Genomic DNA, 72089 nt, shown 5'->3' with positions numbered 1-72089 from the left:
TTCCCCACATTCAATCTGTCTCAAAATCATGTTACATACATCTAAAAAACATATACAAAATTCGACCATATCTCACACAAGACACTGCAAAAACTCTAATCCATGCACTCATTATTTCCCGCATTGACTATTGCAATAGTCTCCTTACTGGTCTTCCCAAAAACAGGCTATCGCCATTACAATCCATTATGAATGCAGCTGCGAGGCTTATCTTCCTTGCCAAACGTTCATCGTCTGCTGCCCCGCTCTGTCAGTCCCTCCATTGGTTGCCGGTTTTCTACCGTATTCAATACAAAATACTGTTACTTACACATAAGGCCATTAACCGAATTACACCAACATACATCTCTTCACTCATCTCAAAATATCTCCCAACCCGACCTCTCCGCTCAGCACAAGAACTGCGTCTCTCATCCCCACGCATTACTTGCTCCCATTTACGGTTACAGGACTTTCTTCGGGCTGCACCCACTCTATGGAATGCCTTACCACACACAATAAGACTTACCTCTACTCTTCAATCCTTCAAGCGTTCCCTGAAAACTCACCTCTTCAGACAAGCTTATCAGATTCCAGAACCGACCACATAACCTTCATAGCTTCCATGTCTTATCACATCCCCTCTCACAGTCCACACATAACCTCACATATTGTCTTTCTTTCACATACTCCTGACATTTTGCCGACATTCCTGTGTGACTGGATCATGCAGCCCACCAAGAAACTCTGCATTCTGGCCAGACCAAATTGCAATATATATAGCACCTATCCTTGTGTATCAATGCCTGTTTCCCTATAGATTGTAAGCTTGCAAGCAGGGCCCTCTTACCTCTATGTCTGTCTGTTATTACCCTGTTTTGTTCTATCAATGTTTCCAATTGTAAAGCGCAACGGAATATGCTGCGCTATATAAGAAACTGTTAATAAATAATAAATAAATAAATATATGTATATATATATATATATATATATAATATATAATATATATATATATATATATACATATATATATATATTGTGGCACTATCACCAGAGATGGTGCTGGTGAGCAGCAGATTCTGGACCTCATTCAGAGGCGGTCGTTAGTTGCAAGTGGTCGCTGTGAATCAGGGCAGCTGCTTGCATCCTGAATGACCTCCTCCTTGTCAATCGCTAACACCCACAGCTCTAGCGACCGACATGGGTGATGGTCGCGATGGTCAAGACCATCGTGACCATCGGGGCTTACGACCAGACCCTAAGGCTGGGTCTGGGCACTCGTAAGCCCCAGGGAGCTTCCTGCTCTGATCGAGGGGCCGCCCTCAAATGGCAAGCGTTCCGGCGGGAACGCCTCCATTTGGGCAGGCACGCCCCCTGCTCGCCTCCCAAACGGGGCGAGCTGTCACTCACCATCGACAGCTCGCTCTGTCTGCTGCGAGACCCCTAGCCGGCTCCATCGTGCGCATGCCCAGTGGGGCAACATCGAGTCGGTTGCGAGCGCTCAGCGATTGCGACAGACTCTGAATGACCCCCTCTGTGTCCGGCAGGTGAGATCCACCCACACAGAATACAAAAGCATTCTGGGAGATTGTGTAAGGGCTGCCTAGTGGATCCAGTCCAGGGAGGACTGAGCCAGAACAGTCAGACAGAGCTCATTGTGCCAGGAAGCCATTGGGGGCCAGGAGGCCTGAGTCTAGACCTGTGAGATACAGGGAAGGCCTCAATCTCTGTTACTGAGCCTATGTTAACTGCAAGGAAGCAGGCCAGACTGTGAGGCTGTTGCAGCTAAAGACCAGGCCGGAGCCTGTGTCAGGACAGCGGACAATTGAAAAGCCAGAGGCCAAGCCAGGCCAGGCTAATTATCCCAGTGTTACTCTGCAGGAGGCAGAGAGAGACTATGGGCCTGATTCAGAGCCACTCGTAAGCGGCAGCTCGTTCGCTCCGAGCGATGTTTGCCCAACTGCGCATGTGTACGGATCGTTATACACATGCGCGAACCAGTCAGTGCGGTCGAAATTCATGTGCTCGCAAAATAGCGAATGCCTGCTAATTTGAGTGACAGAATGAGGCGTATGTGGGTGGTAACAGGGGAAGGGGCTTGAAAACGGGGAGTGGAAATCCGATCGCAGGCGTGCTTAAAGGTCAAAACGGGCGTTTTAAGGGAGTGCATAATTAATCCAGCAGCGTCATTGACCACGTCACTTGTTTTTTTTTAACTCAGAACTGCTCGCAAAATAGTGGTTGAAAAAAAGAACCACAAGAATAGCGAGCAGTTCATACGCTGGTCGATGTACTCGATTAATCTAATAAATAGCGGACATGACGTATGGTGCGAGCGGCCAGGGGGCGTATTTTTCAAATTTACGTACGCATGTTTTGCTCGCTCGTTCAGGCTTAGAGGCGTGAACAGACCGCAAAGTGCGAACGGTTCATTTGAATAGCCACCCCTTTTTAGAAAACAAACGACCGCAAATAGCGAGCGGCTCTGAATGAGGGCCTATGTTTGCAGACTAGTTGCCCAAGATTAGTTAGGGGCGAAGAAGTGAGCTAGTGCCCTAAGAAAGGGCTAGGCATTTATTATTTTCTGTTTGTTTCCTGATTATGCTGGAAGTAAAGCACCACGTTCATTAATTTTACTGAAATGCCACGTGTGGAGTCTGATTCTGCACCTAATCACTGCACCACTGACACCAGTTTACCAAGCTAACTACCCTAAGTTGTCACAATATATATAATATGAACACAATGGGCAGCGGCACGCGCCAATAAGACACAGTTAATGCAGTGTTAAATAAACCTCTATATTCACTCCAACGTTTCAATCGCAAGGATTTTCATCACTTCCTGATGAAAATCATTGCGATTAAAATGTTGGAGTGAAAATAGAGGTTTATTTAACCCTGCAGCAACTGTGTCATATTGGCAAGTGCCGCTGCCCTTTGTGTTCATATTTCTGATTTTTGTGGAGGGTACCCACACTTATTTTTTGGATTATGAGTGCCGAGCCTATGCTATATATATATATATATATATATATATATATAATTATATATATATGTATATGTACAATCGCCGGCACTCCACATCAATAAAAACAACCTGCCCAGGTGCACTTCCAGGATATCACATATACCGCAGACTTGAATCAGAAGGCACTCCGGGACTAAGCAATACACACCTCTGACTGGTTGCCTTTATTATTGTGCATTGCTCAGTCCCGGAGTGCCTTCTGATTCATACAATCAAAATCAATCAAAAAGATCTGAGGGCGCTAGAATGGTGCAGATCATACTTGCCAACTCTCCCTCATTGTCAGGGAGACTCCCTGAAATGGCAGCAATCTCCCTGAAGAGTCTAGCAATCTCCCTCATTTCACCTTACCCCCATTATGACACTGTTATATAAAAGAAAAAGCAGATATATACATTCAAATAGGATCATTAGTATAATTTCCCTGCATTGGGTATAAGGCACAATGATCCCTATGGCTACATGTATATTCTGAGAAGTATCAGTGTGTTTTCATCAACAAGTAGATCTTACTGACTGCTTTGGGGCTCATTTACATGTGGATGTAAATCAATTTTAGGACACGCCTCTCAGATGTAACAGTACACGCCCACTTTACCGCCGCGCTCATAGGTGCTGCTTTCACAATCTCCCTGAAATGCTTTTCAAAAGTAGGCAAGTATGGTGCAGATATATAAATGTAGACCCAGTTTCTTAACTGTATAATTAGTGAATTAGGCCCTCATTCAGAGCCGTTCGTTAGCAGCAGTACGCTCGTTGCGTTCCGATGTTGTGAAACCGCGCATGCGCCGGTGTAACACTGCGCATGTGCGTACGGCAGATTGCGAGCTTTTTTTGACTCGTTCGTCAAATTGCGAACAGGAAGTGACATGTGAAATGTGATTGACAGAACAGGCCGTTTTTGGGTGTTGACGGGGGTGGAGATGGGAAAACGCAGGCGTGGCGAGGCGTTTTTGGGGCGTACATAAATTAGCTCATGCGAACGTCAAATGTGTTCGTACCAAGTCATACGTCACTGGCTGATCCTCTTTCCATTCAAACTGCTCGCACAGCTTTCTGTATGGATTACTCAACCACAATGGCGATGGTCTTGTCCTCCGGTCCGGGCCTCCTCGATGTTTCCTCGATTTATCACGGCTTGTCAGAAAAACAATCAACTTTGAATTGAAAACCAGCTTGTAATGTGTTTTGAAAAGAGTTTTTTTGGTTAGCACAAAACCGTGCGCAGGTGAAAATCTCAGCTGCTAATTTCAGGATTACACAATCAATTAGTGTACATTTTTAGGAATGTTCTTTACAATTTTTTTTATTTTGTGATATTGTAACAATATTGTCATCATGTTTGTGAGTATTTTAACATTTTCCTTTGGCCTGGCGAATTTGCATCCTTTTTTTAATTTCAAAGTGTTCCTTTTTTCTTAACCCTTTGTTGTTGTTTTTTTTATTTCGTTCTTGGCTTGTGGGCCATGATTAACTCTAAACCATTTCTCAAATAATGTCACAATACAATTGAGAACATTTGTATTTTTTTTTATTTCATCAACACATTTTTTTATATTTCATGTGCATTTGGCAATTAAAGTTTTTGGTCATTGTTAGCCAATAATAAATGAAAGAATTATCCAAAAAATATTGCCAGTTTTGGCAAAATTAAAAAAACACATTAAAAACAATTCACAAGAAAGGAGAGGGAAGTTTTGGCCCTAAAGGAATATGGGGCAAGCACAGAAGGAGTGTGGGAAAAGTAGCCAGTGCTGTCATCGTTTTTTTCCCCGTTTGGCTGGGGTAGGGTGGGCGCCAGACCGGGTCTGGGATGTCCTCTGGCTGGCCTGTCCTGAGGCAGATGTTGTGGCCTCTGGACTAGGCACAGGGCTAGGCACATTTGGAGGAATGGCTGTTGTTGTGCCAGAGGTGGAGGATCCTGATGTTCCGGCAGGAAGGGAGGTCGGCTCCACCATGTGCTGGCGAACGAGCTGCTCCAGGGCATTGGCTATTCTGATGTTGGCCCTGGTATTTTCAGCCAGGGCCTGACCAATGGTCATGTTGGCCGCAGCATTTTGCTCCAGGGCCTCAGCCACCCGTAGCAGACTGGCGTCCATCCTCTGCAGAATCTCCGTATGGTAATCCGATTTAAAATTGAGTTCTGTGAGGAGTGCCACTGCCTGCGAGGGGGATTGCCCTGGACTGGCTTCTGCAGGGTCCTCAGCCGGATGTACTGGTTCCTCCCCTGCAGAGCCAGCAGAAATTCTGCGGCCAAGGCTCCCCTCTGGAGCAGACTCATCCGCCTGTGTCTCTGTGAAAAAAAAGAGAAAAGAGGAACATTAGAATCTACATATTGTCACAAAAACATTTCAGAGTTGGTTACATCACAACATTTACCTGGGACAACATGAGGAGCCGCAAAGTCTGGCATGTCCGTATCCATGTTGGACACGCCAAACACCTCCACATCTTGCACACACCCCTGTGCCAGCTCTTCCAAATCAGTCAGCTCCAATGACACAGGGGTGGGACCCCCACCTGTCCCCCTTGCATGCCTAGCCCTGTCAGCCAGTTTTTGCTTCAGCCGATATTTGAAGTCTTGCCATCTGTGGGTGAAAAAGTTGGCATTATTCCTGCATTATTTGGCCCTGTATCCACTTTTTCTTTAAATCTTTTCTTAACTTACCGGCGTTTGACATCCCGGGCTAGACGGACCACCTCACCCATCCTATTGACAGTACTGGCTATCTCCTCCCACATTCTCCACTTCTGGCTTACACCCATATTCCTGTCTGCCTGTGGCAGGATGTCCACACACTTCTGAATCAAAACCTCCATCTCCTTTCTTGTGAATTGTGGCTGCCTTTTCTTTTTGCCAGCTTTGGCCGGAATACTGGGCCCAGCAGCCTCTTCCATGTCATCCTCAACACCTATTTACATTAAATTAATTAAAATTTAGATGTCAATCTTTCACTCTATTCTGGTTCTAAATAATCCTTGAATAGAAAAGAGAGAAATACTTACCGGCCGCCTCTTGGCCATTGTTTGTCTGGTCTGTAGCCATTTTGCTTGTAAAAACTTGAACTACACCAGTCCGTTTGTGTTTTTCCGTGACGTATTTATACATGCGTCCTTATTATTCGACCGCATCATTGATTGTGCGTTCCTATGATCCGTCCTTAATTTGAACGGGAAACTAAACACAATTTATGGCTTTTTGTGACTCGAGTCGAGGTGGCGGGTGTTGTTTGTTGGAGGTTTCGTGGTTAGGAGTGTATTGTTGGAAGGAGTAGTGTTTGGAGGCGTTTTTTGGAGTTGGTTCGAGGCGCTTTTTTTTTCAAATTTTCCGTTCGCATTTTTTTGTGTGGTTATTTTATTGGTGATTTATTTTTGGAGTAAGTTTTTTCCCATCATCCTTGTTTAAATTATGGATCTACAAAATAGATGTTTTTTTTCTTAAAATATTATGTTTTTTTTTTTGTAGTTTTTTTTTTGGCTGGGCTCCAACGAAGTTTTTGGACTGTGACTTATTTATCGTGTATTGGTAAGTTTTGATTATAACTGGATTTTAAAATGTTCATGTATTGTTCTTCGCATATTTTGGAATCAGTAAGTTTTTTGGTTTTTTTTTTTGTGATCTTAAAAATGCGAACTATTTAGCGCACTTTGTTTCCTTCTTCCCCCTTGGAAAAATGCGAACTATTTAGCGCACTTTTGTTTGCTTCTTCCCCCTTGTAAAAATGCAAACTATTTAGCGCACTTTTGCTTCCTTCTTCCCCCTTGTAAAAATGCAAACTATTTAGCGCACTTTTGTTTGCTTCTTCCCCCTTGTAAAAATGCGAACTATTTAGCGCACTATTGTTTCCTTCTTCCCCCTTGTAAAAATGCGAACTATTTCGCGTTCAAATTTTTTGGGGGTATTTTTATTTCCAAATTTTGTAAGTCCTCTCAATGTAGGTTTACAATTTTTCGAAATGTGTGCTCCCCCCCTATATTTTTGCCCATTTTCTAAATTCTGAAGATTACAAAATGACCACCCAAAATTCTAAACTAATTTTTTTATGTTGAAATGTAGGTTGTTGCAATCATGACAATAACCCGGCATGTAAGCATCTTTGGATTTTAACGGAAAGATAAGTATTTTTTTTTTAATTTTAATTTCAACATACATTAACTACATTACTTACCATTTCAGGTTGATGTTGGTCGTATTATTTTGGCCATGCTGCCGGAAGCCGACCAACCTCAATCTCGTCCCAGGCGTAGGCATCGTAGGTGTGCAAGGCCCCAGATATATAGAACACGTGTCACCCTTTTTGGAATGCCAGATGATGAGGTGTTAAGGTGCTACATCTTCCGCCAAAAATCATCATAGACACTCTCTCATTAATAGTGAGTGATCTTGAGCGGCAAATTGATAGTCCTACAGCAATACCACCACTTATGCAATTAATGTCGGTGTTACATTTCTGTGCCTCAGGATCCTTTCAAACCACGTTGGGAATAGTTGCGGGAATCTCCCAATCCTCCTTTTCAAGGATCCTGAGGGCAGTGATGGAGGCCCTTTTCAAGCACCTCCATCATTTTATTAAAATGCCTTTGGATATGGCTTCCCTTAGTGTGGCGAAGGCCAATTTTTACCAAATAGCTGGCTTCCCACACATCATTGGGGTTGTGGATGGTACTCACATACAACTTCAACCTCCAGCACGGCTGGAGGCAATTTTTAGGAACCGAAAACACTATCACTCACTGAATGTAATGGTGGTATGTGATGCCTCCCTCCAGATCCTGTCCCTGAATGCAAAATTACCCGGGAGTGCACATGACTCATTCGTCATCCGGCAATCAGGGATTTGGCATAAATTAAACAACCTACAAGCTGGTGATGCATGGCTTCTGGGTAAGTGGAGACCTTTATTAGATACCAATGCAAATCTTGATACACAGTGATCCTGATTTTGTAACTTCTTTTTCACAGGAGACAGTGGCTACCCTTGCATGCCCTGGCTGCTCACTCCTTTTTTGGCTCCCACACCAGGCCCACAAAGTGATTTTAATTCCGCACTTACAGCCACCAGGCAAGTGATGGAGCGCTGTATCGGCCTTTTAAAAGTCCGATTCAGATGCCTCCACCGCTCTGGTGGCGAGCTCATGTATTTGCCGGATATGGTTTCGAAAATTGTGGTCCTGTGTGGGAAATTTCACAACATCGCCATAAGGAGTGGTGTCCCAATGCAGCCAGAGGATGCCTTGCCTGAGGATGGCCCCCCCGAGGTTGGTCGGAGGTCAGTATGTGGGGGGGCCATACGCGATGATGTGGTGGCCCGATTTTTTAGGTAATTATTATCCCAAATGAAGTTATTTGACACAATGTTGACATGTAATAATTTAATTATAAATTTTAACATTTTTTTTTATCTTTTTGTGTTTTATTCCATAATATTTTTTGGAAAAACGATGACTACTACCTGATCCTAAAAACTGACTTCATGTGGACACATTGGATATAACTTCTGGAACAAATTTGTCGTCGCCTCATTTGTGGAATCATGTTGGCATGCTACTTCGTAAAACAGTTCTTGATTGTTATTTTTATTTTATTTTTTGGGTGTAGGCTGTATTTTTGAGAGTGTTTTCACTGTGTGTATTGATTGTGAAAAATCACTTTGTGTTTCTTATTTGTGAATAATAAATTTTTTGTTAAGTTTAAACAAACATTTCATTTCTAAATTACATGCAAGTGTAACCTGGTTCAAAAAAGGAAAACTTGCTTAATGGCTAATCCTGTAATGAATAAAATTGTTCAGTATTTTACCATGCTTTGTGGCTAAAAACAAACACCAAAAGGTATTATGGTGAATCAGTATGTTTTCTAATCTCGGCCTAAGCAGGTTTCATTTAATATTTACCTTACCCACCAACTAATTTTAACAACAAATGCTGATAATTCTACAAACCTATTGGTATTGTTAGGTGTTTAATGTGCCAGCTTACATAATTCAGCTTTCTACAATCTAAGTTACATTACTTTAAAAAACTTGCTGCAATAGTCGACTTATGTAAGGTTATACAATCTAATATTTACAGAGAAGGAATGAGACTTTAAACCAAAATTTTTATTTTATTTTTTAAAACATGAAAAATTCAGATTAAAAATAAAAAATGAGTGGCGCAGGATACCCGACATCTGATCAAGGACCACCAGCAGGCCTATAACATGGCCCCTCAGCCTCTGCACACAAGCTGCTAACTCGGTCAGCCGCCTCTGGTCCTCTGTGGGTTAAAAAATTGTGGTGCTTAATAAAATGAAACCTTAATTTTTGTTTCCAAACAACTTCAAAAGCAAATTGGACTTTACAAAAAGTGACAATTTTATTAAAAATTACAAATCAAAACCAAAATTCTTTGCCAAAGTAAATTTAAAAAAATGACTCATAAAAATAAAATTAATAAAAATGGAGAAGTACGCCCAAAAACTACATTTGTTGGTACCGTAAACAAGAGATACACTTATGAGTGTTTGGACATGTGTGATATGTGTAAGGGGAAAACATCATAGACATTTTTAAACAAAGATATATATAACAAACATTAGAAATACCTAAAAATTGAAAAATGCACAGGCAAAGGATAACATCCCCCAAAATCCAAAAATAAAAAACAAAACCATAGTTTAAAAGGGAAACATACCATTCACAATGATGCCTGGACCTGTAGCCCCACCATCGTCCTCCTCGGAGGTAGGCCAATGCAGGTCGGATGTAGGAGGGGTTATTTCGGAAGGTGGTGAGGGGGTGTAAAAGAGAGGGGTGGGTGGAGGGGAGGGTGATGAAAAGAGAGATGGGGGTTGAGGGGAGGGGGAAGTTTGAGGGATGGGAATTTTCCGAGAGGGAGGGGCGTCCGGGTCTGGCCAGGCTGGGGTGGAAGTTGAATTAGGGGAAGGTTGGGGAGAGGAGGATTGGCTGGGAGTTGGGGATAGGGGACGAGGCCGACGTCGTCACTGGTGATGATGGCGTAGTCTGCGTTCTGCCCCTAAATGATGGATAACAATTTAACTTGTGTTTAATTTTTTTCCTTTAGAAAATCCTAAAAAAAATAAAAATAAAAACGCGAAACGGAAAACATGCACACGCAGATATGTACTAAAGAAAGAAACAGGGCAAGAATGAAAACATGCACACGCAGATATGTACTAAAGAAAGAAACAGGCCAAGAATGAAAACATGCACACGCAGATATGTACTAAAGAAAGAAACAGGCCAAGAATGAAAACATGCACACGCAGATAAGTACTAAAGAAAGAAACAGGCCAAGAATGAAAACATGCACACGCAGATAGGGCCGCAAAAAAAATCAGGAAACCAAAAAAGAATAGACTTACTTTCAGCTATACGCTGTCTAAAACATGCCAGCAAGCGTGGCGTGCGGTGTTGCAGATCGGACCACCTGCGCTCGAGCTGGCCGATCTGTCGGCGGCGGCGAACCTCCACATAGGCGGAACGCTTCTCTCTATTGCTGATGGGGGGAGGCTGGCTGGTTATCCGCCGGTCCATAACCTCCGTAAGTACCAGAAGCTCCCACCTGGTGAACGCAGAGGCTCTCATGATGGCAATGGTGTATTTTTAAAAAATCAGTTTTAATAAAGACCAGATAATAATTTTGATTGGCTAATGTAGTTGGAAAATTAACAGGAACCATTCTATTGGTTAGTGTATGAGTCGTGTTCTACAGGCTAAAAAATCTAATGTGAGTTATGATAGGCTTAATGCAGTGACATGCGTTAGCTAATTTAAATAAAGAAATGAAACAAGTAAAATATGCGTAAGACAAAACACGGAAAACAATAGGATAATTGGATAAAACATGTATTTTGGATAAAGTAAACCATTGTTTAAACCGTACGTATTCTGCGAGAAAAAAAAAACACGGACAAGAGTAAAGTTTATCGAAAATGAAAAAAAAAACGATTTGCAAGCATGTGAAGAGCAATTAAGCTAATTGATATATTGATTGGCATGATACGATTGAAGTAGGTATGCAGAATGAACGAGCAGGTAATCGAAATCTGACAGGCCCACTTCCGCTTTGTACTTGTGCGAGCGTTCCCTGCAAGCAAAATTGGAGATGTACGGTCGCAATTTGGCTCGCTCGTTAGCTAGAGGAGGGGTTGGGAGACTATGGGGCGGAAGATTAGCTGCGTAAGAAATTACGAGCGAGCGCTTGAATTTACATTTTTCGGCACGTACGCCGAACGTGCGAACGGCCACTTGCGTCCGGGTCTGAATCAGGGCTTTAGTTCCTTGTTGTGGTGAACACGTCTTTAATTGATTCTGGTTCCTGGAACCAATAAGTGTGGTCTCCTTGTGTTAGTTCGAGGAATACTGGATTAAATGAAACTTCCTGGAATTAGACCCTCTCACCAAAAAAACACCCGAAAAATGGCCGAAAGACCTCTTGTTAGTAAAATACCAATTTGTTTATTTTTTATACAGTTTTTCAAAAATTTTAATTTGCTTACATCCAATAAAATAGTGACCAATACCCAATGCCTATGTGGGGCAGATGTAACTTCACACCATCACCCCAAAGGGTGTGAGCTCTATGGTTGAAAACCTCACTGGTGGCGGATGGATTTTGGGACCAAGACAGATCCTATGCATTTCTTCCCCAGCATGGGACTTCTTCAGGGGTACAATCAAAATTGGACAAATTACTCCACAGATTCATACAGAGAACAATGTCCCAGAAACGTGGCCAAGAATACAGTGTGTCAGAATGAGACAATTGCTCCACAAATTCATGAAAAAAAAACTAAAGCTCAAAATATAGCTTCATATCTACATCAATTGTGTGCCCAGGAGAAATCTTCCATTAGTATGGTAAAGGCACCATTACTGATGGAAGATTATGAAAATATGCTAATGACCCACTCATCATCCAATGCTTAAAGATGCCCACTGAAAGCATCTCACATCCGCCACTCATGCACAAACCAGAAACAGTGAACACAGATCCAGCAGCTATCAACCTTCTGAGTAAGCATAAGAGGCCGCAGACATAGCGGGTTTCCAGACACACAGAGGGCTCTCTTGCTGTGGACACAGAGAAAACAGTGTTTATACGGTCTGACGTGTCTCTATTTTTCTAACCACCCACCGTTACCTCCCCCAAACGCATGTCTACTTGTCACCCACTTTGCGAGTGAATCCATTGTATGGGCATAACCACAATTCAGCCGCTGCGCATGCACAAATGGCTAACAGTCGCTCAATCTATGTAAATATCTGCATTGGTTCCACATTTGAATCAGTCCCTATAAGAACTAGCTAAATAGTGTACTGCTCCCTTGAGTTTTTTTCCTCACTTTCTCGTGAAGAACAGTGATTGAATGGAGGCTCAGGGTAGGGATGGACATTGGTGGTTGATGGTTACAGACCATCAATGTCTAATTTATAAAAATGTCCCTGGTCCACAGACTCATGTCCCACTGGTTTGATGGCTGCAAGTTGAGGATCTGAACTTAGGGGAACTGTTCTCGATCTGGGAAGGTATTCTAGTTACCACAGATATCAGTCTCAGGGGTTGGATACAGTTCTTCTTCAGTCCACATTTCATGACAATTGGACACCAGAAGAGTCAAATTATCCCATCAATGATCTCGAACTCAGGATGGTATTTCTGGCACTGACCACTGACTTCTCAAGGGTTTTCCAATGAACATCCAGTCAGACAATGCCACAACAATGGCATATCTAAATCATCAGGGAGTCACCAAGAGTGTCCAGGCAATGCAGGAGACCAGCTTGATCATGAGGTGGGCAGAGCACCACTTTCCAACATCATGGTCATATTCATTGCAGGTGTGGATAACTAGGCAGCTGAGTTCCCCAGCAGGCAGGATCTTCACCCAGGAGAATGTCCCTCAACCTGGAAGTCTTCCAAGTGCTGCAGGACAGGTGGGGTCAGCCACACTTCAACATCATGGCATCCATGCAGAACCACAAGCTGCAGCTCTACTATTCAAGAACCCAAGATCCAGACACAATTCTCATTGACACCACGGTAGTTCCTTGGCACATTTGTCTCAGTTTCTGTTCCTTTTAGTAGTGATGCTGGCAACGGTTCTTAAAAGGGTACAAATATAGAGAGCATGGGTCCTCCTAGTAGCACCATATTGGCCTTGGAGGTCTTGGTACATGACCTTTTTGGATGCTGGAGGCTCTTCCGTGGCATCTTCCACTGCATAGCAATCTTCTCTCCCAGAGAACCTTCAGGCACCCTGCATTACATTGTCTGGCTTTAATAGGATGTCTGCTGACGCCTTCATCTTGAAAGCTAAGGGTTCCTCAGATACTTTGAAGCAGATGATGCTCAAGGAAAGGATGTCAGCTTCCACTAGGAATTATTATTAGGGATGTGCAGGCTCGGATAGGTTAGAGTTTGCACGTGGAGTTCGGATTTTTCCCTCCAAAAAAACGGAACTCAGAAAGAGGCAAAACGTCATCTTACATGGACGAACATCATCATTCCTGGACTTTTGTCCAGGAATGATGATGTTCGTCCATGTAAGATGACGTTTTGCCTCTTTCTGAGTTCCGTTTTTTTGGAGGGAAAAATCCGAACTCCACGTGCAAACTCGAAGCTATCCGAGCCTGCACATCCCTAATTATTATACTATCTGGAAATCCTATGTTACCTGGTGTTAAAGAAAAGGGTTCCCCACATCAACTTTCGACTTTGCAATTAATCTTTTCCATCTGGAAGGAATGATTGTACTTTTGCACCTCGGTTCTCTAAAAGTTCAGGTATCGGGACTGACTGTGTTTTTTCAAAGCTGGCTGGCTTTGGTTTCTGAGGTCCAGACGCTGCAAGGTGTGCTTCATATTCAGCCTCCCTATGCCCACTGGAACCTTAATATGGTTCTTGGATCTACAGAATAATTTGCTCAAAACTTTTTAGAAGGTTGAATAAAGATTTTGCACATTTAAGACTTAGGTCCTGATTCAGACTCACTTTTTTTTGGTGTCCAGCCTCCTGGCCGCTCGCTAAGCTGTGGGTGACCACCCACAGCTTTTGCGAGCGGCCAGGTGATGGTCGCAATGGTCGCGACCATTGCGAACATTGGGCTTGCGACGAGACCCTTGTGGTAGGGTCTCATCTGCCGCAAACCTCAGTGAGCTTCCGGCTCTAATAGAGCCGGAAGCTCACTACTGACATCACTCATGATGTCAGTAGGGCCTCCCTCAAATGACAGGCGTTCCTTCAGGAACGGCTCCATTTGACCAGCCACCCCCCTCCCCGCCTACAAAACGGGATGAGCTGTCGATCAACATCGACAGCCGCCTCGTTTGTAGAAAGCCCCGGAGCGAGTGAATTTCTCACTCGCACCGGGAGGTGATTGACGCGCTTGCGAGCACATAGCGCTTGCGAGCGGGTCTAAATCAGGCCCTTAGTTCCCCCTACAATCGCTCTCCATTCCTTATTTTGCACCAACACTATGCAGTCTTAGGAATGATGCCTTCGTTTGAGCTCAAGGTGATCTCTAAAGGTGCGTACACACACAATGATGTAAGTAATGAACGAGTTTCGTTGAACGAAAATCGTTTTACAAAGTAGTTGGATTTACTTTACTTAATAAACAATTTTCTGTGTATTGAAGGAAAAGTGTTGCAACTTCAGTTGGCCAGTCTGACTGAACTACAAACTACAATCGACAAATGTGAATGCGCATGAACGATAATCGTTTATCGTTTTACACTGAGCGATTTTTTGAACGATTGAACGATAACGACGACAGGTAACTTCACAGTTTCTGGTCATGCTACTGTGTTGCTGTGTAGATTCTAATAAAGCTGCTTTTGAAATGCCTGTTTCTGGAGTCCTGTCTGGACCCCTGACCTCCAATCTCATCTTTACCTTATGGCCAATATAGTTCCTATAATAAAATATGCTTCATAGTACACTATTGTTTTTGATGGAACTATTTGTATAGTGTAAAACTGTAAATAGTTTCTATTTTAATCCTCTGCTGCTGCTCATTTCATCTGGAATGCCAGATAGCCTGAGGGCCATACACAAGCAAGTGACCCGGTTTTTCTACCAGCATGGTCACACCCACCGGCCGCAGTGTCTCGCAGGTGGGGAAAGGTTGGAGAGCACTGTATCAAGTGAATAGATGCCAGGTGGGTGTGAGTCTGGGGGGAACCCAGCAGCTAAGGGAGCGCTGGGCACACCCCCTAGAGTAACAACCCACCCCCCAAGCACCTTCAGTCAAATTCTCTATTGTTTAACACACACATTTCAAAATACTGTCATACACGGAACTTGAACCTATCACCTTTCACATAGCAGTAAGACACATGGAGGTATCTGCCTGTGAATTCAGCTGTGGGAGCAAGGCACATACACGGTCCTCCGCACCACTGATATTTGCTGCATATACTCTACAAGTAGCAATCTTCCTATACCTTCAATCAGTGATCTACACTGCCAGCTCCAGGTTTGTGCATGGCTGTTCTGAGGGACAAATCCTGCTGCAGGTGCAGATTCTCCAGTGCTCTGCTACATTTACAGCTGGTGAGTTATACTGCATAATTATTGTGTTTCATTAGTGCAGCCATTGGATTCATACTGTATTTGGCATTGACAACTGGATAACAGTAGACAGGGCCGAAACTAGGATATCTGTCACCCGCTGCAACGCAGCAATTTTGCGCCCCCTCCCTTCCTGTATCTGGAGTTTGTCCTTGCTCCTCCATAAGGCAGTGCACTACTCAGACGTCCCTGGTATAGTGACTTACATTATTCCACACACCATAATGCCCATTACACATTATGCCACACACTGTAATGCCTATTACCAAAGTGCCACTTAAATATTTGCCCGACACCATTTTATACCCCACAGTAAGACTTCTAATTACTTTAAAATTACCTGCTCGTTGTCAAGAGTTTTATGCTCATTACCATTTCCATGCTCGTTGCCAGGGATTACATGCTCGTTGTCATGGGGTTTCATGCTTGTTGCCAGGGGGTTTATGCTTGTTGCCAGGGGTTACATGCTCGTTGCCAGGGGTTACATGCTCGTTGCCATGGGGTTACATGCTCGTTGCCAGGGGGTTTATGCTCGTTGCCAGAGGTTACATGCTCGTTGCCATGGGATTTATGCTCGTTGCCAGGGGTTACATGCTCGTTGAGATGGGGTATCATGCACGTTGCCAGGAGGGTTTATGCTCATTGCCAGGGGGTTTATGCTCGTTCCCAGGGGTTTTCACGGGAGAAGATGCAGCTTTCAGCATCTTCTCCCGGCAATGCCAGCGGTCCCGGTGCCGGGAACGCTGTGTGCATTGTGCTGGCCTAACAGATACTAGAGGTCCAGTAGGATCTCTAGCATCTGTCTCCTCCTAGGTGGCGGCCATTTTTGGATGGCCGTTTTCAGCATTCATGCGGACGGCTAGTCCGCATGGAATCTGCTGAAAATGGCCATCCAAAAATGGCCACCGCCAAGGAGGAGACAGACACTAGAGGGCCAGTAAGGACCTCTAGCATTTGTCTCCTCTTTGGTGGCGGACATTTTTGGATGGCCGTTTTCTGAATCTGCAGCCCCCCAAGCCACCTCGAGTCAGCTTTTTTCACCCCCTGCAATCCGGCACCCGGTGCACGTGCACCTCTAGCCCCCCCCCCTAGTTGCGGCCCTGCAGTAGAACAATGGGATCAGTACTCCTTCCCCATGAGGAAACGCTCCTTTTTCAGGCATATGTCTTATGTACCCTATTTTTAAAAAAAATGGGGGTGAGGGTGCGCCAATGATCTAGTCTAGTCTAGTTACTTCTCTGCCAGGCATAACCCTTTTAGCGGTTTCAGTGAAGCCTTCCAGGCACTACCGGGTCCCCATGTCATGCACATGCGCAGACGGACCGTCGTGAATGCACATAACACCGGAGCCCCATCGCTGGCAGAGTTAGGCTGCCAGCAGAACAGTGGAGGACCTCGCAGAGGATGAGGACTTCGCTGGACTACGCATGACCCCACCGGTGGTGTAAGTATTGGTAAACGTTTCATTTGTATCACAGTGATACTAAACGAAAAATTGCGCTGGTGTTTACTATCATTGATAAATGGGGACCATCATTTGAATACAGCCCTCACACATAGACAAACACATATTAATACATCATCCCCAGCACAGACAGTATTAACCCCTCCAAATAAATATCAAATACACCCCATCTCATTGCATAAGTATACCATCCCCCTAGATAACATTTTTACCCCTCCACTACTTACCTGTCCAGGAGGAGGAACTTTCTGGCCGCTGCGGAGCTCCGGGGTACAGGAAATTAATTTAGAGACAGGACAGACTGGGAAGGGGGCGAATCTTTGGGGCAAGGGGGCGTGGTCTTGGCAAGGAACATGACGGAGTACATTAGAAGTCAGACATGGTATATGAGTAAGCGGGGTCTCGTGTGCCAAGAAGCCAAGAAGGAGTAGTTAAGAATAGTCACACAGGGTAGATGAGGGGGCAGGGACTCAGTGTAAGAGGCGGGTTCTTGGCTAAGGACAGGAGTTGAGCAGGTGTAGTAGAATGGAAGCAGCTAGATCCCCTTCCGTAGATTGACCCTGATGTCATCAGCCAGTGTCCGTCATTCCCTACCATCCAAGTGGGCATAGAGGGGGAGCCTGAAGCGTGGCGAGTGACCAACTTTCTTTTCTGGTGGACTGTGTGGGCAGGTAACTGGACTTCCGCCCTCAGTTCATGTCACTTTCAGATGCAGTATCTAAAGGGGAAATATACCTTTCCATAGAGAATAGTCAGATTAGTGACAGTCAGGAGGGGGAGGAGAATCGCGGTGAGGGGACAGAGCCAGACAGTCACTGGAGATTCATGCAAAAGAATAGAATACAGTCAGAGGATAGGAGAGGGTGGAGACCTCAGGCTCTCAGGCAGGTGGGAGGGTTCCCTGGGGCATCGCACTGAGCAGGAACTGGCAGAGGTACAGACTAGAGGGTGGACTCAGGACAGGAAGTAACCACTGGTGCATGAGTGCAGTCACCTGGCCGTCAGTCATGCTCCTCAAACTACATTGTACTGGTCCTGGGGGGCATCTGGCACCCTGCCCCCTTGTCCAGACCCGATCAGCAGGGGGTGGGACTGTGTGAAGATCCACTCAGGCTCAGGAGCGCTTCCTTGTAGCAGGCTGCCGATGCCTGTCATACAGTTTGACAGGCAAAGCGGCAGCCCCTGACTCAGCAGCAGCTGCAGGGAGATCGCATCTCCAGCCTGGCGCCTCCGTGCAGTGCAGGATCTGCTGAGCGGGTTGCGCCAGCCCTGAAGCTGACCAACTATGTCATGGTCTTCCCATTCTGGTCAGTCCCTACACTGACTTTTAAAATATATGAGCTTTTGGCTCTAGGTATCACATAGATTTTAAATACACATTATGCCTTTCCAATGGGTTTAAGTGCTGGCTCACTGGCTTAAAGAGGCAGAACCATACTAACTAGTGACACCTGGGGGATAAGCTGACAAAATTTGACTTACATATAGGAATATGGAACTCCCTCTCTCTCTCTATACAGTATATATATATATATATATATATATATATATATATATACGGTCAGGTCCATAAATATTTGGACATTGACAGATTTTTCAGATTTTGGCCTCTATTCACCACCACAATGGCTTTGAAATGAAACAAACAAGATGTGATTTAACTGCAGACTTTCAGATTTAATTTGAGGGTAATTACATCCAAATCAGGTGAACGGTGTAGGAATTACAACGGTTTCTATATGTACCTCCCACTTATTAAGGGGCCAAAAGTAATGGGACAAACTAAACAATGCTAAATCTAACTTTCACTTTTTAATACTTTGTTGTAAATTCTTTGCAGGCAATTACAGCCTGAAGTCTGGAATGCATAGACATCACCAGACGCTGGGTTTCACCCTGGTGATGCTCTGCCAGGCCTCTACTGCAAATGTCTTCAGTTCCTGCTTGTTCTTGGGGCATTTTCCCTTCAGTTTTGTCTTCATCAAGTGAAATGCATGCTCAATCGGATTCAGGTCAGGGGATTGACATGGCCATTGCATAACATTCCACTTTTTAGCCTTAAAAAACTCTTTGGTTGCTTTTTCAGTATGCTTCGGGTCATTGTCCATCTGCACTGTGAAGCACTGTCCAATGAGTTCAGAAGCATTTGACTGAATATGAGCCTATAATATTGCCCGAAACACTTCAGAATTCATTCTGCTGCTTTTGTCAGCAGTCACATCATCAATAAATACAAGGGAACCAGTTCCACTGGCAGCCATACATGCCCACGCCATGACACTACCATCACCATGCTTCACTGATGAGGTGGTATGTTTTGGATCATGAGCAGTTCCTTTCCTTCTCTTCTCTTCCCATCACACTGGTACAAGTTGATCTTTGTCTCATCTGTCAATAGGATGTTGTTCCAGAACTGTAATGGCTTTTTTAGATGTTGTTTGGCAAACTCTAATCTGGTCTTCCTGTTTTTGAGGCTCACCAATGGTTTGCATCTTGTGGTGAACCCTCTATATTCACTCTTGTAAAGTCTTTTCTTGATTGTTGACTTTGACACATATACATCTACCTCCTGGAGAGTGTTCTTGATTTGGCCAACTGTTGTGAAGAGGTTTTTCTTCACCAGGGAAATAATTCTTTTGTCATCCACCACTGTTGTTTTCCGTGGTCTTCCGGGTCTTTTGGTGTTGCTGAGCTCTCCGGTGCGTTCTTTCTTTTTAAGAATGTTCCAAACAGTTGATTTGGCCACACCTAATGTTTTTGCTATCTCTCTGATGTGTTTGTTTTGATTTTTCAGCCTAATGATGGCTTGCTTCACTGATAGTGACAGCTCTTTGGATCTCATATTGAGAGTCGACAGCAACTGATTCCAATGCAAATGTCACACCTAGAATCAACTCCAGACCTTTTACCTGCTTAATTGATAATGAAATAACGAGGGAATAGCCCACACTTGTCCATGAAATAGCTTTTGAGTTGATAGTCCCATTACTTTTGGCCCCTTAAAAAGTGGGAGGCACATATTGAAACTGTTGTAATTCCTATACCGTTCACCTGATTTGGATGTAATTACCCTCATATTAAATATGAAAGTCTGCAGTTAAAGCACATCTTGTTTGTTTCATTTCAAAACCGTTGTGGTGGTGAATAGAGGCCAAAATCTAAAAATTCTGTCAATGTCCCAATATTTATGGACCTGACTGTATATATACACAGTGCATCCGGAAAGTATTCACCGCGCTACACTTTTTCCACATCTTGTTATGTTAAAGCCTTATTCCAAAATAGAATAAATTCATTTTTGTCCTCAAAATTCTACACTCAATACCCCATAATGACAACGTCTAAAAAAGTTTTTTTGAGATTTTTGCATATTTAATAAAAAAGAAAAACTAAGAAATCACATGTACATAAGTATTCACAGCCTTTGCTCAATACTTTGTTGATGCACATTTGGCAGTACTTACAGACACAATATGATGCCACAAGCTTGGCACACCTATCTTTGGCAGTTTCGCCCATTCCTCTTTGCAGCACCTCTCAAGCTCCATCAGGTTGGATGGGAAGCATCGGTGCACAGCCATTTTCAGATCTCTCCAGAGATGTTTATCGGATTCAAGTCTGAGCTCTGGCTGGGCCACTCAAGGACATTCACAGAGTTGTCCTGAAGTCACTTCTTTGATATATTGACTGTGTGCTTAGGGTCGTTGTCTTGCTGAAAGATGAACCGTCGCCCCAGCCTGAGGTCAAGAGCACTCTGGAGCAGGTTTTCATCCAGGATGTCTCTGTACATTGCTGCATTCATCTTTCCCTCTAGTCTCCCAGTTCCTGCCACTGAAAAAAATCCCCACAGCATGATGCTGCCACCACCATGTTTCACTGTAGGGATGGTATTGGCCTGGTGATGAGTGGTGCCTGGTTTCCTCCGAACATAACGAATGGCATTCACACCAAAGAGTTCAATCTTTGTCTCATCAGACCAGAGAATTTTGTTTCTCATGGTCTGAGAGTCCTTCAGATGCATTTTGGCAAACTCCAGGTGGGCTGCCATGTGCTTTTTACTAAGGAGTGGCTTCCGCCACTCTATGATACAGGCCTGATTGGTGGATTTCTGCAGAGATGGTTGTCCTTCAGGAAGGTTTTCCTCTCTCCACAGAGGAATGCTGTAGCTCTGACAGAGTGACCATTGGGTTCTCCCTGACTAGGGCCCTTCTCCCCCAATCGCTCAGTTTAGATGGCTGGTTGTTCCGAACTTCTTCCATTTATGGAAGATGGAGGCCACTGTGCTCATTGGGACCTTCAAAGCAGCAGATATTTTTCTGTACCCTTCCCCAGATTTGTGCCTTGAGACAATCCTATCTTGGAGGTCTACAGACAATTCCTTGGACTTCATGCTTGGTTTGTGCTCTGACATGCACTGTCAAGTTCTCAATAGGAGGTTTGGGGAGTTTCCTGGCCATGGACCCAAAATGTTGATCTTTTGTTCCCCGAGCCACTTAGTTATCACTTGTGCCTTATGGCAAGGTGCTCCATCATGCTGGAAAAGGCATTGTTCGTCACCAAACTGGATGATTGGGAGAAGTTGCTCTTGGAGGATGTTTTGGTACCATTCTTTATTCATGGCTGTGTTCTTATGCAAAATTGAGTGAGCCCACTCCCTTGGCTGAGAAGCAACCCCACACATGAATGGTCTCTGGATGTTTTACTGTTGGTATGACACAGGACTGATGGTAGTTTATATAGAAAGATGTATGCCTTTCAAAATCATGTCCGGTCAACTGAATTTACTACAGGTGGACTCCAATTAAGCTGTAGAAACATCTCAGGTATGATCATTGGAAACAGGATGCACCTGAGCTCAATTTTGAGCTTCATGGCAAAGGCTATGAATACTTATGTACATGTGATTTCTTCGTTATTTTTTTAAATTAATTTTGCAAAAATCTCAAAAAACTTTTTACACGTTGTCATTATGGTGTATTGTGGCCCTGATTCAGAGCTGGATGCTCTGAACGAGAGCTTGCTCTGAATCAGGGCGTTTTTTTTTATTTTTGTGCGGCCTCCTGGCACTGGCCCACCATTGACCCAGTTGCGAGCGCACAGTGCTTGCGACCGGGTCTGAATCAGGCCCAGTGTTTAGAATTTTGAGGACAAAAATGTATTTACTCCATTTTGGAATAAGGCTGTGACATAACAAAATGTGGAAAAAGTGAAGCGTTGTGAATACTTTCCGGATGCACTGTGTGTGTATATATATATATATATATATATATATATATATATATATACAAGAACAGTTCATCTCTGCACTCACATCCTCATCAAGTGAAAATAGTATATGGGGGGGTGCTCCTCCTCAGGTCAAAAGTCCAGTTCAATAATATATACATATACCACACACAAAAAAGAACGTGGAATGAGGGCACTCACCAAAAAATAGAAGATCAGCTTATTTTTAATCAGAGCATCAAATTAGTAGTTCATAGGTGCTACAAAATACCGACGTTTCGGTCCAGACAAGGGCCATTCTCAAGGTGCAGCAATCCAAAAATCACCAATACATCCTGGGTCTACTGAAGTCACAGACTAACTAAGCACATCGGATAGTACATAGTGCAGTCTCCCAGGGCCCTGTTATATAGCCAACACACTCATACCTTGTAGGCAATCAGTAATCAAGCAAATAAGTAACCAGCCACTTACCAGCATGTTAATTATCAAAACAACAGCCAAGACCATGAAGTACGGAGGGCGTAAGGAACCAATCAGGTTATCCACCGTCCATCCCGCACAGTGTCAACCCTCCGGCGCAACACACTGACGCACCATCGCTGGCGCGCTCAGCGTGACACGCTCCAAACATCCAGCAGTGACGCGCGCTACACCATGTGGTTCGCACACGGCTGCGCGCACACGCCGGACGCATAACCAAGGCAACAGGGCTTCAAGGTGATAGGCTGGTAAGTGCTAGGGCTGATGAATCATAAATAAACACAAAATATAGCGCATATAAGGTGCGTGTTGTACAAACAGGGACCCTGAGATATACTGCATGGAAGAATAATGTACATTAGTGTATAAACAATATGTAGTGACCAAAGTCACTAGGCAGCCAATCATAAAAATAACGCTACGCAAGAATAGCAGCAGAAATATAAACATATCACAATGGAAAATATAATAAAAAAAGAAGAAAGAGAAAACTAAACGATAAATGTGTACGATAATGCAGAATAAACAAACCAATATGCAGAATATGGGAAACATCAGAGAAAACAATGTTAAGGTAAAACCACAGACAGATGGTTGATCTCATTTAAACCCCTTGGTGCCACAGTATCGAGCTTACTAATCCAAAAACTTTCCCTTTGGTGAAGCCGTTTAATACGGTCACCACCCCTAACCAATGGTGGAACCCAATCAATGAGGCGACACCGTAACATCGATATCTGGTGATCAAAAAGAAGAAAATGTCGGGCTACAGGTTTATCAGTGCTGCGTGTTTGTAATGCAGCACTGATAGAAGATCGATGATTGGCCATTCGTTCCCTGAATGGTCTAGTGGTCAGGCCTACATAATAGAGACTACAGGGGCATGTTACAACATAAATAACAAACTCCATTTGGCAATGTAACCTATAGCTGATCCTAAGTTGTTTCCCGGTGTGCGGATGTGGGAAAGTAGGACCCACAAGTAAACTCCTGCAGGTGATACAACTCCCACAGCTCACACACCCAGGTTTTTGTTTCAACAGCCAATCCGTCCCCCGAGATTTCATAGGGGATAGCATTGGTCTCATAAGTAACTGGTTCAAATTGGCATTCCTCCTATAGGCAAGCATTGGAGGAGGTACATTCTTCATCTTAAGGTCGGGATCTGATGTTAATAACGGCCATCGATGATGTAATGCTTTACGAACGATTTGTGATCTGCTACTAAATTTGGTAGAAAAAATAAACCTTTCATTATGTCCAGTATCAACAGGGTTAGTTAACTGTCTGGATGAATGCATTTCTCTTGCTTTTAGAAGATTATGCTGAATGAGATGTTCATCGTAGCCCCTTGCATGAAACCGGTCACTCATTTCAGATAGCTGACTATCGAGAACTTCAGCATCGATAGTATTACGTAGTACACATAAAAACTGAGCCCTAGGTAGGCTATTAATAACCGTGGGAGGGTGAAAACTGCGAGCATGCAAGAGGGTATTGCGATCAGTTGGTTTTCTGTATAGCATATACTCAAGAGATTCTCCTTTCTTGATAACTGTGACATCAAGAAAATTAATCCTTCCTGTATCGATGGTGCTGGTGAATTTAACTGGTTGTGGTAGATCATTAAGCCATTGTATCATCCCATTAAAGGATTCTATGCTCCCCTTCCAGAGAATAAAGATGTCATCAATAAAACGTTTGAAAAAAATTATGTTAGATCCAAATTTCGGTAAAATAAATTCAGTCTCAAATGCAGCCATGAACAAATTGGCGTACACGGGTGCCAAATTAGACCCCATCGATGTTCCTGATCGCTGAAGATAATAGTCGCCATCGTACATAAAAAAATTATATTCCAACACGAACTGGGTTAGTTGAAGAATAAATTCTGTAGGTATTGTAGCATGTGGGTTTATGGTGAGTGCCTCACGTAGTATTTCTAGACCACTAGTGTGCGGTATAATGGTATATAATGACATTACATCCAGGGTAGCAAGCAGAGTGTCTTCACTTAGTGGATCCAGTTGTTGTAAAAGGGTCAAAAAATGCTGTGTATCTCTAATGAAGCTGGAAATCTGGAGTACTAATGGCTGTAGAATTTTGTCAATGAAGATCGCAATAGGCTGTAGTAATGAGCCTTTGGCGGAGATAATTGGTCTGCCTGGTGGTCTAGTTAGGGTCTTATGAATCTTTGGTAAAAGATATATAATTGGACAAATGGGGAAGTCCACCGTAAGGTACTGAAATGTTTTATCACTAAGCCAACCATTAGTGAGACCCAATCTAAGCGTTTGATCAATCATACGTTTAAACTCAAGAGTGGGATTAGACATAAATTTTTCATAAGTTGTGACGTCACTTAATTGCCTCAGCATCTCTTTATTATAATCGATCCAGTCCATGACGACCACAGCCCCACCCTTATCGGCTTACGGATGACAATCTCTTGGTTATCACATAATTTCTTGAGTGCGGCCCTCTCTAGTTTAGACAAATTATCAAATTTCTTCCTAGTGGAGCATGAGGACACATCACAGGAGGTCATTCTAAGGAAAGTCTTTATACTGGGATTCGTGGAGATAGGATCAAATGTAGAGGTTTTCTTCAACTCATCTGATCTAACGGTTGAGGACGAATCGAGATAATGTTCACGCAATCTTAATTTTCATCCAAATTTATACATATCAATATTCCAATCTTGTGCATTAAAGTTGGAAAAAGGAACAAATGACAAGCCCTTGGACAACAGTGAAGTCTCAGCTTGATCTAGTTGATAAGTAGATAAATTAAACACCGCATATATATTTTGCGCCTCCTTGCTCTTCTTCCCCCCGCCCCCTCGCCTCGTGTGCGTCCTATGTTTCCTATGGGAGCATAGAATCCTTTAATGGGATGATACAATGGCTTAATGATCTACCACAACCAGTTAAATTCACCAGCACCATCGATACAGGACGGATTAATTTTCTTGATGTCACAGTTATCAAGAAAGGAGAATCTCTTGAGTATATGCTATACAGAAAACCAACTGATCGCAATACCCTCTTGCATGCTCGCAGTTTTCACCCTCCCATGGTTATTAATAGCCTACCTAGGGCTCAGTTTTTACGTGTACTACGTAATACTATCGATGCTGAAGTTCTCGATAGTCAGCTATCTGAAATGACTGACCGGTTTCGTGCAAGGGGCTACGATGAACATCTCATTCAGCATAATCTTCTAAAATCAAGAGAAATGCATTCATCCAGACAGTTAACTAACCCTGTTGATACTGGACATAATGAAAGAATGATTTTTTCTACCAAATTTAGTAGCAGATCACAAATCGTTCGTAAAGCATTACATCATCGATGGCCGTTATTAACATCAGATCCCGACCTTAAGATGAAGAATGTACCACCTCCAATGCTTGCCTATAGGAGGAATGCCAATTTGAACCAGTTACTTATGAGACCAACGCTATCCCCTATGAAATCTCGGGGGACGGATTGGCTGTTGAAACAAAAACCTGGGTGTGTGAGCTGTGGGAGTTGTATCACCTGCAGGAGTTTACTTGTGGGTCCTACTTTCCCACATCCGCACACCGGGAAACAACTTAGGATCAACTATAGGTTACATTGCCAAATGGAGTTTGTTATTTATGTTGTAACATGCCCCTGTAGTCTCTATTATGTAGGCCTGACCACTAGACCATTCAGGGAACGAATGGCCAATCATCGATCTTCTATCAGGGCTGCATTACAAACACGCAGCACTGATAAACCTGTAGCCCGACATTTTCTTCTTTTTGATCACCAGATATCGATGTTACGGTGTCGCCTCATTGATTGGGTTCCACCATTGGTTAGGGGTGGTGACCGTATTAAACGGCTTCACCAAAGGGAAAGTTTTTGGATTAGTAAGCTCGATACTGTGGCACCAAGTGGTTTAAATGAGATCAACCATCTGTCTGTGGTTTTACCTTAACATTGTTTTCTCTGATGTTTCCCATATTCTGCATATTGGTTTGTTTATTCTGCATTATCGTACACATTTATCGTTTAGTTTTCTCTTTCTTTCTTCTTTTTTTATTATATTTTCAATTGTGATATGTTTATATTTCTGCTGCTATTCTTGCGTAGCGTTATTTTTATGATTGGCTGCCTAGTGACTTTGGTCACTACATATTGTTTATACACTAATGTACATTATTCTTCCATGCAGTATATCTCAGGGTCCCTGTTTGTACAACACGCACCTTATATGCGCTATATTTTGTGTTTATTTATGATTCATCAGCCCTAGCACTTACCAGCCTATCACCTTGAAGCCCTGTTGCCTTGGTTATGCGTCCAGCGTGTGCGCGCAGCCGTGTGCGAACCACATGGTGTAGCGTGCATCACTGCTGGACGTTTGGAGCGTGTCACGCTGAGCGCGCCAGCGATGGTGCGTCAGTGTGTTGCGCCGGAGGGTTGACACTGTGCGGGATGGACGGTGGATAACCTGATTGGTTCCTTACGCCCTCCGTACTTCATGGTCTTGGCTGTTGTTTTGATAATTAACATGCTGGTAAGTGGCTGGTTACTTATTTGCTTGATTACTGATTGCCTACCAGGTATGAGTGTGTTGGCTATATAACAGGGCCCTGGGAGACTGCACTATGTACTATCCGATGTGCTTAGTTAGTCTGTGACTTCCGTAGACCCAGGATGTATTGGTGATTTTTGGATTGCTGCACCTTGAGAATGGCCCTTGTCTGGGCCGAAACGTCGGTATTTTGTAGCACCTATGAACTACTAATTTGATGCTCTGATTAAAAATAAGCTGATCTTCTATTTTTTGGTGAGTGCCCTCATTCCACGTTCTTTTTTGTGTGTGGTATTTGTGTATATATATATATATATATATATAAAACTAGCAACTTGCCATGGCATTGCACGGGAGCAATTTAATCTCGCCAAAGCCCCCAACGACTCAAAACAACCTGTCACCACAGGCATCTGCATCTCACCACAAACCTCTGCTTTTCACTCCTGCCCCCAGCATCTCACCAGTGTCGTCACACCAACTGCTGATCTGCAGCTGGCTGGGGCCCGACAACTGGGATGTGCTGGGAAGGACAGGAGGATCATAGATGAGAGATTTATAATGCAGCTACCGTAAGCACTATCAGCAGCATGTCCCCAGGCCTGGGGTACATGTGCATATTTCCGCAGCCTCCATGCCCACCCCTCTCTAGCTTCCAAACATGGTGATCAGCAATGTCCTCTTTGCACAATGTACTCTATATTTACTGGGCTCCCTGTTAACTTTTCTCACCATGGTGCCCCTGTGCGAGAACAGCTGACTTCAATGGGAGTTACTGAGACATCACGCTGAAGAGGGAGCACTTCATGGTGGAAGAGTGGTGGCCAGAGCCTGGACATTGAACTCCGATGGTTACTAAACATCGATGTTTTTTTTTTATGGTAGTACATTTACCAGTTGATGGTGGCGGTCCGATGTTTGTCACCATCAAATGGAAATCATTTAATGGTGTTCTGATGGTGGTTATTTTTAAAATTCCTGATAGCTATGCCTTCCCAGGCTCCTTCCTGGCTACTGTGTCTGCATCAGGGCATCTTCATGGGTTCGTTGGAGGCTGTCTCTCACTCTCTGTCTACCTAAGACATGACCTGCTCAGTCCCTGACTCCCCTCCATAGTCTGCTGCTAAGCAACAGGGTACATTGTTATCTCTGATGCTCTCACTGGGCCTGATTCAGCAAGGAATGCACTCGGCCGCTGCGTGTATATGCTAATCAATGCATACGCAGGGCAACCGCAGCATAAGATGCAGACGCCCAGCACTACACAATGCTGCCCACTTCCCCTTACTCAAAGCCTGAGTAGTCCGCAAGACAGCGGAAACATCGGTGACATCGAGAACCATCTCACCCATATGCACAATAGAGGTTGACTTGATGTCGTGCAGGATTTTGGCCACTTCCTACATGTATCGAGTTGTCTGGCGGCATATGCCGCCGCACTGCCTTAATTATGCACGTATAATGGCGTCCCAACACACAGGCACGCCTGTGTTCACCCAACCATCCCCCGTCACCACCCACAAATGGCACTTCCTGTCAATCAATATTTGAAGGGTCTTGCATACACACTGCGTGTAGTCTGCGTACTCTTACCCGATCACACTGGCTAGTTTGTGCACGCACAGTGCAATGCATACGTACACGTAGTGCGAAAACATCGGCCGAGTACGTGCATTTTCTCACTTGCGTTCCTTGCTGAATCAGGCCCATTGTCTCTCGCTGTTCAGCACCCTGGCCAGCTCCTATACAGCAGATTGGTGCAAAATTTTGTTCTGTGACTGCTTCACTAAAATCATCACTGCTTGGCTTCCTTTTGTCACAGATGAATCCATCACAATCCATCCAGTTATTCAAGAGATTAGTCTGAAATAGGCAGACCCCTAACCGGGTACTTTATTTTATATATAAATATAGAGATACATACAGACACACTAAAGCTGCCCATCCACAAGGTGATTAAACCTAGCGATGGAGCGATAACGACGGTCGTTATTGCACCATCGCCTGGTAATCGCCCGCAAATCGGGCAGCAAAAGGTTAAAAACGACCAGCGATGCGCGTGCCTGCTGATCGTTTTTAACATCAATCATCGCCCGAACATGAGGGTCAACCTGATGACCACTGTCAGGTTGCCATGTTTGGGGACGATTGATCTGCATACATTGAACGTCTGAACGTTTAGTGTATGCACTTCACCCTGCGGGAGACATCTCCCGCATCGTTAAGTGGATGGGCAGCTTAAGGGGACAAGTCAATTGTTTGTGGATATTGTAGCTCCATCTAAAGTGCCAAGAGCTATTCAATTACTATGCACAACTAGCCCAGAGGCTGCACTTATTGCGGATATCTGCTCACACCCTCCTGAGGTGCGAGCAGAAATCTGCTTTAAGTAGGGCTTCAAGCTGGTAACAAGTGCTGGGTGCACCATAACTGCAGTGCGCCCAGAAAAAATGCTTAATCTCATGCATTCTCGTGTGAGAAAGGGGCCATTGTGGGAATAAGTGAAGTCTCGGGGCTGATTGTGCATAACAATTGAATAGCTCCCAGGCACTTTAATTAGGATCTACAATACACACAGACAGCTGAATCCCCCCTTAGTTCCACACACATATTATAAATAACAAAATGGTTATCCAAATAACAAAATGGCACCCCTCGCGCCCAATTTTGGATTACCACGAGTATGCGCGCTCCCGATACCTCCGGTATCCAATAAAAAAAGTGGTTGCGGGGTTTTCATAGCTGAAAACCCAGCATCGCGTAAAAAAATAAATAAAAATTTTACTTACCTGCCCGGTGGCCTCCCCTCCATCTTGTCACTGGGTAGGGGGCTGCAGGGGGTTCCAGGGGTTGGTGGGAGGCTCCAGGGGCTGGTGGGAGGATCAAGGGCTGCTGGGTGATGTAGTACTCCGAGCGCCCGTTACAGGGAGGAGACACACACAGGGGGGTTGCATACACAGACTCACTCATATACAGTCACACACATTGACATACTCACCCTGCTGCAGGAGACCGGGTCCCAACGCTGGATGCAGAAGACGCCGCCTCGGAAGGTGAGTAATTAAGGACTAATTAAGCTAATTGGAAACTCCCAATTGCTGACTTAGTCCTCATGGGGTGTTATACCGGGGTCCCAGAGCAAGTTTCGCTGATTTTTCCTAAAATTAACGATTTTAGGAAAAATGAGACTTGCTCTAGAGGTACGAGAAAAAAGACAGCGTGATTTCTGTAGAAATCACTACTTCCCATTTTGAGTAACGTAACTGAAAAGCAAAACCCCACGGCTGCGAGGAAAAAACCTTCGCCTCAGTTTTTAAAAAAAATCCCGACTGCAATTGAATATGCATGGCACTTCTAGCTCTTGTAAGCAGGGCCCTCTTTCCCATTGTGGTCTCTGTAAAATAATGTAATCTCTGAATTATAATTATGTATACTTGTAAAGTTGGTAACTTGTCTGTAACTGTCCTGTCTGATCACCCAAATTTTGCTTTATGTTCCATCCAATATGTATGATTTTAAGGAATTTTTGTTGCATTATATTAATAATAATAATAAAAATAATTTTATTGTTTGTATGTGCCCCAATGTTTTGCGTGGGTTTCAAACAGGACCTCTGGTCTCTTTCCACAATTCTAAAACTGGGTATACACTGATAGATATATCGCCCGCTCGTTTGAATGGGCGATATGTTTATAGTGCATCGCCGTGTGTGTACAGCAGATATGTCTGTGAACGACTTACAGTCAGGTGCATAAATATTGGGACATTGACAGAATTTTCATATTTTGGCCTCTATTCACCACCACAACGGCTTTGAAATGAAACAAACAAGATGTGCTTTAACTGCAGACTTTCAGATTTAATTTAAGGGTAATTACATCCAAATCAGGTGAACGGTGTAGGAATTACAACGGTTTCTATATGTGCCTCCCACTTTTTAAGGGGCCAAAAGTAATGGGACTATCAACTCAAAAGCTATTTTATGGACAGGTGTGCGCTATTCCCTCCTTATTTCATTATCAATTAAGCAGGTAAAAGCTCTGGAGTTTATTCTAGGTGTGACATTTGCATTTGGAATCAGTTGCTGTCGACTCTCAATATGAGATCCAAAGAGCTGTCACTATCAGTGAAGCAAGCCATCATTAGGCTGAAAAATCAAAACAAACCCATCAGAGAGATAGCAAAAACATTAGGTGTGGCCAAATCAACTGTTTGGAACATTCTTAAAAAGAAAGAACACACCGGAGAGCTCAGCAACACCAAAAGACCCGGAAGACCACGGAAAACAACAGTGGTGGATGACAGAAGAATTATTTCCCTGGTGAAGAAAAACCCCTTCACAACAGTTGGCCAAATCAAGAACACTCTCCAGGAGGTAGGTGTATATGTGTCAAAGTCAACAATCAAGAGAAGACTTCACAAGAGTGAATATAGAGGGTTCACCACAAGATGTAAACCATTGGTGAGCCTCAAAAACAGGAAGACCAGATTAGAGTTTGCCATACAACATCTAAAAAAGCCATTACAGTTCTGGAACAACATCCTATGGACGGATGAGACAAAGATCAACTTGTACCAGAGTGATGGGAAGAGAAGAGTATGGAGAAGGAAAGGAACTGCTCATGATCCAAAACATACCACCTCATCAGTGAAGCATGGTGGTGGTAGTGTTATGGCGTGGGCATGTATGGCTGCCAATGGAACTGGTTCCCTTGTATTTTTTGATGATGTGACTGTTGACAAAAGCAGCAGAATGAATTCTGAAGTGTTTCGGGCAATATTATATGCTCATATTCAGTCAAATGCTTCAGAATTCATTGGACGGCGCTTCACAGTGCAGATGAACAATGACCCAAAGCATACTGCAAAAGCAACCAAAGAGTTTTTTAAGGCTAAAAAGTGGAATGTTATGCAATGGCCAAGTCAATCCCCTGGCCTGAATCTGATTGAGCATTCATTTCACTTGATGAAGACAAAATTGAAGGGAAAATGCCCCAAGAACAAGCAGGAACTGAAGACATTTGCAGTAGAGGCCTGGCAGAGCATCACCAGGGATGAAACCCAGTGTCTGGTGATGTCTATGCGTTCCAAGCTTTGCAACAAAGTATTAAAAAGTGAAAGTTAGATTTAGGATTGTTTAGTTTGTCCCATTACTTTTGGCCCCTTAAAAAGTGGGAGGCACATATAGAAACCGTTGTAATTCCTACACCATTCATCTGATTTGGATGTAATTACCCTCAAATTAAATCTGAAAGTCTGCTGTTAAAGCACATCTTGTTTGTTTCATTTCAAAGCCATTGTGGTGGTGAATAGAGGCCAAAATCTGAAAATTCTGTCAATGTCCCAATATTTATGCACCTGACTGTAGTTCACAGACATATCTGAGCTGCTGTGCAGCACAACAGATAGCCGACATATCTCAAATATATATCGGTCATCTGCTGGTGTGTACGGATGCCCGGCGATTGCGGTGATTGACAGCTCAACTGGACGGGCAATTTAAATGCCCGCCCATTTGAGCTGTCAAGCCCGGCACATCGGGCAGATGAATTGGTAAGTGTGTATACACTTACCAAATGTCAGATAGGTTGGCGGGTCTGCCAAAAGATCGACCCGTCGACCTATTGTGTACCCAGCTTAAAACACTGTTAATTAGCTGCAGAAAAAATTGACCCTAGTGTGTGTGTGTTAGGGAATTGAAACCGTAAGCTTCAGCGGGGCAAGACCTAATGCAAATTATTAAATATGCTAGGTACTGTGTAATATGGTGGTGGAATTTAGATAAATTATAATAAATCTACATCAATTAAAGATCATTTTTAGCTCTACTACTTGTATGGAATGTGCATTATGGGCAATCCTTATCAAATTGCACTGGAAGAATGCTGTCAATTTCAGGTCAGTGTGCTCAGCTAATCATATGATCCATTCCTGACTCTGCAAAACATAGATAAGTGCTTAGCTCCTGGGTGAAATGAGCACAAAAGTCAACACCAGACCAGAATAACACACTGATAATGACATGTCATATCAACATCTGTGCCTGCAGTTCTAGGTGATCACCAGACCCCACAACATTATCAGTCTTATTAATCTGTGAAACCTAAAATGTGCCTTAAGGCTGGGTGGATTGTTCAGAAAGTTACATATTTAACAGATTTGACAGGTTTTTACTAAATAGATTATTGTTTTTCTATTCAGTGACAATTTGAAACAAAAGAAAGAAAAAGAATGGCCTATTATAGCTACAGTATCTAGTGCCACTTCTGAAGACAATAACTAAATAGGTTTTATTTACTATACTGGACATGTTTACAGTAGACTCTAATAACCCTGTGACAAAGATATTAGAATTAACTATTATCTCCGTCCCTCAGAATGGGTGTATGCAGACACTCCCATTAGAACCTTGATCTGAAAGTAATGTTTGTCTGACTATAGTTGGAGTGTGACTTTCTGAGGTATAGTATTATTCTAAGTTCTCTTTATAATCAGGTTATTTAAGTATTACAATCTATATATTATTCATATGTTGCTGCAAACTGTGGTCATTATCCAGATCAGTTTCTTCACAACATGGAAATAAGATTAAATTAATAAACAATATATAATATATCCATCCATGTGCTTTACTTTGCAGTGCTGTTCTTAGTATTAGTGAAATACAGTAAGATGTAAATAACATACCATTATGTAGTATGCAAAGAATCAATGTGAAAGTAATCAGAAAAACATACGACTACAGCTTTGGCCACACGTGAGCTCTAGTCCTGTATTATCTATGTCAGAGGTGGGCTGCCTGAGATTGCCTGCTGAGTAGTTCCAGAACAGCTGTTGAGACAGAGGTTACACATCGGTAACATAGATAATACAGAGATCATGTGTGGCTGGACAGTCCTAGTCGTATGAGGAAGTACTGTCACACTAGACACCGGATTCATAGTTCAGCAAAGTTTGCATACTGCATAGGGCAAGTTATGTCACTAGGCAGTGCCGGATTACCAAATAAACTGAGTAGGCACCGGCCTATGGGCCCCGTGCCTTTAGGGGCCCTGTGACAACGGAACAAAATAATATTGATTTGATGTTGAAAGAAAATTACAATCAAACTTTGTTTGTTTCCAAAAGATAGAAAAAATGAATCAACTCATAGAAACGAAAACTTTACATTAAAGACTCTATAGAGAAAATACTGTAATGAACCAACTTAATCTGGGTACACACTAAACGATGTTCGTACCCAGCGATCAGACAGACGACCCTCTTGCCGACGGACCGACCGCTCGATATGTTGGCCCCTGCCGCATCCCACTGCGGGTTGTAGTAGGCATGCTGGCATGCGGGATGCCGACGGTCTGAATACTGGTGTCGAAATCCCGACAGGTCGGGATCCTGGCACCATTATCCCAACCGTCGGCATCCCAAAGGTAAGTATTGGGGTGTTGGGGGGAGGTTAGGGTTAGGGTGCAGGGTTAGGCAATAGGGGGAGGGTTAGGCACCAGGGAGGGGGTGTTAGGTTTAGGGTGTGGAGAGGGGAAGGTTAGGCTTAGGTACTAGGGGGGAGGTTAGGGTTAGGCACCAGGGAGGGTTAGGGTAGGGGTTAGAAAAACACTTACCTGTCTCCCCTTTGGATGTTGGGATTTCATACCCAACCCCCCACTCCCTGGGGTCTTCAGCCGCATCGTCATGTTGAGCTGCATGTAGAGCCACCCTTATGACACTGCTGATGACCCCACGGGAGAGCGCACTGCCCGACATAGTGGGTATACACTGCACAATTTCAACGATTTGTTATTCCGATTAGTTGGAAATCGTCAAATCAGCCAAAATATCATCTAGTGTGTATCCAGCTTTAAAGTACATAACCCATAGACATCAGATTCCCATTACAGTTTGTCTCTTAAAAGTTCATCTTCTGTCAGCTGTCAGTTTGTAAAAAAATGTTCAGTCCAACCTACGTATGGTTTATTAAATTTGTTGGTTGGTAGAATTAAAATCGTATTACGAGTTAATTTGCAAGGGGGCCCCTAGATTTCGACTGAAGGGGCCTCCGCAGGGTTTAATCTGGCACTGGCAATAGGGTATACTAATAGACATTATTGTGTCTAGATGTATATGTACAAAATAACAAGGGCAAATAAAAACATCTATACAGCCTATATTATTTGATCAGATCATGTTTTACAAATTATCATCTCTGACATACTACAAGCATCCTGTTTTACTTTAATGATTATCACATGCTTGTTCCACCATATACTGTATACCCAAAAATAGATTACATTTTATTTTATATTTATTTAAAAAAAAAGCTTGAGGAAAATATTTTATCGTTCCAGAAGTAAAAGATGAATTGATAAATTGTGGATGGAATTATTGTAAAATATATGAGATTTATTTCTGAAGATTGGTAGAATATGGGTAAGGCGCGCTCTCTAGTGGTTGAGGGAGTGTGTAATGTTGGTAGGTAACAGTGAAGTATGTAACAGAGAGACTTAAACGGTGGTGTTGGGTCAAAGGCTTTATTAAGTAGGCACAATGCTGCTTGAGAACGAATGACCCAGGGGCAGTGGGGGTAGAGCAGAATGGTTGCACGGGGGGGAAGGTGGGTGGACCCTTTTAGGGGGCTCCTTACCGTGCAGTTCTGGACCAGCACGTTGTCCCTGCTGGACCTTTGGTCAACAGTCTTAACGCCTGGCAATGTGGTGGTGGAAGTCTGTTTGGGGTTGATGGTGTAGCGGCGTCCCGCAAAAGGTACAACTTACCGAAACGCGTTGGAGATCCACATCAGCCACCGTCACAGAATCGCAACCCGGAACCCCACCACCACCGTTTAAGTCTCTCTGTTACATACTTCACTGTTACCTACCAACATTACACTCTCCCTCATCCACTAGAGAGCGCGCCTTACCCATATTCTACCAGTCTCTATCTCAGGTAGGAACGGGTACTCCTACCATAGGCGCAGCACTCTCACACTCCCAACCCCCTTTCCTTCCAGATACACGCACATTTCCTCTCCCGACCTCTCCCCCCCTCCCTCCCCCCCCTCCACTCCACTCCTACAGTCATACCAGTGAGCGCGGTTCACCTTCCTTTATCCCCTTATTTCTGAAGATAATATAACTCGGGGGGGAATAAAATACATTATTGGTTCAGATTTTCATTTTGGGCAACATAATTATTTCTAGCATTTCTTGGGAGTGTCTGGTCTGTGTACAAGGCTTGGAGTAAAATCGTATTGGTGGCTTACAGGTACAGAACTAGACAATAGGAATGCCAGGGATATCACCCATCATATTTATTACAGATTGACCCTGCACAGTCTGCTTTCCTATGCATGTTTGGGTATGGAAGCTTTTAGAATTGTAGTGCCAATGTACACACTATGGGGTATATTTACTAAAGTGCAGGTTTATAGAAGTGGAGATGTTGCCCATAGTAACCAATCAAATTCTGCTTATCATTTATCTAGCACCTACTAGAAGATAATAGCTAAAATCTTATTGGTTGATATGGGCAACATCACTTCTATAAACTTGCTACTTAGTAAAAATACCCTAGGAGTCTTTACTGGGATTGTGGTATGTACCTTATAATACTGTCTCAATTAAGAAGGCTGCATCAATTAATAGAACACATGCATATGGACCCTGGGATCCTGGGGGCCACACCACACACCCTGCACCCATACAATTATATCTTTCTGTCCAAGGTCCAGCGCTGCAGACAGAAATCACCAGAAAAATGTAGCGGTACCCAATTTCCCAGAGATTTGTGCATTTGCAATAGAGAAGTCGCCAGGAATATAGTGCAGATGCCATGTTCCCGGAGACCAGCACATGCGCAGTAGATTATGGCACAAAGTGTGTGACTACTGCTCCCGAAGAGAAGAGGGCCCACACGGAATCTGTACACTTGCCCCTCCTCTCTTAAACCACCCATGTGACTGGGATATATTAATCATTTATGAGGGATAGGAGTGAAAATCAATTCAATCAGTCCAGCAGCCAGAATAGGACTATGGTCATTATCAACTCCAGACTCAGGTCCCTGCATCTTTGTACAATGCTTGGATTTGCAAAGCCTTAGGTGGGCGTCTCAATGCATCCCTCGGAGTCTGCGACATTTGCATATTTTGTCGCAGCTTTGTACAAAGACGTGCCAGCCGTGGCATTAGTGTACACCTACGTCCAGTCATCTTTACATTAAAATAAGATTTTTTATCTACTTTTCTCCTAGTCTGGAGCGGCATACTAAAATCCGTGTGAACTCCCATTGAGGCTTTCGTTAACTCAATGGATTACTAATTGAATATCAAAAAGTTGTGGCCTCAGGTTTTTAACCAGCGTTAAGCAATCCCTTCCCTCCCCGTGTCAGCCAGTAACCAGTGACATCTCCTTTGGCAGACATTACGGCTTCTAGTCACTGTAGCCAGCAAAGATTCTTTGTATAGCACTTTTTCCCACTTATCATTGCAGAACTTTTAAGTAGACCTGGTGTCTTATACTTAGCAATAGAGAGACACGTACTATCAGTAAATACATATTGAGTAATTATAGTACATTTAGTACATTAGTAACTGACTCATTCTAATACAGATTAGACACTCTTTTTATGAGTTGAGATAAATGTACCAATAAAAGTTAAAAAGTAATCTGTGTCTCTTCTAACAATGCAGCCAGTGATCCCAGCAGTGATGGATTCCCAAGATGAAACTCCGTTCCACATTGTCACTCCACTGAAGGAAAGTTTTGCTCTGTCTAAGGTAGCTGGGACTCAGGTCCTCATGAAGCTAGAAAACATCCAACCAATGGGATCCTTCAAAATACGTGGTATAGGACACTTCTGTCAGAAGGTATGATGGCCAAACATGATGGTTGTTTGCTTTTAAATGAGCTCTAATTTATATTTAAAGTTAAAATTATCTATTGAAGAAAAACATTAAGGGGCATATTTATCATAATTCGTCATTCCAATTCCATTTGCAGGGGATAATACCTCTGCAAATTTTGTATCTAAAATACAAACATTACGCCAGAATGGATTAAAGTAAAAGTGACAGGACAGCAGTTGTGGAAAAGAGCTGTCCTGGCGATTACTTACACTTTTCGGAAAAGCACGTATCAGTCTTCGCAAAGACTGCACCTTCCGAATAAATGTCACAATTGCAGATTGTTACATTGCAGAGTACTGCATTTCCCTTTAGAGATAAGAGAAATACGGTAATGGTCCAGACCTGGTGCAAATTTTTTTGTCAGGGAGTAGATCTTGGGAATCTCCTCTTAATTACTTTTTTTTCATCATTAAGAAACTTAAATGTGGGGTTTTGCATTTTATTAGTAAAGAATGTTTGATAAATATACCTGTAAGAATTAATGATTTTTTTGTTTAGTTGAACCTGGGTTGTCAGTTTAAAAGGGATACCTACGATTTATACAGTTTTTGTGACTGGCAGATTGGGAACAAATGGGATGGTGAGATGTAAACTTCTGGTAATCATCTCACCTACATCCCGTTAGTCAGCCATTGTATGTGTGTAAATTATATTTGTCCCTTATAAAAGATATGAGTTGGTAAACCTACTTCAAATACCTTTAAACATGCATGCAGTTATAGACCACCTGTCTTATATTTAATGTGTGTAATACACGGGGGGGGGGAGAGGTATCAAGCCTTGGAGAAACATGAAGTGGAGAATTTGCCCAAAGCAACCAATTAGCTTCTGTCATTTTATAGATGCACCCATCAACCATGACATTGAAACCACCTGCCTAACATTGTGTAGGTCCCCCTTGTGCTGCCAAAACAGCTCTGACCCATCAAGGCATGGACTCCACAAGGGACTCCACAAGACCTCTGAAGGTGTCGTACTCGTTAGCAGCAGATCTTTTAAGTCCTGTAAGTCGTGAGGTGGGGCCTCCATGGCTAGCACTTGTTTTTCCAGCACATCCCACAGATGGAAATTTAGAGGCCAAATCAACACCTTGAACTCTGTGTCACAACTCTCGCATGGATTATGGATGTGGCCTGTATTTAGGGAGTTGGCTAGACCTATGCCTACGGCGCGGAGTCTAATATGCCGGCGGTATTCACCAAGGACACTCGCAAGAAGGTATGGACTTGGCTGCATCTGACACACAGGTCACGGCCCTCAGGATAGGTTCCCTTAGGTGCTGGTAAACTCTGGATGCAGCAGAGAATACGTACAGCTTAGTCGACAGGCCGGGTAAGAACCAAACGGATTAGATGGTACCAGGGAGCAGGCGAAAACAGGTCACAGGGAATAGCCAAAATCAAAACCAGATATCAGATGCAGTACCAGGAGTCAGGTGAAATTAGGGTCACAAACGAAGTCAAGGTCAGAAACAGGTAATGGATTATCACAGGAATGCTGGAGTATGGTAAATGAGCCTATACTCTGGCACAGGAGTGTTTCCAGAAACTTCCTTTTAAAGGCAGGGATAGAATAGGCGCCTCTGGTGGCAACATCAAAAGAAGTGCACTGGCCCTTTAAATCTTCTTGCAGAACAGCGCATGCGCCTCTAGAGGAGCCGCGGCCGCCTGCACACAGCTGCAACAGCGGGAGCCGGAAGCAGCCAGCGCCGGGATCTCCCTGCTGCCTTCCGCCGAGGGACGGAACAAAGAGCTGGAGGAGGCTTTGTTGGCAGCGGGTACCGGGTTCTCCCCGCCAGCTGCTCGCCGGAAAACCAGTGCTGCCAGACCCAGTAAGAGATATCCGGGGTCCGGCACACTGTGACACTCTGTCATGTTCCTCAAACCATTCCTGAACATTTTCACAGTGTGACACGGAGCATTATCCTGCTGAGAGGCCACTGTCACCAAGGAATATCACTGCCATGAAGGGGTGTACTTGATCTGCAAGAATTTTTAGGTTGGTGGTATGTGAAAGAGTAGCTTTCACACAAATTTCAGTATCAAAGGTTTACCAGCAGAACATTGCCCAGAGCATCACACTCCTCTGCTGGCTTACATTCTTCCCATTGTGCATCCTTGTGTCTATTCTCCAGGTAAGTGATGCTTTCATCAGACCAGTCCACTTTCTTCCATTGCTCCATTTTCCAGTTCTGACACTCACATGTCCATTGAGGGGATATTTTGGTGGTGGACAGGGGTCACCATAGGCACTCTGCCTGGTCTGCAGTTACAAAGAACCTGATGCAGCAAAGCTGCCATGCACTGTGTGTTCTAAAACCTTTCTTTCATAGCCAGCATCAACTTATTTAAGAATTTGTGCTACAGTAGCCCTTCTGTGGGATAGGACCAGACAGGCTAGCTTTTGCTGTCCATAGCACATCAAGGAGCCTTAGGTGTCCATGATCCTATCGCCAATTCACCATTTGTCCTTCCTTGGGCCACTTTTGGTAGGTACTAACCACTGCATACCAGGAACACCCCACAAGACCTATCATTTTGGAGATGCTCTGTCCCAGTTGTCTTACCATCATAATTTGGCTTTTGTCAAAGTAACTCATATCCTTATGCTTATCGATTTTTGCTGCTTTCACCACAAATGTAAGAACTGATTGTCTACTTGCTGCCTAGTATATCCCACCCCTTTACAGATGCCGTTGTAATGTGATAATCAATGTGTTCACTTCATCTGCCAGTGGTTTTAATGTGATGGCTAGTGGTAAATGATGGTGTAAATGACAGTTAAAACTGATTGATTGCTATATGCAACTTCTCTACTCTATCTCTTTTGAAGGTTTGATAAATCTTCCCTCTAGTACTTTGAGTAGTTCTAGAAGCAGTTTCGAATGAAGACTACTTACTATCTAAAATAAAAACTTATATTGTGAATAAAACAAATGGAAATTGATATGGATACTATTTTCGTTCTCTATTAACAGAGGTTCCCAAACCTGATCCTCAAGGCACCCTAACAGTCAAGTTTTTAAGGATAACCATGCTTGGGCACAGGTGACCTAATTAGTACCTCAGTCGATTTGATTTAACCATCTGTGCTCAACCATGGATATGCTAAAAACCTGGACCATTTGGGAACCTCTGCTCTATTACATTAACATGTTTTTTTTTATCACATTTAATTGAGCCATTTCCATGTAGCAATTCAACCTTTTTTATCACCATTTATCACTGTCACTTGTTATAACATCTCAAGCACTATATCAATCACTGTTTATGTTGAGGAAACTGCTCTGCGCTGTCTACTCGTCCCTGCTGCTCGTGTTGCTGGGTCACCATAGTAACGCAGGTGTGCTGATGTCATGTGCATGACCTCTAACCTACTGTGCGCGACCTCTAACCTACTGTGCATGAGCACCTTCCTCTCTTTCCTCAATAGGACTAGGAGGTGCCCCTGAGTGTCAGTGTCACATATATATCATATGCACTGTGTCACCTTCTCTGGATATGATAGAAATGCGTGGTTCGGTTTTCCTGAAAAATTAACACACCCGAACTTAGTGGTTCCGAGTAGAACCGAGTCCCGGCTCCGGTCTGCTGTAAGTTCGGAACTCAGATTTAAAAACCGTATCTCGATGTTAACAGGTCCAAATTACATAAGTTTTTATCAATTTTAAAGTAAACAAATACCGAATCTGAACCAAAACACTTGAGGGTGGTTTTGCCAAAACTAAAACCATAACATTTGAGGGTGGTTCCAAAACACAGGGGTCCGCACTCATCTCTAGTACCATATACACCCCACTGCCACCACTGAGCGCATGTACAGGTGTGTGCCCCAGATACCCCACACCACCTGCATTAACTCATTCCTGTCTGGACCTGTTATACTATATGTCCCTATATTGGATACCTGCTGCATTAACCCTGTATTGACTCGCATCCTGTGTTCTACCTGGTTAATAAACCAATCCCTGCTTAAGCTATTCATCATGTGGACTGACCTCCATCACACACCGCTGATTCCTATCAACTATTGCTTCTGCCAATAGTTTACACTGATAAAAAAAAGCTGTTTTCTATGACTGATTATTCCATAAAACCAAAATCATTATATGTAAAATGTTAGAGCAATGTTAAGCTCTTGAAATTTATAATCCAAACAAACAGGGCCATCGCAACCGTTCATATAATAGGAAATATATAATGCCTTGTGCAGTCTCAAGATGCATGCATGCTTCTTTAAGCATGCATGTACAAAGAAACACACACAAGAGGCACAGAGAAGCGCACACGAGAGGCACAGAGAAGCGCACAAAAGATAGACAGAGAAGGGCACACAAGAGGCACAGGGAAGAGCACACAAGAGGAACAGGGAAGAGCACACAAGAGGCACAGGGAAGAGCACACAAGAGGCACAGGGAAGCGCACACAAGAGGCACAGGGAAGTACACAAAGGAGGCACAGAGAAGCACACACAAGAGGTACAGAGAAGCGCACACAAGAGGCACAGAGAAGCACACAAAAGAGGCACAGAGAAGCGCACACAAGAGGCACAACAGAGAAGAGCACACAAGAGGCACAGACAAGCGCACACAAGAGTCACAGAGAAGAGCACACAAGAGGCACAGAGAAGAGCACACAAGAGGCACAGACAAGCGCACACATGAGGCACAGAGAAGCGCACACATGAGGCACAGAGAAGCACACACACAAGGCACAGGGAAGCACACAAGAGGCACATGGAGGAGCACACAAGAGGCACATGGAAGCGCACACAAGAGGCACAGAGAAGTGCACACAAGAGGCACAGGGAAGCGCACACAAGAGGCACAGAGAAGCGCACACATGAGGCACAGAGAAGCACACACACAAGGCACAGGGAAGCACGCAAGAGGCACAGGGAAGCGTGCAAGAGGCACAGGGAAGAGCACACAAAAGGCACAGGGAAGTACACAAAGGACGCACAGAGAAGCACACACAAGAGGCACAGAGAAGTGCATACAAGAGGCACATAGAAGCGCACACAAGAGGCACAGAGAGGCGCACATAAGAGGCACAGAGAAGTGCACACAAGAGGCACAGAGAAGCGCACACAAGAGGCACAGAGAAGTGTACAAAAGAGGCACAGAGAAGGGCACATAAGAGGCACAGGGAAGCGCACAAGAGGCACAGGGAAGCGCACAAGAGGCACAGGGAAGAGCACACAAGAGGCACAGGGAAGTACACAAAGGAGGCACAGAGAAGCGCACACAAGAGACACAGAGAAGTGCACACAAGAGGCACAGAGAAGTGCACACAAGAGGCACAGAGAAGTGCACACAAGAGGCACAGAGAAGCGCACACAAGAGGCACAGAGAAGCGCACACAAGAGGCATGCACAGTCACTGCACTGGGAGAAAATAATGTTTTTATTTTATTTTTATTTTTTTCTGCAGTTGGCAAAGAAGGGATGTAAGAAATTTGTCTGCTCCTCAGGTACCTCAGTTATATCTTTGTGCTAAATATATAAATATAATCCTATTGATCTCTTCTGCAAGGTTCCCACCTTGTCTTTCTAGGTGAATGTTTTATCTTTCTCCATGTACATCTTTTTAAACACAAATTTCCCTATATATCTCACTGTCACTGTAAATGCAGTCTGATTTCCGTGCCTTCTCTCTCACAGGTGGGAACGCAGGTCTGGCAGCGTCATATGCCTGTAGTAAACTAGGGCTTCCTTCTACAATTGTTGTTCCTGAAACCACTCCTGAAAAAATCGTACATAAACTGCGAGAGCTTGGGGCAGAAGTGGTGGTGACAGGAAAGGTAATACATTGAATGGAAATAGGGGAATATTCATTCTGCATTTGTATTTATCCTATGGGTGGCAATTTGCAGCTACTGTGCATGCAACGGAACCTTTGTATACAACATTGTGCAACTACGGTTGATTAAAAATTGTACGCATCTCAGTCTGGTGCAGGGCTGGTGCAGGTGTGCACTTATGGTGATTGGATGGGAGAACTGCGTTCACATTTATTTAGAGCGCACAATGCAGCCACAGATTTGGCTGATTTGAGCACAACTCTAAATTAGGTCCATAATATGCAGCATCTCTTCGCAGTGTCAGGCTGGGACATTAAGGGACCACCAGGCAGAGACGTGCAGTCAGGGTAGGAAGGGTAGGCAGAGCCTCCACAGCTATACTCCATCCCCTATCATACTCCTTGTCATGCTCCAGAGTTTTGCAAAAAAAACTGTGTTGTTATACAGGTGTGCCTCCCCAGCCATTGACCTCACCACACATCACTGCCACAAGGGGTTTTCAGTAGTAAGGGCCCATGCTTAGGGGTGTGGTCAGCCACCAGAGGGTGTGTGGTCATCCACTGCAGCTGCTTGGCTAACCATTAGGCGAATCTTGGTGTAGTTTCTACAGAAGCGCACCTGGAACCCATGTTTATACATGGTCCTGCTCAGCAGGCAACTGACCCTCTAATAGAGTAACAATGCATAATTTAAGTGCACAGTCTGACACCTAGACAGTGGGGCTCGCCGTGAAATTAGCCTGTACCCCTGTGGGCCAGCCAACCCTGTCTCTTCGATTGACCACTGTTTGGAGGGAGGATTAAAAACCTTATTCAAACCGACACAGGTATGTATTCTATGGGACTGGGGCTGAAAAAAATATCAGATTAAACATTTTGTATAATGTCGTAATAAATAAATCTAACATAGGTCTGGGATGATGCTGATGCCTGTGCTCACCGCGTGGCCGAAGCTCCAGGCACTGTATACATCTCTCCATTTAACCACCCGCTACTTTGGTGAGTATATGGGACAAAACCAACTAGCAATCTGAGGCCTTATGTATTGCATTTATACTGCCCATGTTTTTCAGTATTTTGTCTTTTATGACTGAGGGCCGGCTACAGCACATGCGTGGTCAGTAGACCGCTCATGTGCAGGAGTCCAGAAAGAGAAGGGAAGAGACCACTGATGTGAAATAATGGCTTTACTTGTTCTTTTAAGGAATATCAGCCCATGTTTTTAAAGCGGCAATAATTTAAAAGCAACCTGCCAACCCCTCCACATCTCATCTGTTTAAAATAATGAAATGGAAAATTGTCACCCAAACTCAGTTCATGGGTAAATGTTTATCACATGTAAATAATACATGATTTACAAATTATAATACAAATAATGATTTTCAAACTATACATGATGTGTCCTCTGATATGGGCCTGTCCACAAGCTCGTTCTGACTGCACTACTGAAGAGCACTCTGGTTGTCTTTGGCTGGGACTACCATATATTCTGGTTTTCTAAAGACATTTCCAGATTTTGACACTTCAGATGTTTAATCACTGGATAATATTTATTTTTCTAAGTGTGGGTACTCACTGAGATGATGTCGGCACATCCAACTGGACAATATTGTAGACGGTCCTGTTGCAGGTAATGGAGGACAGAATGAAGTATTGTTCCATCATTCATTACCTCATTCTGATGTGTACCCAGGATCCGATATGTCGACCCGTCGGGTCGACATACCGGCTGGGTATACATTGCTCAGTGTGTAATCAGCTTAATATTCTAGTTAGCCCTGGAAATAATGTTTAGTTGACATGAAGACTGACACTTTGAAAAGAGAATGACTCCATATTAAAACAGGGTTTCTAACTCCTTTTTCTAGGGAAGGTCACTCCAGTCTTGTGCTTGAACTGAAAGCTTCAATGGGCTCTCAGAAACCAGGAGCGATTGTGGTTGCAGTTGGCGGTGGAGGTCTTCTGGCTGGATTGGTTGAAGGAATTACCAAGGTGGGATGGGCTGATGTGCCCATCATTGCTATGGAGACATTAGGAGCACATTGTCTGAATGCAGCAATCCAAGCAGGGAAATCAGTCAGTCTACCTGACATTACTAGGTAAGATAAAAATATTGGCTCTAAAGATTTATAAACAAGTATCTGTCATTATTAAAACATATCTGTGCCAGGGAAGGGGAAATGGGGAACAGAACTTTAGCACAATAGAAATAGTACAGATGATATAGTACAATTTATAGATTATCCACAATAATATTTACATTAACCTTAATCAGGGTATCATATAACACAAGTGGAGGTGCTCCCCCGAGAGTATATGAGCATTAGTAGAATGTCTTAGGAGTAAAAAGAAACTCTCATTGTTTCGGGGCGCTCAATTGAAATATTCCATATGAATCATAAAAACATAACATTTATTAGATATACTGTATATTAAAAATGAAAACTACCAAAATACACAAATCAGAAGCAGATCATTATAAAAACGAAAGTTAAAAGAATAATTTCACGTAAAGGAAAGCTGGTGAAATGTAACAGGGTAATTCAACAATAATGGTGTAGTAACCAATTATTATTCAAGATATACCATAGTCACAGTATCATAACCAATTAATGCTCAAGGTATATTACAATTGGAGGTGTGGTGACCAATCAACATATTAGCAGTCACAGTAATACTAGTTGCCACTTTTTACTGGTCATAATAACAGAAAAATTCCATAGCAGTGTATGTTAGAGTATGCAGGAGATATAGTTAGTCAAGCATAAATCATGACGTCTCCTGATAACCAAATGTGTTCAAAATGGGACACCAAACAGCCACATGTATTACCTGCCTCAGGTACCCCAAATAAATAGTATTGAGAAGGATAAGTAGAATTAGATCAGAGAAAAGACTACTCCCTTTACACAGTGGCAGGGTAGCAGCTGCTGCATATCATTGTAGCTAGTAGTGAGTGATATGTGAGCGTACTATCCGCTCACCGAGGGGTGACAATAAGTGTATTGAGCCCATCGGTGAGCGGATAGTACGTTCACAATAGCAATAGCGATTATGCAGCAGTCTCACTGCGAAGATATGCTGATTAATGCAATCTCAATGCCATACGCAGCCTAACACAAGGACGCCCACTTTACCTTACACACATCTGCAAGGCTGCGAAACCATCGGTAACATCGAGTACAATCGCAGCCTCACGCACACTTGCACAGGTCAGACCTTACTCAGGAATTGCTAACCTCATCGCACGCAGTGAGCCCAAGCTGCATATGGCATCACAGTGGCTAATTTATGCACGCTCCTGCAATGGCGTTCAAACACACTGGCACGCCTGCGTTTTGCCGATCTCCTCCCTGTCACCACCCCCAAACGGTACTTCCTGTCAATCACTCTGTGAAGGGTCTGCGTAGTCACTGCGATCGTAATCCCATTTGCAGTGGAGTCTTCACGCACGCGCACTGCGATGCATACGCATGCGCTGAACGCAACAATCTGATTGCATGCTCAATTGCAGTTGTGATCAGTAATGAATCAGACCCACAGACTACCAGACTTTTCCTGGGAAGAGAAGCACCTGTAAGGTTACAATGCACTAGTCTGTGTCTGACATCTGCACACTCATATTAGATTGGACAGACCAATTAACTGTGAGTGTGTTACTGTAATCCAGTCATTTACACTTGAGTACGATAGAGGGGCCTAGCCTTAGTCCCTTTACATGAAATGAAACACATATTTAAAAGTGTCTGTATCTTACAGCATTGCAAAGTGTCTTGGTGCAAAAACAGTATGTGACAGAGCATTGGAGTGTGCAAGAAAATACAGAGTCATATCTGTGACTGTGGATGATAGAGATGCTTTGCGGGCATTGGAGATGTTCTTAGGTAGGTAGAAAGTGCACAGCTATTCTACTATCCCATTTTCACTGTGTCTTTCTAGCGACTGCCTTCATTCATATAGTCTCTCTGCACACTCTTTAAAATTATACTTTTTATACTATTCTCCAAAGTGCACTATTCCTACTGTCTGCATATATATATACTCGTATATAATAAATACATATATATATATACATTTTGGCAGATAAATAATTTACTAACTTTTTTAAAGATTTGCAGAGCATTCACCTGAAATAATAATTTTTTTAAATTAATCTCATATATAGAAAACAGGAATAGCAGCAAAACTGAATCTAGAGTTGGGGATAGAGGGGCCCATTTATCAAAATGTATTTGAGGTAAAATCCTCAAAAACACACGTTTTCGGGGGATTACCTCAAATACTTTGTATCTCCCGGAGGTATGAAGCAGGGACCGCAGCAGGTATCTCCCTCTCCGATACCTGCTGTGATCCGTCCATTGCCGCTGGCAGCCGCCTCCCCAATAGGTTTCTATGGGGGAAGCGATGCTGCCAAATGTACCAATATCCAGAATGTGATGCATTCCAGATATTGGCCCCGGCAGCTAACGCCATATGAACATGGCGTTAGCCGCTGTAGCCTATGGGCTACACCGCTCACTATTATCTGGCGGAGGGATCCACCCGGAACCCTCCTCGGCTATGGCGGATATGCAGTCCATGGGACTGCTCAAGCGCACCACCCCCTGCAGTGGCCGGCCACTCTCCAGAGTCATCGCAGGGACGGGCTCCTTTTCGGAACCCGTGTCCCTGCATGTCCAGTATGATACGTCCGGCCGAAGAGATTGCTTTTTGTAATGTGATCAGGGGCGTTACTGGCATGCACTGATCACATTGCAAAAGTGATCAATGATAAATGGGCCCCAGAGTGAGATACACAAATCTAACCCTCTCTGCACTATTTAAATCTGCACCACCTGCTGTGCAATATGGCTTTACCATGATGCACAGTTACTGCTATATCTTGCTCTATTCCCGACTTTGAATCAGGCCCTTAGTTTATCTCCTGATTTCCTGGTTATACATTTGTACAGGAACTTACTATTGCCTGTCCTCCTTTACTTGCATCTCTCATGATGCTCCATCTATACACACACTCCTGCTCCTCTCTCCATGCCAGACGTAGAGTACTTTTCTCATACACTCTCTCTCATATATTTTTACCAGAGGATGAACTGATGCTAGTGGAGGCTGCATGTGGAGCTGCCCTTGCTGCAGTATACTCAGGACACATCCAGCGCCTACAGCAGGAGGGCAAATTGGAAAAGTCACTGGGGCCGGTGATAATGATAGTATGTGGAGGAAACGCAATTAGTTTGTCCGAGCTTCAGAATTTTAAATCTCAGTTGGGAATGGTCTGATCCTTCTAAATAAAATCATGTAACCTAATGGCTGTCTGTTCACTTGTGCTGCTTTAGCTAGCTGACAATACTCTGTTTATTCACTGGAGGGAGTCTGGACACCAACAAATACCTTCGCTGTCTCTGCAAACAAACGTTTGCAAGATTTCTATTAACCTCTGACCTCATTTCTAGCTATTGATCAATATAGCGCTCTTGTATTTTCTCTATGCCTTCTGGTCTTTTCATTTTTTCTCTCCCTGATTTAACAGTCTCCCAGCCCTGTGCTTCTGTCTCTCCTCCTCTCTCTTGATGAATTTCTTTCTACCATGAGTTCTCCTGCAGATTCTCTTTGGCATCAGACCCCTATAAATCATAACTCTCCAGCCAATATCTTATGTAAAAAGATACCTTGGGGCGGGGAAATCCTATTACTAGAAGGACCATTAATTATACCAAGTCAGCTCTCCCTCCAGTTGTAATACATTATCTACAAACCCTGTAGCACAGACAGTGGCCTTCTCCACTATAGCAGCTGGAGGGGATGCTGAAAGCATATTTAACAATATCAATATTTAAACTACAAGTATGTATTTGGTATCCATCTTTCTATCTCATATATATGTATTTACCTATTTCCCCCTCTGTTTTACAATTAACTAATAGTGTGTGTGTCGGGGGTGTGGGGCATATTGATTGTGGGTCTTTGCTGTGTGAGCTGTTGGGTAGCATCTATAACTCAAGTTTGACTATAGGATGGTGCATTCTCTTCAATTTGACTATTCAATCATGTTTTAAGCTTAAAGAACACTTAGGGGCTCATTTATTAATTATGAGGATTTTGGCCCAATAATTAGATTTTTTTATTATCACTATTCACAGCAATAATAAATTCTTTATGGCCCAGATGTATTTATAATCACACACTCCAATAGGAGCCCATCCCTGTGATGTGTAAAGTAAAGTGATTGGTGCTGTGACTGTGGTACCCCTGGTGTTGGAGTGGGCACAGATGAGATAGGTTTAAATGGTATCTTACTGCTGAGATGACAGCTCCAGCAAATCTTCTTTCCTCTCTGCCAATGACTGCACAAGCTTATACATCTCAGGCTGTAGAAGAGAGGCTAGCCCCATATACACAGTAACATGACATAACGTGACATCAATATAATGATCTAGTAGATTTATTAAAAGTGTTTAAGAGGACATGAGTCCAAAGAAGGTCATGATAGAGAAAATAATGATCACCATACAAATGACAGTCAACTCGGAGCAGATGAAATATGACAAATATAAGACAGTAGTTAGCAATATAAAAGTAGACAATAGGCAATAACGTAACTGCACCACTTTGTCTATAAGTAAGAAAAATACAGTTTAGAAGTTGCTACAATACAAATTTCAAAAGACACACATATAGTAAAATAGCAATACAGATTATTATTCAACACCCCAGACTGCTCAGTTATATTTACTTTAAAGTGAGCATATCATTCTTTCATTGGAGCAGTCTCTTGCTAGGTGGTCACTGTCCCACAAAAATGCATGTACTTGTAATACACAATAGATAAAATTAACAGGATTAGCATCTAATGCTGGTCTTTATTGATTCCAGAGAACAATAACTTTACTTTCCAGTGATAAAGCACAATAAACACAGTTCCACTTTTAGTAACACAGTTATCTTCAGCACTTGATAGTATCAATAGCTCAGTCCAAAAGTGCACTTTAATCAGTTCATAATTCTCTCACAAAATAGCTTTCTCTGTTTATGTTCAGCATGAATTGCATCATCTGCTGCCCAGACCACCCACTTAACCCACTAAGTAGGAAGCTGGGGGCAGGTGGTGACAGGCTTTGGGAGACTTGCCCACTTTTTCGACCCACCCTGGTGTCTTTTGCTAAGGTCATTACCTTGCCTTGAAAAATACCCAGGGTGGGACAAAATGCATTGGCAGCTGGTGGTGTGTCTGATAGTGGTACAGGTGTGCGATATGGCAGAGACCTGAGGCGGGACCAGGAGATGACCCGAGACTCCAATGATGCCTATGGCCAACTGCTTATAAGAACTGCCCCATGTCTTTAAGGTAAGATGGTAATTGCTTTTACCACTGTGTAGATAAATTGACTGAGAATGTCTGTTTTCATTTCAACTGCACATGCTTTTATTACACGTATTACATGCATCTCCCCATCACTGTTTTTTGGGGATTGTGAATGCGGTGTTTGAGCTACCCATTACGATTTCTGACCTGGGAGGATAAGAGAGCGCACGTTGAAGAGTTTCATTGTAGAGATCAGGATTTTGGAGGATTTTCATCTGAGTATGGCCTCCAATATGAACGAGTAAGCATCTGTGTTCTGAAACCTCATGTGTTAATCACAAAAGCATATTTGTGTGTGCACACAATGGGATGAATACTCTGATTTTTTAGGGATTTTCACATACGTGCATTAGCAAACAGTTGTTCAACTCTGTGTATATTGGCATTGCATCAGAATCTGGGGACTTATTGAAGTTTACAGTGTCAAGGTATGTCAGCAGGAGAAGGCCAGACACCAATTAAATTCCAAAAGGAGAAGGCTAGACACCAATTAAATTCCGAAGAGACTTGCAATGAAGCAATGAGTTTGAGAGCACTCAGTGCATATTATTAAGACTTTGTATATGGATGCCAGTCACAGAAACCAGTTGTCCAAGCTACACTAGTGTCCAGGATTGTTAGATTAGAGGACATTGACATTGCACCTTTGGATGTCAGTGTGATAGGCTTAGGATCTGAATAAGTACAATTGTTTAATAAAAGGTCTGTAGAATTGAAATGTTAGGTATTATTTTTGAAGAAAAGCTATTCCTCCATTTATTGTAGAAGATAACCATGATAAGGTGTTACTGAGCTACAGTATCCCTTAGGAACAAGAATTGAACAATAGGTAAGCATACTGCTAGCTGCTGAATTTGACATTGTGTCATGTGCCAAAACTATTGTGACAAATTATTATTATCCTACATTTTTAATATAACCTTGCAACCAGAAGCATTATTACCACTTCCTAAAGTAAGTGTAACACCTTTAAAACTCCACTGTTGTGCATTTACTGTGTCTGTGGGTGGGAGTCCTTGCCTTTCTGTGGTGTGGAAAAGAGGGGAAGTGAGTGCGCTGCTGAAGATCCATATCGGAGCAAGAAGTCGATCCCTCATATCCTACTGCAACCAAGGTAACATCATGCCTGTCTTATCCATCCATTCCACATCTATAATTTTATATGGGATACCACACGATTACAAAAAGGAATCAGACATTAGGGGAAGATGTACCAAATCTAAAGAGGACAAGTGTAGAAGTTGCCCATAGCAAACAATCATATTCTAGCTTTCATTTATCAAGTACATTCTATAAAATGACAATTAGAAGCTGATTGGTTGCTATGGGCAACTTCTCCACCTGTACTCCTTAGAAGCTTTGATACATCTCTCCCATACAAATAACTCAAAGAGCCCAAGGTCTAACTCACTTTTAATTAATTTCATTAGTTGAGAGAACAAATATGTATCATTAATTAAGCAAAGTAGTATAATTATTTTCGGGACTATTGAAAAGGATAATTATAGGTAATTCAACAATTATGAGACTTTAAATTACATTGCTGTATTAGGTAGACTCACAACTGTATGTAATATTATATAGATGAGTAGGTTAATAATATAATGGGTTAATTGACTGTAGAATAATTTACCATTTTAGCTAATTTATTAAAAAAAAAATACATACTGAGAATTTAATATGTATAGTTCTTCAGTACATCCCTATTCACCTCCCGATTCTCCTGATTTATTTTGTTTCTTGTTTTATAAAATTTTCCTTTTCACTGATCACCGAATACTGCTTTTATACCTAAATTCCAGGACTGACCCGGAGGTTGGAACAGGGTTCCAAACTGGATCAGACCCGGAATGTAGCCGGCGCCGACCCAGGAAATTCCCGAGTCGGTGCCGTTCACACTGGAGCCGGGTCTGCAGTGACCCGGCTCTTCCGGAATGGAAGTGGACACTTGGAGATGACATCTCCAAGCACCACTGTAGCCGGCCAATCGTCTGGGAGGCGACGCACTACAGGTCATCGTGACCCGGATCGCGCCGTATACACTGCAGAGTTTCACGGGTTATTCCCGTGTTAAACCCTGCAAGTTATCTGGATTGGATTGCCGGGTCATAAATCCAATCCAATGTCCCCTTTTACACCAAGGAGCTACCCGGGTTAACCCTGCAATAACCCGTTTTTTTTGCTCTGGTCTATTCTTACACTTATTTCTACTTGTTTTTGGATGCATTCATCTGATTACCACAATCACAATAGAGTCTGATTTTGAGTCTGATGCACCAGCGGCTGCTTTTCACAACAAGCCGCTTATTAGCTGTATGCAGGAAATGTGTGCGACTGCAGAGGGAAGTCTATCGCGCCCGCTACCTTCTCCTCTGCATAATTAATATCTGGATGTACACATACCCATGCTGGGTGCAAAAGATCCGCCTGAAACAAGTATTCCACTTCAGTCCACTACCACGGAGCACAAAAGTAGGCCTACACACCCATAATACTCCCATGACACTCCTATTAAATAGAAAGGATCCCTGTGTTCTCTAGGTTGTCGCTTAGACACCGCCCAGAAACGTCCAGTTCATGTATAGTGGGGGCTTGTCAAAGGACAGATCAATAAGTACGCACTAGATAACTCCATAACATGGGACCGCATTGCCACTTGCATCAGACTAAGAATTAGCCTCACAATGTTTCCTGAAACATGAGAAGTAATACACAGAGTTGCTAGATCGTACATTTAAAGCCAGATAAGAAATACACATGACCCGTGACACCACTGAAATTAATTAAGGAAGCTGCTCTGCATGGTTCCAGCATATACTGTAGTAGTTGTATAATGTGTCTGTTATAACTGTTTACTTAGTGCTCGAAATGGGAATTTAGAAGTGGGGGTATGAAAATTTCAATCAATAGCCACTCCCTTTTCAAGAAAAAACTTTAAAGATTTTGATAATATGAGACTCATTTTAGATGCTTTTACAGTATATAGCATATATAACCCGCCATTCATCGCATGCATACCGGCATAAAGAGCTGTCCTTTGCGATAGAGGAACTTCCAGGTTTATGACCCAGAAGTCCCTCTGGCGTCCTTCTGTCATACTTGCCGACATTCAGCTCCCTCCTTCCGGGAGGGAGCTGAATGCCTGCATTCTGTGGGGGGCGTGGCTGGGCTATGATGCCGTTTTGGGGGCGTGACCGCACAATTGCGTCATCGTGGCCCCGCCCCCTCTTCACAATGCCGGGAAAAAGGCTTTGTGAGGCAGGGGGCGGAGCCACGATGACGCGATTCAGCGTGAATCGCGTCATGCAGGGTTTTTTAGTAGTAGTTCGGGGGGTAGGCGGCAGCCGGGAGGCTTGCCTGCCTTTCCGGGGGGTCGGGAGCAGCACCCGATATTCGGGAGGCTCCCGACCAAATCGGGAGGGTAGGCAAGCCTGCCTTCTGTGCATGCTTGTGCCGCGGGGGGTACTGGGGGGGGATCCCATTGGATTCCTCCCGTGGGGGAAGTCGGAATAGAAGCCCATAGACTTTTATTGGGCAACACCATCATGTAATCAATGTACGTAATCACCATCAACGTAATTTTCGGAGGTTTGACTGCAAAAAACGCAATAGTGCATCCTGCACAGTATATGATGTAAGACTATTCAACTTGTGTTCACGTTTCCTTAATGTCTCACATTTTTCTACATTATCTCTCATGTTTCCCCTGGGATTGTTCACCTATCTTTTATGTTTTCCATGTGTCCTCTCTGCTTTCTCTTGCCTGTATCCTTTGTCTGTCATTCTATTCATGTGCCCAAATCTCATCCCAGATAAAGGTAGGCTAGGCAGGGGGGCGGGGGGGGGGACATCTTTGGTAGTGTGGGAGGTGAGTCTGCAAGCAGGGCACAACGATTCATGGGCAGATCTGTCCCCAGCCACAGCCAGAAAACCCTGATAGGCCGCAGAGTAGGGGCAATGCCTGGTTGGCATTTGAAACAGGGAAGTGGAGGTACAGTGCATCCGGAAAGTATTCACAGCGCTTCACTTTTTCCACATTTTGTTATTTTACAGTCTTATTCCAAAATGGAATAAATTCAGTTTTTGTCCTGAAAATTCTACACACAATACCCCATAATTACAATGTGTAAAAAGTTTTTTAAGATTTTTGCTAATTTAATTAAATAAAAAAACTAAGAAATCAGATGTACATTAGTATTCAAAGCCTTTGACATGAAGCTCAAAATTAAACTCAGGTGCATCCTGTTTCCACTGATCATCCTTGAGATGCTCCTACAGCTTAATTGGAGTCTACCTGTGGTAAATTCAGTTGTTTGGACATGATTTTGAAAGGCATACACCTGTCTATATAAGCTACCATCAATCCTGTGTCATACCAACAGTAAAACATCCAGAGACCATTCATGTGTGGGGTTGCTTCTCAGCCAAGGGAGTGGGCTCACTCAATTTTGCCTAAGAACACAGCCATGAATAAAGAATGGTACCAAAACATCCTCCAAGAGCAACTTCTCCCAATCATCCAAGAACAGTTTGGTGATGAACAATGCCTTTTCCAGCATGATGGAGCACCGTGCCATAAGGCACAAGTGATAACTGAGTGGCTCGGGGAACAAAAGATCAAAATTTTGGGTCCATGGCCAGGAAACTCCCCAAACCTCCTATTGAGAACTTGTGGTCAATTCTCAAGAGGCGGGGGGACAAACAAAAACCCACAAATTCTGACAAACTCCAAGCATTGATTAGGCAAGAATGGGCGGCCCAGAATTTGATTGACAGCATGCCAGGGTGAATTGCAGAGGTCTTGAAAAAGAAGGGTCAACACTGCAAATATTGACTCTTTGTATTAACTTAATGCAGGGCCGTAGCTAGGGTAGTGCGGCCGGTGCCATCGCACAGGGCATCACAGGTCAGGGGGCGCTGTTTGGGCCTGTCAAATTTCTGTTTATTATCATTCTTGCTTGTAGCTTCCTCTTAGTTCATCCCCAGCATCTGCTGGCCTCTCCTATCTCATCCCTGGCCCTTCCCCATGAAGCCATGGCCCTTTTTTGGGTGCATTATGTCTCTTTGAAAAATGAGGGGGGCGCGTATGCACTTTCTGGCACAAGGCACCAAAAAGTCTAGTTACGGCTCTGACTTAATGTAATTGTCAATAAAAGCCTTTGACACTTATGAAATGCTTGTCATTTTACTTCAGTATACCATAGTAACATTTGACAAAAAGGTCTAAAAACACTAAGGGCTCTATTTACTACAATCTGCATTTGTAATGCAGATTGTAGTGTGATATTACCGACTGAATACGCATTGCGAATTCAGACAATATGACAGGGATTTACAACAAATCCCTTGCAGGGACAGAGAAAGCTCTGTCCCTGCGAATCCCATCCACTAGTCACGGTATTTTCGCAAAAAAATACCATGACTAGTGCCCCGCTGCCCCCGGCGCTAAACCCCGCCCCCGTGATTGTGGACCCCCCCCGCGACCCCCTTCTCCCTTAATTACACTTACCTGCATGATCCGAGCTCCGGTGATGTCTTCCATGTCCTCCGATCAGGAGATATCCCATACTGACATGGGACCAGATCACATGATGACCGGGCCGCAATGCAGCATGGAAGACCAGCTGACCAGAGGGGAGACATCACCGGAGCCCCGACCACCGGTCCCTGAAGTCAGGTAAGTTAATTTTTTTTTTTTTTACTTTTTCTTACACTGTATCAGCTTGTGGTCTGTTTAGACCACACAGCTGATCACTGGGGCCAGCTCCGGGCTCTGCTCTCCCCGTTAGAGCAGGGCAGGAGTCCAGTAACTGGGGGAGACCCTTGATAACGCCACCTCTAGGTGGTGATACTTAGGGGTTGGAGTAGAATTTTACGAATTCTACTCCAATTGCCCAGTAGTAACTTTAGATTAAACTAAAATAATGTGAAAAGGGTGTGAAAACACCCTTTTTCACTTTATTTTAGTAAAAATAATGTTAATAAATAGAGCCTAAAGCAGCAAACTTTGTGAAAACCAATACTTGCGTCATTCTCAAAACTTTTGGCCATGGTTGTAGTAATGCAGGGAAGTGATCAGAGTGACAACCACTTAACAAGTCATATTTGGCCAGTTTACTTGTTGGTGTACACATTTGATAGTTGCAAACCTAGGTTTGTGTTGGGTCCTGTTAGGTCCTGTTAGGTTGTTTATTTAAGGAATGTTCCCTATAAAATTTGTCGTATTTCCAATATAATAGTACTAGCATCTGCACCATGTAACTGATGGCAATATGAAGTAGTTCCTGTAGCTAAAGTGTTTGTGTAACACTTTGCTTTCATAAAGTAGCCATATGCAAGAATACGTCTTCCACTTTCACTAGTATTGCGGTAATCCCAGGGAGACAGGGTGCAGATAAGGATTTTTCTGTATAACTCTATATTACAGCTGATTCTCCCTCACATTGCCAGAGTTAATATTCTGAAATGGTAGAAAGTTCTGGACATTGCTAAATGTGGCCACTTTTGACTACTCCTTATTAAATTGTCTCCAGCAGGAAAGGGATTATACCAGTCACTTGTATGAAGGGTCTTCCTCTATTTGGCAAAAGAGCTTGCATTAATGAATGGCAATATGCTTAGTCATATGCTTGAATGTCACTTAATAGGCTTGAAGTATATGTATACAGCTGCTTGTTATTCGGGTCTTGCGCATGAGCATGACGGAGCTGCCTCCATCATGCGCATGTGCACTTGGGCAACATCGACCCGCTTGCGCCCGCTCAGCGCTCGCGAGCAGGTCTGAATCAGGCCCACTGTCCCTTTATTGGCTCTAAAGGGATGCAACTTTAGCTCTCCACCTCTCACTGTCGGCTCATCCTTTTTTTCTCATTCTCATTCCCCGCTGTCTCCCACCAGACCCCTCCACTCTAGAGAGCACGGGCTCCGCCTCTCTATCAGGAACCTGACATTACTCCACTCCCTCCTCTTTCAGCCATTACCTCAGGGCCACCCCCCAGCTCTAACTAACTCCTCCCCCCAACCGTCACTATTCTCTAATGTCCGTGTGCTCAGTCTGCAGCCATGCCCCCAACTTGTTCCAGGCAACCAGAACTCTCAAGCAGACTCTGGCCCACACCATCAAAAATACATGAATCCACCTCTCAAATATGTTTCCTGGGATATAGGGTAAAAAACAGTGTGCCCAACCTATTCATTTTATGATCATTAACCTCACACAGATATACTTAATACTAGGGTTGAGCAGGTTCGGATTTCTGAAATCCGAACCCCCCCGAGCCCCCCCGATCAGAGGCCGATCCGAGTCAGGCTCGACTTTTCCCGCCTGACTCGGATCTGAAATCGAGGCAAAACGTCATCATCCTGCCTTCCGGGTCTCGCAGGTTTTGGATTGTATATAAGGTAGCCGCGTCGGCGCCATTTTCTCACTTGGCTGTGGACAGTGAAGAGGGAGGGTGGGAGTTAGGGCTGGCTGGGCTGTGTAGTGTAGTGTAGTGTAGTGCAGTGTAGTGTTGTGCTGTACTGCGCTGTGCTGCTGTTGTCCATAGGGGTTGTGTTCACTCCTCCAAAGTCCATAGAGGCTGGCTGGACTGTGTTGTGCAGTCAGTTGTCCATAGGGGCTGTGTCCACTCCAAAGTCCTGTGCAGTGTCCCAGTCCTAAAGAGGTGCTGTAGTGTTGTCCAGGGGGTGCTCTGTCCATCAGGGGTGCTCCCCCCAAGTGCAAAAAAAATAAATATTTTTTCTGTGTTTGTGAATTGTGTGCGCAGTAGCCGCACGTGCATCAACAAAGTAGCGCCAAGCGTGCGCCTGTGTCAAGTACAGGGCCGGCTGGCTTGACCGTTAAAGGGTGCTGTAACCCCCAAAGTGCACTCCAAACCAAATAGAAAAATATTTTCTGTGTTTGTGAATTGTGTGCATTGTGGCTGCATGTGCATCAACAAAGGAGCAGCGCCAAGCGTGCGCCCATGTCCCGTAAGTAAAGGGCCAGCTGGCTTGTCTGTTAAAGGGTGGTGTAACCCTCAAAGTGCGCTCCATAAAAAATAAAAAATTCTTTTTTTTTCTGTCTTTGTGAATTGTGTGGGCTGTAGCTGCACCTGCATCCTCAAAGCAGCAGCGCCAAGCGTGCGTCTGTCTGTTAAAGGGTGGTGTAATCCCCAAAGTGCACTCCAACAAAAATAAAACATTTTCTTCTGTGTTTGTGAATTGTCTGCAATGTAAGTGCATCCTCAAAGCAGCAGCGACAAGCGTGCGTCTGTCTGTTGGGTGGTTTAATCCTCAAAGTGCGCTCCACAAAGAATAAAAAATTCTTCTTTTTTTTTCTGTCTTTGTGAATTGTGTGCACTGTAGCTGCACGTGCATCAACAAAGGAGCAGCGCCAAGCGTGCGCCTGTGTCCCATAAGTAAAGAGCTGGCTGGCTCATTTCTTAAAGGGTGGTGTAACCCACAAAGTGCACTAGTCTCCAACGAAAATAAAAAATTATTTTCTGTGTTTGTGTGCGCCTTAGCCGCACGTATATTATCAATATAACATAAATGGAGGACCAAACTTTCTCCGATAAAAATAAAATAGGGAAAGATCAAGAACCACTTCCTCCTAGTGCTGAAGCTGCTGCCATTAGTCATGACGAAGACGATAACATGCCATCAACGTCGTCTGCCAAGGCCAATGCCCAATGTCATAGTAGAGGGCACATACAATCCCAAATTACAAAGTTCAGGAAAATGACCTTAAAAAAAACATCATCTGAGGAGAAATGTAAACTTGCCAATATGCCATTTACGACACAGAGTGGCAAGGAACGGCTAAGGTCTTTCCCTATGTTCATGACTAGTGGTTCAGCTTCACATGACGATTGAAGCCCTCCTCCTGCTAAAAAAATCAAACGAGTTAAGCTGGCAAAAGCACAGCGAAGAACTGTGCGTTCTAAGAAGATATCACAAATCCCCAAGGAGAGTCCGTGTGGTGGCGGTTGCGATGCCTGACCTTCCCAGCACTGGACGGGAAGAGGTGGCTCTTTCCACCATTTGCACGCCCCCTGCAAGTGCTGAAAGGAGCACCCACAGTCCACTTGCTGATATGCAAATTGAAGATGTCACTGTTGAAGTACAACAGGATGAGGATACTGGTGTAGCTGGCGCTGAGGAGGAAGTTGGCGAGGAGGATTCTGATGGTGATGTGGTTTGTTTAAATCAGGCTCCGGGGGAGACAGTTGATGTCCGTGGGATGAAAAAGCCCATCACGGTCATGCCTGGGCAGAAAACCAAACATTCCACCTCTTTGGTCTGGCAATATTTCTATCCAAATCCGGACAACAACTGTCTTGCCATATGTACCATATGTAAAGGTGAAATAAGTAGGGGTAGGGACGTTAACCACCTAGGAACATCCTCCCTTATACGGCACCTGCAGCGCGTTCATAAAAAGTTACTGTCAAGTTCAGAAACTTTGGCTAAGACCGTAAGCAGTCCAGGGACACCTAAATCCCGTTGTGCCTGCAAACCACACCGTCAACTCCCTCCTCGTCAATTTCCTCCTTAGTCAGGATCGGAAGTAGGCCTGCATTGCTACACCTACTGCTGCCGCTGCTGCTGTTGCTGCTGGGAGTCATTCATCATCCCAGGGAGGAAGTAGGAACACCACTACTTTTACTAAACAATTGACCCTCCAACAGTCCTTAGCGAGGAGGATGAAGTACGACAGCAGTCATCCTGAAGCAAAACGTATAACTGAGGCCTTGACTGCTATGTTGGTGTTAGACGTGCGTCCGGTATCCGCCATTACTGCAGTGGGATTTAGACAATTGATGGAGGTAGTGTGTCGCCGGTTCCAAATCCCGTCTAGATTCCACTTCACTAGGCAGGCGATACTGAGACTGTACAGAAACGTCAGAAAAAGTGTCCTCAGTGTCCTGAAAAATGCGGTTGTACCCAATGTCCACTTAACCACGGACATGTGGACAAGTGGAACAGGGCAGACTAAGGACTATATGACTGTGACAGCCCACTGGGTAGATGTATCACCTTACGCAGCAACAACAGCAGTGTCACCAGTAGCAGCATCTCAGAAATGCCAGCTCGTTCCAAGGCAGGTTACGCTGTGTATCACCGGTTTCAGTAAGAGGCACACCGCCGACAACCTCTTAGAGAAACTGAGGGAAATCATCGCCCAGTGGCTTACCCCACTTAAACTCTCCTGGGGATTTGTGATATCTGACAACGCCACCAATATTGTGCGGGAATTACATCTGGGCAAATTCCAGCACATCCCATGTTTTGCTCACACAATAAAGTTGGTGGTGCAGAATTTTCTGAAAAGCGACAGGGGCATGCAGGAGACGCTTTGGGTGGCCCGAAAAATATCTGGCCACTTTCGCCATTCAGAGACTGCGTGCCGAAGACTGGAGCGCCAGCAAACACTCTTGAACCTACCCCGCCATCACCTGAAGCAAGAGGTTGTGACGCGGTGGAACTCAATCCTCTATATGCTTCAGAGAATGGAGGAGCAGCAAAAGGCCATTCAAGCCTATACATCCACCTATGACATAGGCAAAGGAGGGGGTATGCACCTGACTCAAGTGCAGTGGAGAATGATTTCCGTGTTGTGCAAGGTTCTCCAGCCCTTCGAACTTGCCACACGTGAAGTCAGTTCAGACACTGCCAGCTTGAGTCAGGTCATTCCCCTCATCAGGCTTTTGCAGAAGCATCTGGAGAAAGTGAAGGAGGAGCTAAGACGGAGCGATTCTGCTCGGCATGTGGGACTTGTGGATGAAGCCCTTCATTCGCTTTGCCAGGATTCCAGGGTGGTCAATCTGTTGAAATCAGACCACTACATTTTGGCCACCGTGCTTGGTCCTAGGTTTAAAGCCTATGTGGTGTCTCTCTTTCTGGCCGACACAAGCCTGCAGAGTTTCAAAGACCTGCTGGTGAAAACACTGTCAGCTGAAGTGGAACGTGACACGTCAACAGCTCCTTCTTTCTCCCGCAACTGGGGCTGCCAGGAAAAAACTCAGGTATCCTAAGCAACCCGCTGGCGGTGATGCAGGGCAGGCAGGACCAAGTTTGGACATCTGGTCCGGACTGAAGGACCTGGCAACAATTTCTGACATGTCTACTGTCACTGCATATGATACTGTCACCATTGACAGAATGGTGGAGGATTATATCGGTGACAGCATCCAAGTAGGCATGTCGGACAGTCCGTACCTGTACTGGCAGGAAAAAGAGGCAATTTGGAGGCCTCTGTACAAACTGGCTCTATTTTACCTGAGTTGCCCCCCCTCCAGTGTGTACTCCGAAAGAGTGTTAAGTGCAGCCTGGAACCTTGTCAGCGAAAGGCGTAGGAGGTTGCTTCCACAAAATGTGGAGAAGATGATGTTCATAAAAATGAATTATCAACTCTTCCAGGGAGACCAGCCTCCAGAACGTACAGAGGGACCTGTGGTGGTGGATTCCAGCGGGGACGAATTAATACTCTGTGAGGATGAGAATGTACACAACACTGAAGAGGGTGAGGAATCGGTGGATGAGGAGGATGGGGACGACATCTTGCCTCCGTAGAGCCAGTTTGTGCAGAGACAGATTAATTGCCAGCTTGTTTTGTGGGGGCCCAAACGAACCAATCATTTCAGCCACAGTCGTGTGGCAGACCCTGGCGCTGAAATGATTGGTTTGTTAAAGTGTGCATGTCCTATTTATACAACATAAGGGTGGGTGGGAGGGCCCAAGGACAATTCCATCTTGCACCTCTTTTTTTTCTTTGCATTATGTACTGTTTTGGGCCTAGTTTTTCAAACTGCCATCCTGTCTGCCACTGCAGTGTCACTCCTAGATGGGCCACGTGTTTGTGCCACCCACTCGTATCTCTTAGCATAGCCATCCAGCTACCTCGGTGCAACCTTTTGGACATAAAAACACTATTGTGAGGTGTGAGGTGTTCAGAATAGACTGGAAATGAGTGGAAATTAAGGTTATTGAGGTTAATAATAGCATAGGAGCAGAAAAACCCACAAATTCTGTGATTTTAGCTGTTTTTATGCTTTTTTAAAAAAAAATACAGATCCAAAACACAAAACCCAGAACCCAAAACACGGAAGGGTGGTTTTGGCAAAACCAATCCAGATCCAAAACACGAAGAAAGATCCAGATCCAAAACCAAAGCACGAAAAGTGGCCGGTGCACACCCCTACTAAATACATACACTATATATATATATATGTTTACATTACTTGTTAGGATAGCTAATACATAAAATCTATTGGTCATAGGGGTTACATAAGGATTAGACCACAATATATATTGGTCTAATCTTTCCTCTGAAGACATCACCTGAACTGCCAGTTATAAATATGCTGATTGCATAGTGTGTACAGAAGAAAATTTTTTTTGGATACAATGATCCAACATGATATACCATGTCGTCGTTCAGAAGATTGCATAGTGTGTTTGCTCTATATCAGGGTTCTTCAACCTTTTAAACAGTGTGGGCCACATAAAAAAAATTCAATGAAGCCCGAGGGCCACTAAGCTGTACGCCACACAGTAGCACAATCTTGATTCACTCAATTCACATTACACATGTAGTGGTTCGTGTCACACAGCAGTGCCCCTTTTATACAATGCCCACATTTGTGCCCCTCATACACAATGCTCACAGTAGTAGAGCCCCTAATACAACATACCTCCCAACTGTCCCGCATTGAGCGGGACAGTCCCGTTTTTCTGGGGTTGTCCCGCTGTCCCAACTGCGGGCCGCGGTGTCCCGCGGTGAGGGGGAAGCATACACCAGAGCAGCGTGTATGCAGAGTACCGCCCCGTTGCGAGCACCGGAGCGAGTGCTTTTTGCGCTTGCTCCGGGGTGAGCATACGCACAGTGTGCACGCCGCGCAGTGTGCACGTCGCGCGTGCCCACTGACCCACCATCGACCCGCATTCGAGCGGGTCTGAATCAGACCCATAGTCCATAAAATTCCGGTATAATATCCAGTATTTAGAGAGTATATTACCCAGTACAGTACATAGGTCCACAAACGACATCACTTTGCAAGGACTCATTGTAACAATTGGTTGGTGACAATAGATGGTAGGACCGGGTGAAGTTTTTCTTTTGTGGACTGGTCCGGAATAAATATATGGAACAATTCAGGTAGATTTGGAAAACAGTTACAAGTCACAATTATATTTGAATTCATTAATTATCAGATACCCTCTAGTGCTGTTTTCACTACTTTTTATACTGCACATAATTTGGGAGGTTAACACTCTCCTACAAATAGCTGCTTATTGACGAGCGCCATTCCTATTTTTTCTTGTGTGCATCATAGTATGCTAACCGTATACCATTATTTAGATGAAAAGCAGCAAAAAGTAAGATAAATGAATGGCAAAATATTATAGTCAAATAAAAGGGTTTAGATGTCGAGACCAGAGAGACGCAATAATCATAACAGCGTGATGAGAGGTGAATCACCACCACTCACTGGCATCGACTCACTGGGTTTCATGTGAATATATACTCTATGTTCAAGTAGGGAAGCAGTCGGGAAGCCGATGGACGGAATCCCGACCATCGGCTTCCGACTGTCTAATCCCGGCAAGGGTTAAATGACACCTGTCATTTTCCCTACGCCAGGAGCTCGACACCCGGCTTACCCATCGAAGGTAAACCGGGCGCCGTGCTAGGCACCCCCCCGGGAGCTTAGGTTTAGACTAGGGGAAGGGAGGGTTAGGGTTAGGCACCCCAAGGGGGAGGTTAGAGTTAGGCACCTCCCCGGGGGATTTAGGTTTAGGCGGCGGGCAGTTAATCATACTGAATCCGTTCATTATCACAGACAAGTAACATCAAAGGCAAGTAACATCAGTCACTGACGCGAACTAGCGATTGGCCGTTCAAATACAATCTAGTCCGGCAGGGCCGGCACGTCATTCATTCGTCATCACCAGGCGACAGATGTTGTTATTTTATGATACTGGATGAAGCCTTATAACTAAATAGTGGCATAGATGTACTTATAAAGACTTCAAAATAGGAGCTGACATACAAAACATTGGTATGTTTGTGGCTCAGGGGTGATTTAAGGTATGGCTGCAACTTATTCATTGTGTATGGGTAATATCACTGTTCTTCTTTTTACAATTAATGCTTCTATATTTAATGCTTTTTGCTGCGTAAAATTGTTTTGCATATCCACTCCTATTTTGAAGTTTGCCCAAGTAAACAAGTGTTCGCACACAAGCCACACTCCCAGCCTGCATGGAAAGGTGGACAAATCAAAGGAGGTGTGGCCATTGTGCCTGGCTGCTAGGCAACTGGAAGGTCAGAATCGAAGCTATAAGCAGGTTTCTCAAAAAAATAAATATGCAGCAGCAGGCCCTTCCCTACTCCTGGAGCCAGTGCAGTAGAACTAATATTATATATAAAAAATAAAAATAAACAGTAAGCCCCCTGTACCCTCCTGATGGCGGTTCATGAAAGTAAGTGGGATGCAGTCAGGAAGCCGACGTTCGCAATGCTGACCACCGGCTTCCCGACTGTCAAATCCGGCAAGGTACTAATGACAGGTGTCGAAATCCCGATGAGGATTAGGGTTAGGCTATTGGAAGGGGGTTAGGGTTAGGCACCCCAGGGGGGAGTTTAGGGTTAGGCACCCCCCAGGAGACTAAAGCTGCATACACACACAACGATTTTGTTACCAATGATTTTCTTAACGATTTTATGAACGATTATCTGTCAGAGTTTTTAAAGTGTAATGAACGATTTTTTTGAACTACAAACGATTTTTGCATATTAACTTAATGAAAATCGTTGAGTTGGTCAGTCTGACTGAACTACAAACTCCAAACGTGAACGCGCATGAACGATAATCATTCATCGTTTTCACTCAGAAAGTGAACAATTTTTTCAACGATTGAACGATAAACGATATCATTAACGATAATCGTTCAAAAGATCGTTGTGTGTGTATGCACCTTTAGGTATAGGCTGCGGGGAAGGGGGGGTTAGGTTTAGGCACTTAGGGGGGTGTTAGGGTTAGGCACTAGGGGGGGAGGTTAGGGTTAGGCAACTCTAAAGGAGGGTTAGGGTTAGGGGGTAGAATAGGGTTAGTTTTACTTACCTTATTAGCTTTGGAATTTTCACCCCTGCGGGGCTTCCGCTGTCGGAATTTGAACTCTGTGGCCGGCGGCATTACATACTGATCCCGGCATGGGACAGTGGGGGTATTGGATAGCTATGTAGGCACAGGATGTATATAGTGGCCCTGGAATGTTTGGGTATTAGGCAGTTATGCGCATTGGGTGCATTTGGTGGACAAGGGAATACATGAGGCAGTTAGTCTCTGTACAGTCTACATAAAGTCTACATGGGATTGCATGGGTATTAGGCAGATATCCTCAGGGCTGCACACAGCTCTGCTATGCCCAGGTACAGGGAGGGGGCATGGCCAACCAGGGAAGGTGTGGCCAGACCCTTTCCTTTAAAAAAAAATCAATATGTTCATGGCCGCGAGCACGTGCCACACAGGGGGTGCAGGTGTCCAGGGATGGGGACACAATCACTCCGTCTTCCCACATATAATGCTGGAAGAAAGAGTGACTGCTGCAGCAGCAGCCTCTGTCCCTAGCCCATCTCACAGGTCTGAAAAACCCAGTTTTCTGAGTTTTGCCGGCATTTCCATATGTACCAAGCACTGGAATGCGATACATTTTGAAGCTTGGACCAGGTGGGTAATGATATCTTTAGATGGTGTCACCCAATAGAAGTCTATGGGCTTCTTTTCACACTTCCCCCTGTGATGGGATCCAATTGGATCTCTCCCAGCACCCCCCACGGCAAACACGTCATTCTGCCCATGCGCAGAATAACACCAGAAGTACTTTTGTGTCATAAACCCAGAAGTCCCTCTATCACAAAGGACAGCTCTTACCGGGAGAGCTGTCCTTTGTGATTTTAATCACATTTCTAGGTACATATTGGCAATATTATTACCGGTATATACCCGATAAGAGGTCAAATGTACCGCATCGTGGATGAGATGCTTAGTACATTCTGTCATGGGCGTAACTACTATAGGTGCAAAAGGTTCAGCTGTTGAGGGGGGCCCATCTTCCTTGTCAAAGTTATATGTGTTATATACATTTTCATCATTGGGTGGTACATAGGGGCCCTTGCAAACTTTTGGTATGTGACCTTATACCTAGTTACGTCCCTGCATCCCGCCCTCCGTCAGTAGTAACAACACTTACCGGGCTACCTGGGTGTGGCTCAGGTTCACACTGCTCATGTCCATGTCTGTTTTCAGGGGTGATTAGCTCCTGTTGTAGTGATGGAAAATCTGGTTCATTTTGATGATTAGTTCATTATGATCTAGGCCCTCATTCAGAGCCGTTCGCTATTTGCGGTCGTTCGTTCAAAAACAAGGGGTGGCTATTCAAATGATCCGTTCGCACATTGCAGTCTGTTCACACCTCTAAGTCTGAACGAGCGAGCAAAACATACGCTCGTTTATTTGTTAAAAACGCCCCCTGGCCGCTCGCACCATACGTCATGTCCGCTATTTATTAGATTAATCGAGTACATCGACCAGCGTATGAACTGCTCGCTATTCTTGTGGTTGGTGTTTGCTACCACAAATTTGCGAGCAGTTCTGGCTATAAAATAACCCAGTGACGTGGTCAATGACGCTGCTGTTTTAAATATGCACACCCATAAAACGCCCGTTTTGACCTTTAAGCACGCCTGCGTTCGGATCTCCACTCCCCATTTTCAAGCACCTTCCCCTGTTACCACCCACATACGCCTCATTCTGTCACTCAAAATAGCAGGCACTCGCTATATTGCGTACAAATGATTTTCGGCCGCACTGACTGGTTCGCGCATGCGTACTAAAAACCGTACGCATGCGCAGATGTGCAAACATCGCTCGGAACGAGCGTACTGCCGCTAACGAGCGGCTCTGAATGAGGGCCCTAGTTCACTCAAAAGACTAGTTCATATAATATATTTAGATAATTATTTCACTGGCTCTGAAACACTGCTGAGAGAAGTGATTGGAAACATAGGGGAGGACTGATTGCGGTGTTGAATAGCTCCGGGGAGAAGATCCCGGAACTATTCAATTGACTGCAATGTTCAGCCGACTAAGGAGGATTTCAGCTCGCACCCTCCTGAGTTGAAGAAATCCAACTAAAGTGCTGGCCGTGATGCTGTTTTACAGCTAACAGCATCCAGGCAGGCACTTAAGTTGGAAAAAGCCGGTTCTCGCGACTAAACGCCAAGCTTTAGTCGCACTAACCGCCATTCTTCAATACAATCCCTATCAGCTCAAGACACTGTGCTGAGTGCTGCATGCAATATATACTGTAGTTCTGTTTATTCCACAAGACATAGGATGAGATGTATCAAACCTTCAAGAGAGATCAAGTAGAAAAGTTGCCCATAGCAGCTTCTGTCATTTTATGACTGTGCTAGATACATGACAGAAGATGGTGTTTACAGTCCCCTACACTATCAGCCCCATTATGTCCCTAAATACATAAAAATAGAAACATTTTATAAATTTGAGAGGAAAACAGAATTGCAATTTTAATACTTAAGATTTATTGCAGACTGTGTGCCAGATAGGCAGCTTGGCATCATCATGCTGTAATGATGATAGGCTTATTTTTAGGTGGGGGCTTGGAGCTGTAGTCCCATCCGCCGGGATGTAGTTATTATACCTTCCATCGGCATGTCTGATTTAGGGGTCTATTTACTAAGCAGTGTTAGGAGACAGAGTGAAAAGTGATTAAGGAAGTGATAAGGTGCCAGCCAATCAGCTCCCAACTGTCATCTCACAGTTGGGAGCTGATTGGCTGGCACCTTATCACTTTCTTATCACTTTTCACTCTGTCTCCTAACACTGCTTAGTAAATAGACCCCTCAGAGATGGATGCTAATGTGATCGCAGCTGCAATACGCAAGGAGGCAGTGAAAATATACTGTTAGCAAAGATCACCCGAGCATAAAGACGCCCACTGCTGCCTTCGTACTTGCATGCGACGCCACATACCTACGTAAATATATCAGTAACATCAACGCACATCGGTGGCCATCTTGACCTGACATGCATACCTGCGCATGCAGTCGTTTTGGTTAATTATGCACGCCCATGTAACGGTGTTTAAACGGACAGGCACACCTGCGATTTTCTGACCACTCCCCGTTACCACCCCCAAACGCTCACAACTGTCCGTAATCGCAATGTGATCACTGCGTATGCGCAGTGCGGCTTATATGCATGCGCAATGGCAAACAATCGCTCGATCTGCATGAAAATCGCATTAGCGTCCATCTCTGAATCAGGCCCTTAGATACTAAGGGCTCTATTTACTAGAATCCGCATTTTGAATGCAGATTGAAGTGTGATATTACAGACTAGATTCGCATTGCGAATTCAGGCAATATCACAGGGATGTACTAAAAATCCCTTGCAGGGACAGAGCTTGCGATAAAGCTCTGTCCCTGCGAATCCCCTCCGCAGCCTTATCATGGTATTTTCATAAAAAATACTGTGACAAGTGCTTGCGCATGCGCTGACCGGCTGCCACTAAGCCCCGCACCCTGCTGCTAAGCCCCACCCCCCATGATCGCAACCCCCCCGTGACCCCCCCTCCCTAATTACACTTACCTCTGGTGTTCGGTGCCCCAGTGATGTCCTCTGTGGCTCCAGTCGGCTGACATCCCATCATGCACTGGGACCCGGTCAGGTGACGACCGAGCCCCAATGCAGGATGGGAGACCAGCTGACCGGAGGGGAGACTTCACCGGAGCTCTGATCATCAGTCCCTGGACTCAGGTAAGTTCTTTTTTTTACAGTGCATCAGCGTGTGGTCTGTTTAGACCACACAGCTGATCACTGGGGCCGGCCCCGGGCTCTGCTCTCCCCGTTAGAGCAGAACAGGAGTCCGGTAACCGGGGAAGACCCTGTATAACGCCACCTCCAGGTGGCGTTATTATCACAGGGCTTTCCCCGGTATTTTTTCACATATTATTTTTAGTAACTTTGGCAAGATCACATTTCCCATTACAATTATGGGAAATGCGATCTGCTTTACTAAAAATAAGTGATAATTAGGGGTTGGAGTAGAATTTTACGAATTCTACTCCAATTGCCCTGTAGTAACAAGGTGATACTAAAGTAATGTGAAAAGGGTGTGAAAACACCCTTTTTCACTTTATATTAGTAAAAATAATGTTAATAAATACAGCACTAGGAGAGTGAATCATGACATTATAGTTCAGCTCCATACAATGCATATGTCTGAGCGCAGCAGTGCCACACATGGTAGTTTAGAGGTACTGACTCATGATGAATGTATGAGAGATCTGATGGGGAATGTATCATGTGACTTGTGATGAATGTATGGGAGAGCTGATGGTATCACAATCTCATACCCTCCCAACATTTGCATTGAGGAGGTTGGGACAGATGTGAGTGCTCGAAATTAGAGGGCATGGCTTATGCACAAGGAGGTGTGGCCTCATGGGAAATACAATACTTGCGAGCCACACTCCCATTTTCATTATGCTGGGGGCTGCTGGACAGCCCCCAGCTTCTCCCAATGCCGACACAGTGTGTGTGTGTGATATGCCCCCCCATCCGCAGGACACCGTGGCCCATGGGTGGGATAGCGGAACAGTGTCCAAAAAGCGGACCTATCCTGCTGAAATAGGGACAGTTGGGAGGTATGCAATCTGCCTCTCAGATGCGGGTGGGATGTAATAAATTCGCCCATCGCAATGCGATATTTGAATACATCACATGGATGTATCATATATCGCATGCAGGGACGGACAGAGCTTACGAGAAAGTTTTGTCCCTGTGAATCCTCTTCACACACTTTTCAGGGTTTTTTTTGCAAAAAATACCCTGATAACGTGACTGCGCATGTGACGCCAGCTCTCACCCCCGCGATCCCCTCCACTCCCCCGCTCCTCTTACATTTACTTCCATTCAGATGATTGGTGAGCTCCACTGTAATCTGATGGCTGTGCCCTGGTCATCTGATCCCTGCAGTAACCTGGAGGATGCTACACAGCATCTCAATTTACTGATCAGATGACCGGGTCACCGAGGAGTTTGCCAGGTCACCAATCATATGAATGGAGGTAAGTGTGGATATTTTTTTGACTGTGATCAGCGCTGTGGTAGATCAGACACGCAGAATGATCACCAAAGCATACGAGGGGCTCTGCTCTCGTTTCCATTACAAGTATGGGAAATGTGTTTTGCTTACTAATAGATTGCAAATTTAAGGGTTAGAAGTAGTTTTTTTATGAAAACTGCTCCAAAAGCCCTTTGGTACATTTAAGTGATACTAAAATAATGTGAAAAGGGTGTAAAAACACCAATTTGCACATTATTTTAGTAAAAATAATATTGATAAATAGGGTCCTAAATGAGCTAGTGAACTATATGCCAGGAAAATGACTCATGAGTCATCATGACAATCTAGTTTAATCAGCTCCACAGAGGGCCAGATTCAGCAGATTGGCCGATTATTCAGTACTGTGTATGCGATAGGTCAGACCTGCTGTAATTGTGAGTGATGGGCCGATGTGCTTTGATGTTACCGATGTATATGCAGGACTGCGAGGTATTATGGATGTGAGAAGGCAGTAGTGGGCGTCTCTATGCTGGCTGAGCTGTGGCAGGCATTAGCA

The 72089-nt window shown here is 44.0% G+C and overlaps 1 protein-coding gene across 2 annotated transcripts; it reads left to right on the top strand.

The window, feature by feature from the left end:
- The first annotated feature begins 15309 nt into the window (after window positions 1-15309).
- On the top strand, window positions 15310-49335 carry SDSL (serine dehydratase like). Of its 2 annotated transcripts, none has more exons than XM_088457236.1 (8): window positions 15310-15570; window positions 38013-38189; window positions 43660-43699; window positions 43890-44029; window positions 44939-45027; window positions 45897-46127; window positions 47788-47912; window positions 49114-49335. In XM_088457236.1, exons 1-8 carry the CDS (start codon window positions 15502-15504, stop codon window positions 49305-49307), a joined length of 1065 nt encoding a protein of 354 aa, XP_088313362.1. In that variant the 5' UTR covers window positions 15310-15501; the 3' UTR covers window positions 49308-49335. The 2 variants fall into 2 exon arrangements, with proteins under 2 accessions (XP_088313362.1, XP_088313363.1); XM_088457237.1 differs by lacking the exon at window positions 15310-15570 and adding an exon at window positions 27426-27586.
- Window positions 49336-72089: the final 22754 nt, after the last annotated feature.

Source organism: Taudactylus pleione, unplaced genomic scaffold (assembly GCF_031769625.1).
Source record: "Taudactylus pleione unplaced genomic scaffold, aTauple2 ptg000749l, whole genome shotgun sequence".
Classification (NCBI taxonomy): Eukaryota; Metazoa; Chordata; class Amphibia; order Anura; family Myobatrachidae; genus Taudactylus; species Taudactylus pleione.
Note: the sequence above shows the minus strand (reverse complement) of the source record. Positions and strands in the feature narration are given on the sequence as shown.

Coding starts and splice junctions, on each gene's coding strand:
- SDSL (XM_088457236.1), top strand. CDS start 15,502: ATGGCTGTTCTGAGGGACAAATCCTGCTGCAGGTGCAGATTCTCCAGT. Junction 38,190..43,659: donor TAGGACACTTCTGTCAGAAG/GTATGATGGCCA, acceptor TTTTTTCTGCAG/TTGGCAAAGAAGGGATGTAA. Junction 46,128..47,787: donor AGTCTACCTGACATTACTAG/GTAAGATAAAAA, acceptor TGTATCTTACAG/CATTGCAAAGTGTCTTGGTG.